The 67,263-nt window shown below is 52.5% G+C and overlaps 7 protein-coding genes and 1 long non-coding RNA gene across 8 annotated transcripts in view; 2 read left to right on the top strand and 6 right to left on the bottom strand.

Moving 5' to 3' along the window:
- The window catches only part of AP1S1 (adaptor related protein complex 1 subunit sigma 1), a 6,790-nt gene extending 2,597 nt beyond the window's left edge, over nt 1-4,193 (top strand). Inside the window, exons 3-5 of the mRNA XM_081133743.1 lie at nt 368-476; nt 1,105-1,242; nt 2,494-4,193. Of these exons, the coding sequence (XP_080989869.1) occupies nt 368-476; nt 1,105-1,242; nt 2,494-2,541 (295 nt within the window). The 3' untranslated portion in view covers nt 2,542-4,193. The remainder of the gene's footprint in view (nt 1-367; nt 477-1,104; nt 1,243-2,493) is intronic.
- Nucleotides 4,169-6,451, bottom strand: VGF (VGF nerve growth factor inducible; the record flags this gene model as incomplete). The annotated part of the gene is made up of 1 exon (XM_081133742.1): nt 4,169-6,451. One exon carries the CDS (start codon nt 6,449-6,451, stop codon nt 4,604-4,606), a length of 1,848 nt encoding a protein of 615 aa, XP_080989868.1. The 3' UTR covers nt 4,169-4,603.
- A 5,661-nt stretch (nt 6,452-12,112) lies between these two features.
- NAT16 (N-acetyltransferase 16 (putative)) lies at nt 12,113-16,130 on the bottom strand (the record flags this gene model as incomplete). The annotated part of the gene is given in 7 exon segments (XM_081131728.1): nt 12,113-13,802; nt 13,806-13,824; nt 13,826-14,102; nt 14,105-14,129; nt 14,751-14,975; nt 15,729-15,860; nt 15,864-16,130. Coding segments are annotated over 7 exon segments (1,188 nt in total). The 3' UTR covers nt 12,113-13,559.
- Nucleotides 16,131-17,314: 1,184 nt separating this feature from the next.
- On the bottom strand, nt 17,315-19,999 carry LOC308554771. The gene is made up of 3 exons (XR_013998441.1): nt 19,744-19,999; nt 18,919-18,957; nt 17,315-18,836 (listed from the first exon to the last, which is right to left on the bottom strand). It is a non-coding gene; the product is annotated as an uncharacterized lncRNA (long non-coding RNA).
- A 14,758-nt stretch (nt 20,000-34,757) lies between these two features.
- On the bottom strand, nt 34,758-40,284 carry MOGAT3 (monoacylglycerol O-acyltransferase 3; the record flags this gene model as incomplete). The annotated part of the gene is given in 13 exon segments (XM_081131727.1): nt 34,758-34,806; nt 34,808-34,907; nt 34,995-35,197; nt 35,784-35,958; nt 36,255-36,453; nt 36,730-36,800; nt 36,887-36,994; nt 38,328-38,402; nt 38,622-38,764; nt 38,887-39,064; nt 39,275-39,357; nt 39,534-39,601; nt 40,213-40,284. Coding segments are annotated over 13 exon segments (1,524 nt in total).
- A 1,421-nt stretch (nt 40,285-41,705) lies between these two features.
- PLOD3 (procollagen-lysine,2-oxoglutarate 5-dioxygenase 3) lies at nt 41,706-50,039 on the bottom strand. The gene is made up of 19 exons (XM_081131164.1): nt 49,217-50,039; nt 48,749-48,840; nt 48,467-48,603; nt 48,195-48,358; nt 47,939-48,051; nt 47,705-47,768; nt 47,143-47,240; nt 46,703-46,804; nt 46,428-46,553; nt 46,028-46,149; nt 45,633-45,737; nt 45,394-45,519; nt 44,964-45,105; nt 44,765-44,878; nt 44,512-44,580; nt 43,900-44,004; nt 43,235-43,381; nt 42,481-42,606; nt 41,706-42,148 (listed from the first exon to the last, which is right to left on the bottom strand). Exons 1-19 carry the CDS (start codon nt 49,329-49,331, stop codon nt 41,993-41,995), a joined length of 2,223 nt encoding a protein of 740 aa, XP_080987290.1. The 5' UTR covers nt 49,332-50,039; the 3' UTR covers nt 41,706-41,992.
- Nucleotides 50,040-50,508: 469 nt separating this feature from the next.
- Nucleotides 50,509-58,524, top strand: ZNHIT1 (zinc finger HIT-type containing 1). The gene is made up of 5 exons (XM_081133136.1): nt 50,509-50,606; nt 55,762-55,932; nt 56,381-56,460; nt 56,570-56,739; nt 56,834-58,524. The coding sequence occupies exons 1-5, from the start codon at nt 50,585-50,587 to the stop codon at nt 56,853-56,855; spliced, it is 465 nt and encodes a 154-aa protein (XP_080989262.1). The 5' UTR covers nt 50,509-50,584; the 3' UTR covers nt 56,856-58,524.
- Nucleotides 58,525-61,839: 3,315 nt separating this feature from the next.
- Nucleotides 61,840-67,042, bottom strand: CLDN15 (claudin 15). The gene is made up of 5 exons (XM_081133135.1): nt 66,523-67,042; nt 63,748-63,912; nt 62,642-62,723; nt 62,437-62,553; nt 61,840-62,356 (listed from the first exon to the last, which is right to left on the bottom strand). Exons 1-5 carry the CDS (start codon nt 66,737-66,739, stop codon nt 62,230-62,232), a joined length of 708 nt encoding a protein of 235 aa, XP_080989261.1. The 5' UTR covers nt 66,740-67,042; the 3' UTR covers nt 61,840-62,229.
- Nucleotides 67,043-67,263: the final 221 nt, after the last annotated feature.

Genomic DNA, 67,263 nt, shown 5'->3' with positions numbered 1-67,263 from the left:
TCCATTACACATATCCCTTGCTGTCTCATTCAACAGTCATGAATCCTGTGCCACTTTTCCCAATACACACACACACGCCATTTCCAGGTCCTTCTCTGCGGCGGGGAAATTGGCTCAGGTTTTTGCTGAGTCAAACTGAGCAGGTCAGAGAGCAGGAGGAAAGAGTTTGGTTTTTGCCCGTTTGTGAGAGGTACTAAGGCTGAGCAAGGTACTATTTTTATACCCTGGGGCCACCCCACTTTGTCCAGTAGCCACACAGACCTGGGCCTGGAAAGAAGAGAAATGAGAGGTTTGAGCCCAGACTGTCTGGGTACTGAAGCAGGTCCAATAGCCCTTTCAGCTATCTCTCATGTGCCCCTGTCCTCAGATATGCCAGCCTCTATTTCTGCTGCGCCATTGAGGGCCAAGACAATGAGCTCATCACACTGGAACTGATCCACAGATATGTGGAGCTTCTGGACAAATACTTTGGCAGTGTAAGTCTCCCCACCCTCCCCTGTTTCCATACTCAGCAATCCCCTCTTTCCTCCAAACTCTGGGGCCCTTCTACTCTCTGCCCTGGGATACTTGGGAGAGGTGAAGTTGGAGCACTGAGAACGGTAATTAATCTCCCTCTTTAACCCTTAAACACATTAGCCATGCCCCTTAATCAGTCTGGGGGAGTGGGGTGGAGACCAGAACCTTCCACTTAATCGGTCCATCTGGAGCTTAGCTCAGACTTATCATAAAAGGACAGAGGCGATATTCAGATTATATCAGTAGTTCCCAATCTTGACCCCCCCCTTCCCTGTCCCATAGGACCTAAGGAAGGTGGCAAGCCCAGCCGCTAGTGGGAACAGTGTTGCGGATCTGGGGGGAGGCAATAAGAGCCATAGTAAAGAGCAACTAATTTATGATCACAGAGAAAGAGGCAAGAGAAGGAGAGGGAAAACTTGAACCAAGTACTAAAGCCTAGGAGTTAGGAGGACATAAACCTGGGACAAGAACCCAAGGTGGGAGGAGTAGTCAAGAAGGAGACGGAGAGACATATTCAGAAAAGAGGTGGGGCATGTGGGGTGGGAATGGACTTCATTACTCAACTCTCCCTTTTCCCCCTCCTCTCAGGTATGCGAGCTGGACATCATCTTTAATTTTGAGAAGGCCTACTTCATCTTGGATGAGTTTTTGATGGGGGGTGATGTCCAGGACACCTCCAAGAAGAGTGTGCTAAAGGCTATTGAGCAGGCTGACCTGCTACAGGAGGTATGGGCCCGAGACAGTGAGGAGGAAGAAGAGTATCACTGTAGAGGGGCCCTCCCTCCCCCAGACACCCTGCCTGCCTGCCACAGCTGCCCCCTTTCCACTTCCTGCCGCCGCCAAGGGGCATCTCTATGCCCAGTTGGCCAAGTTGCCCTCAAGCCCTGGTTGCTTGGGGTGGGACGGGGTGGCAGACAGCCCACCTGTGCCAGGTCTTCTCTCCTTGAAAGACCCATGGTGTCTCACCTCAGCCGAATCTCCTTTGTCCCATGCTTCTCTTGGCATTTAAAGGTTACTCAGAGAATTGGAGACGGAGCACATGGTAGATAATTCTTTTCTTCCCTGGTGTCTCCCCCTCCCCACCTTTTTTTACACACACATGCTCAAAATGAACCTCTCTTTCTCAGAAGCAAAAGGCTGTAGGGATTTGGGGGTTGAAGTAGAGAGCACGTAGCTGTTGTTTCACCCTGCTATCTGGCGCCCCTGCCCTCACCCCATTACTGCTTGCCCCTTCTCTGCTGTGCCACTGCTGAGTCTTGGTGCAGGAAGATGAGTCACCAGAATCTGCAGTGACAAGCAAGCTGGCCTGAGCTGGCTCTGAGGAGGGGGTGAGATAGGGGGCTCATCTCTGCAATAGGAGAAAGAGCAGAACTGGGCTTGCTACCTCACTGGTACAGATTCTCTTACACACACACACACACACACACACACACCCTAGCACACACATGCCCTGGTACACACACACACCCTTGTTACTAGTGCTCTGTTCAGACCCTAATGACTCATCCCTCTGCAGTCTGGTTCACCTTACCTCAGAGCCCTAATGACAACTTCTCACTCTCCCCCACCCCTGAAAAAAGGACCCAACCATCTGCCACCACCCTCAGCCCTCAGAAAATGTTTCCCATCCCCCAGTCTCACCTTCACTCCCTTTCCCCTCAGATACTAAGGCCGGGCCCCCTGTTCACCAATATGGCTTTGGGTTCTCTGGGTAGTAGCTACTCAACCTAGACCCCCCCCCCTTACCACAGTTGGCTCTGGGAGGTGGTTCTAGGAGGCTGGGGAACTCCTCTGAAGGGTTCCAGCTGTTCTACCTTGAGCTCACATTGTCTTCTCTCTCCTCTCCCTATTTCTCTGTGTGCTTCCCCCACTCTGCCTCTGTCCTTGTGATGCTGTTGTCTTGCCCACCCACCTCCCTCGTTCCCTGTCTGCCTCTCCTGGTGTCTCTTTGTCACCCTCTGTTTGTCTCTGCCTTAGGAGGATGAGTCGCCGCGCAGTGTGTTGGAGGAGATGGGTCTGGCATAGCCCCCGCCCAGGCCGCATGGAGATGTGGGAAGCTGGTGGAGAGACAGGGCACAAGTTGCCCTTTTCTGGGTGGGACTCAGCTGTCCCTCCTCTTCTGTCTCACCTTTTGGAGTGAGCTGTAAGCTCAGGACCCTCAAACAGTCTCTCCCTGCACCCCCTACCTCCTGTTTCCCCTTTTCCTACTGAAGGTTTTTGGAGCTAGGAGGCAGGAAAATACCACCAAGACCCAAGATGGGTGCTATTTGGCTTTCATTTCCTGCCTTTGAAGAACTATTACTCCAAACTTCCTTCCCTCCCTTATAACTGTAAATATATAAATATGCCAGGTTAAAGGGAAAAGGTTTTCAGGGCTCTTCTCCCTGCCCCATAACCTACCTCTACCCCCCTAACCCCTACAGCCTACCAGGGCAGCTTCTCTGCCTGGGAAGGGGGCATCTGTGTAGTGACTGGGTCATCCTTTCCCTTCATCTGCACCCTCCCTTCTTGGCTGGAGTAGGGCCTCCGGCCAGTGCTGAGGGAGGAACAACAGTTAATTTTTTTCTAACCTTGCCACTTTGAGAGAGGGAGGGTTGGGGGAAGGGCAGACTTCATAGGAGACTGGGCCCTGACCTTCCTTCACTGCAGATTCTGGGTGAGGCAGGAGTTAAGGGGGTGGGGCAGGGAAGTGTCTGACTTTATTTCCTTTCCTCTGAAATAAAAGGAAAAGCATTTCTGGACTTTGCCTGCCTGAGGCTCTGCGAAAGAAAACTGGGCTGCTGGGATCAGTTGGGAGGTGAAGGGAATACTGCATTTGACTCTTCCCCAGAATTGGGGTTGCCAGATTAGGGTGAAAAAAATTAAAAAAAAAAGTTCAATTTGTATGGTAATGAATAATTTTTAAGGTTAAGTATCGTATGCAAATATATTCATTGTTTATCTCAAATGCAAATTTAACTGTCCTAGATTTTATCTGATGCCCCCTACCCAAAACAGATTTGCTAGCTCAATGCCCTGTCAGACCAGCTAGCTCCCTGAGCTGTCTTCAGCCAGGGAGGAGAAACTTCTGGGGACCTGGTTTCACTCCTCTGAGGTTTCTTTGTGGAAGATTTCATTTGCCTGGTTTAGTTTTATTTGGGAAGGAGACTCAGGAGTTCAAGGGTATATTCCACTCCCTATGCTTAGAAACGGGTTGAGAAATAGCTAAAACCAGAATTTTTTGTGGCTGCCAACGGTCCCCTCTCCCCATATTTCTTGTGAAGTATGTAAGGCCAGGAAATTTAGGGAGCAGTTAAGGGAAGTGCATCAATGAGGTGGAACAGGGGCTGTAGGGAGCCACCAGCACAGCCTATGTTGCCCCTCAGGGTCACCGAAATAAGAGCCTCCTAGGTAGCCCAGAGCTGTGACTCCTTATCTACTTTGCATCTCTGCCAGGCCCTGGGAACCCATGACTTTAAGCACCATTTAGGGTTTCCAAATGGACGTGAGCCTGTTTTACCCCAAATATGGTTTAAAGTGGTTGGCGCCACTCAACCCTCACTTTTGAGCAGGAGGAGATGGGTGCTGTGGCTGGCGTTTCCCTCACCGCCCCTTGGGAAGGACCGCACAGGGCCCAAGGGGACGGGTGAATAACCGAGAACAAAGTCCTAATAAAATAGTCACCTTTATTTCTTAGCAAAACTATTTCCTCCGTGAGGGTATTTACAAGAGAGAAGGGAAGGAAGGGGTAAATTCACAGCGATCTGGGGAGGCTTGTGGGAGGCCCAAAGGGCGGGAGACAAACACAAATGGAACTGGGAGACTAGGTGGGGACAGCGCCCTGCGAGGGGAGGGAACTCGCACAAACCACCCGCCCGCCTGGGCTGGCCCTGGGACACCCATGAGTGAGTTTGGGGAGTTCGGGCTTTGGACCTAAAAGAAGTCTGACAGGTCCCCCGCACAGCCCGGAGGTGGGGCAGCCCGCTGGCGGGGCGGGGCGGGGACCGAGGGCAGGGCCGGGACGCATGCAAATACTCAGAAGGGACTGGAGCGACACGGAGGGGGGGGTGACCGCGCTCGCTGAGGTGGCGCTCGGGGGCGGGGCCGGTCACGGGCGTCGGAGCAGCACGTGCTCGATGTAATTCTCCAGCTCCTCCTGCTCCTGCAGCCGGCGCTCCTCCGCCTCCGCCTCCTCTTGCGTGCGCCTGGCCTGGGCCTCCGCACCCGGGTAGTGGCGCGAAGGCGGCAGGGCGTGGTGGTAGTGGCGGCGGCGCGAAGCAGCGGGGAGCTGCAGCGTTCGCGGCCGGATGTAGTTGGGAAAAGGGTGGTAGGGCCCGGGGGGAAATACCTCGTCCTCCCGATCCCAGGGCGGGAGCACCTCGTTCCAATCCGAAAGCTCCTCTCGAGCTGGGGCGGGGGCGGGGGCGGGGGGCGGGGGCTGCGGGGAGCGGACGTGGGTGGGGGCTGGGGCAGCCCGTGGGGGAGGCACTGGCTCGGGAGGGGCGTTCTTCTTCCGCTTCCGCTTCTCCTCAACCTCCTCGATGATGCTGACCACGTCATCCGCAGGCAAGTGGAGTTTGGTGGACAGCTCAATGAGGCTATCTATCGTCTGTGGGTCCATCTCTTCGTCGTCGTCGTCCTCCTCCTCCCCGCCCTCTGCCCCCTCAGCGTCCTTCCGACGGTGGCCAGGAGTCTCCTCCTGGGAGCGCTTGTCCTCGGCTCCGGCTTCCCCGTCCTCCTCCTCAGCGAACAGTAACGCGTTCTGCCGCGCCCTCTCCGCCTCCTCCGCCTCCGCCTCCGCCTCCGCCGCCTCCTCGTCTTCCCCCACCCTCTCCTCACCGCCGCGTCTCTCCTGCTCTGCCTCCTCCTCCCTCTCGCTCTCTCGCTCCTTCTCTGGCAGCAGCCCCCGACCCCCCAGGCCGTGCAGCCGGGCCCCACCCTGCAGCAAATACTGGAGTAGCAGGTCCGAAGCAAGGTCCGCCAGCCGCTCTTCTTGTGCCGCGGCCTGCCGGGTGGCCTCCGCCTGTCGCCGTCCTGCCTCTACCTGAGCCAGCCCTTGCTGTAGAAGGCGCTCCCCCGCCTCGGAGCCGCTCAGGAGTGAGCTCTCCGGCCGGCGCGCCTTGGGAAAGGGGGCACCCAGGCCTTGGTACGCCTTGGACAGGGGTGCCAATGCCTCGCCTAGGTGTGTTTTGGGGGAGGGCACTTTTTCCCCGAACTGGTGGGCTTCGGGAAGGGGGCGGCTCTCGGGCATGTGAGCCTGGAATTGCTGGGGAGCCGGGAGTGGCAGGGGTGCGCGCTCCGGGACACGCGCCTGGAACTCTCCCCAGGAAGCGCGCCACACGCGCTCCGGCCCGGGGCTCTCCAGGTTGACTCGGGTCAGTGTGTGCGTGCGAGTTTCCGTCTCTGCTGCCGCGGTCTCCTGTTGGCGCTTGGCGCTGCTCGGACTGAAATCTCTCAGTTCCTGGAGCAGGGCAGCTAGCGCCTCAAGTTCCTCGGAGGGGTCGCCCGCCTCGGGACCATTCTCCTGAGTCTGAGGGCGAGATGGGGCCACGGGCGCTTGGGTGTCTGGCGCTGGGAGGCTGTGGGTCTGGCTTCGCACGGTCTCGGTTAATAGAGCTTCTGCTGCTTCTTCCGATGGCTCCCGTTGGGAGCCGCCTGGCGCCGGGGGAGAGGCCCGGCGGTCGAGTGCTTGTAGCAGCACCTCGGCCAGCGCCCGGGGATCCACACCCTGGAAAAGCTCTCCCTCGTCCTGCGGCTCTGAATTTCGAGCGGCTCGGACCTCTGGGGCGCGACCATCCTTCAGCCCTGGCACTGCGTCCCCAGCTACCGACTCTTTATGCTCAGAGCTGAGGGGAGGTGACTGCGCCTCTGGGCGCCCGGGGGGCGCTCCTCCCAGCCCCTTAATCAGCAGAAGGAAGCAGAAGAGGGCAGAAGCCGGCAACCTGAGCGATTTCATGACCAGGGGACTGTTGGAGACTGAAAAACAGAAGGGGGAAAAGAAAGAAAGGATTTCTGTAAGAATTTTTCCGCTGTTTCTATATTCCCTTCCCCCCATCTTTAATCAGGAAATCAGGGTTTCCCCAAACCTTACCCAGGAGAGGGACGTTTAGGTGCAAAGGAGGATGTTGTGTGAATCTTTGGAGTCGTATAAGTGAGAAAATGCCCGCAACCCTCACACCCACGGTGCCTCCTCGCCCCCGTCTCTGAGCCATCTCATTGCCAGCGCCCACGTACTAAGCAGCGAGGATAAGGGGAAAATCTCAGCTCCCTCCCCACAGGACAATCTGGATGGTGCGTGGGCGACTTCAGCAGCAAAAAAAAAAAAAAAAAGCGGCGACTCCCCCATTTACCAGGGACCCTTATGGGGGGGCTCCTCGATATGTTTTCAACACCCTCATCCGGAAAGAGAGAGAACCCTCCCTCACGCCCACCTCTGCCAGGGTTTGAGGGACGGACAGGAGTAATTACCAGCTGGTGTCACGACTCTGGAGGTGGAGAAGAGGGTCGAGGTGGGGACAGGCGAAGATCGAGACGCGTCCGCCTCGGTTCCAAGAGGTGGCTGGGATACGATCGACTGTCGAGGTCTGGCGTCCAGTGGGCTGGGCTCCGCTGGGTCCGCGCAGCTCTCGGCGGCTCGCTCGCTCCGGCTTCAGCACGCTGGACAGCGCCCGCCCGCTGCCGCCTTATAAGCGGGAGCGCGCGGTGTCACGTGGGATCGTCCCGCCCCATTGACGTCAATGTTCATTCATGGGGAAGCGGGCGGGCGCCTAGAGGCGGGAGGATGCCCAGCGATTGGAGGATGCGATGTTCTTCCGGCCTGCGCCTGCGCGTTGGGGCCCTCTGCTGGAGGGGCGTGCGCTAGTGGAGCACTGGAGAAATGAATGAATGAATGAGTGAATGAATGAAATACCGAGGCGGGCGGGGTTGGGGGCTATGAATGAATGAAGGAGGGATAAAAAGAAAAGAATGAATGAATCGATGGAAAGGTGGATGCAGAGGCACTGGAAGGCAGGAGGGTGGGTTTTACCCAACAATTTGCAACGGCGGGAGCCCGCGTCTCCAAACAGAATAGGATGGGGAAACTCCCAGGTCTGACTGGGCACCAGTAGGAAATCTGTACTGGGAGGGGGAGGATAAGGAATCCAAAGCCGGAGGTAGGAGCAAGCTCCCCATCCTCCGACATCACAGTCCATGGGGAACACACCCAAGGACGGCGTGAACCTGAGAAAGGAGGGACGGATCTGCGCGCCTGCTGGCGCTGTCCGTGGATCCGCCGTGCGGGGTGCCGGCCCTGGGCCAGGGCAGATGGGTGGGTTCTTGCGGTTTTGGTAATCCCACCGAAAAGGGTCCAAGTTGAAAGAAAGGGAAAAGATTGAGGAGGTGTATGCCCCTGTGTCGTGTCTGTACACGGTCCGTGCATGTCTGAAGAAAAAGGTGTGTCTGTTCTTCTGTCCAGCTGACTCAGTAATGTATGTTGGCGCCTCCGCTGTGCCCCTTTTCAGCCCACTACTCCCCATCCTCCTTCAGCTTCTTTTCCTCCTGCTGCCTCCCCCCCAGAGGACGTTTGGAGGGCAAGAGCAAACCAGGTGGGGAGGGGGTTGCGCAGGTGGGGGCGGGTGGCTCAACTCCAGCTCTCCATTGCTTAAAGGGAAGGTCTGAACGCGGTGCGGGAGGGGGTGGGGGTGGACATGCAACGTCAGAGATCGCCCCTTATGGCAACCATACCCCTCGACCGTATCTCCGGCCTGAGAGGTTGGGGCTGGGGGCTTGGACAGCTAGAGGTTCCGGGGAATGGGGGGCGATGACGCACAGATTGCGCAAAGAGAATCTATCAGGGAGCCGGGTCCAGTGAAGGGAGACCAGCCGTGGGCGGGGGCGGAGGGGGGACGGAAATGGGGAGGGGGCAGGGGAAAGGGGAGGGAGCCAAGGGGGGCAGGCACTGCAGGAATGAAGGGGAGGGAGGGGGGCTGCGGTGCAGGCACAGAGCTGTGCGGGGGCGTGGGCAGGGAAAGGGGGGAGTTACAATGACACACACCAGACACACAAGAACTGCGACCACAGGGGTGCCCATGGGCACACGCGGGGCTCAGAGCCAGTCCTCAACCCCCTCCTCATCTTTCCCCAGCACTGATCCTCATCTCTCTCTCTTCCTCTCTCCACCTCACACACATACAATCACTCACGTGTTTTCCCCCTATAGCCAACAGTGGCTTCTCGGTTCCATCAGTGGCTTGACTTTCCCAGAAGAAAGCCCATCAGCTCTGCGAGGAAAGAGGTGGGGAGGAGTAGAGAAGGAGGAAAGAGAGAACAGAAGGCAGCGGGAGAGGGAGGAAGGAGGGGTTCTGGAAAAGGTAGAAGGAACAGGCTAAAGGAGGAAAAAACTCCTGAAAGCCAAGGTGACTGCGGAGATGCCAAGGAAAGGAGGGAGAGGAGGGGCAGCAGACCCCACAGCAGTCCCTCCCCTCCACCCACATACCAATCTAGGACCTCCCACTGCCCCTATGGTCCCCACCCCCCTCATTCTTCCTCTCCTTCCCCATCTCCCCCTTTCTCCCCCAATGTGGTTACTGAGAGCCTGGGAATGAGGAAGGGTCATGTTACCTTCCTGAGGAGGAAGAATCAGAGAGAGACGGTTCAGACATCTGGAGAGGGGGAGGGGAAGCCACCCAAGAGCGAGGAAGCAGGGAGGGAGCGGGGGAGACTGAGAGGCTGATGGGCTTAGAGACTAAGTGTGGGGGGAGACAGGCACCTAGAGAAACTGCTACTGTGGACACGCACCTCTGTGTGCACGTACATGTGTGTGTATATGTGTACAGAGATTAGTGAGATATATGGGAGGAAAGGAAAAGAAAGGGAATTGGGACCAAAAGTAGATGGGTATGGTAGTGTTCCAGTTTAAATATGTAGTCTTTTCCAATTTGTGTGGCTGTGTTTTTGCCTCTTTCCAGGTGTCTGTGTGTAAGTGAGTGTGTGTGGGTTCTGATCCCTTCTGAGTGCCAGTATACCTACATAGTTAAGAGTCTTGAGTGCACCCAGTCTGGGCACCTGCTGGTGTCTGAAAAGTGTGCCTGGGTTGGTGCGTCAATACTGTGTATGTGTGTGTGTGTGTACATATATGCCTTTGTGCAGTTCTCTGAGTCCTTTCATGCCTGTTGGTATATGTGGATTTATATGTGACTTTGCTCTTTCCTGCCTCTTCCCCACATTCACCTTTTTCTCTAGATTTCTATGCCATAAAGCCTCAGTATCCAAGCCATTCATCTGCAGCCCTCAAGTTCGGGTCCTTGCCCCTTGTTTTCAGAGTGTCCCCACATTTCTCCATCCTACCCCAACTCCCCACTCCTTCCTTTCTCCACAGTAGCCCTGAAGCCCAGGGCAACGACTCAAAAATTAACATCCCTGAGAGTCTCACTCATCATGGGGTGAAGGAGGGGCAGCAAAGTGGAAACCCCAGGCACCAAAGGCAATAGGCTCAGTGATTCCACAGTCTGGATCTTGATCCCTCTTATCTTCATGGTCTCTGAATCTCTGGGTCTGTTTCTGCCTCTCTCCTTTCCAGTTCCCTACCTGGGTCAGTTTATTCATACACACTCTACCTCTTGAAGATGTACTGTGTTCTTCATACCCTGCTGACTCTAGGGGCTGCTGGGAGAGAAAAAAAAAAAAAAAGCTGGACTGGGGACAGGTTCCTGGGATCGGGGAGAGAGGAAGATGGCAGGGAAGAAAGAGAAATGAAGAGACAGAGCTGGAAAAGGCAAAGCTGAGATGGGGACCTGGAGAGGATGCCTGGTGTTTGCTCTGAATTGTTTGTATAAATCCATCTCTCTCTGTCTTTGTTTCTGAATCTCCCACTCTCCAGTAGGGTAGCAGGAGAAGGTGGGGTCCAGCAGAGTAGTGATCCAAACTAAAGATTTGGAAAACCAGGGGAGGGGGGAGAGCATTGGGTCTATTCCCTGAGAAAGTTTGGGAGAGAAAGAGAGCAGGGGCTTGTTCCCTCACCCCAAGCCCCTCCCCCTCACAGCTCACAGTCCACCCCCCCCTTCTCTTCTTTCTCCCCCAACCGGTGACTCACCTCTGCAGGCTTTCATTGCGTCAGCCATAGAGGGTGGGGGGACAGGCAGGGCAGGGGGGGAGCACTTTATTAGAGGGGCAGGGGTCTCCACTTTGAATGGAGAGAAGCTGCTGAGGCACCCCCCCCCCCCAAATGGCCCCATTAGAATGCATTATTGCCCTATCCTCTGCCACCCCAGTTCAGTAGGATGGGGAGTCCTGGGAAGGAGACTGGGAGAGGGCTGGGGGCCACTGACACATCTTGGAATTATAAGTGATAGGAAGGGGTTGCTCTCCCTAATTTTCAGTCCCCAAGTCCCATTGCCTCATATTCCCACCCACTCCTGAGTGGGGGAGGGGAGACCCAGGAAGCCCGGGGAGGGCAAAGCCGCAGAGATGAGTCACCAAGAAAGGGAGACAGAGAAAGAAACAGAGATGAGGAGAGACACAAAGAGAGACAACTACTGGAGAGACTGAGAAAGGAAAACATGCCATGAAGGTGATATCCACAAACTAACAGGAAAAAGGAAATTTTTTACTTCCATAATCCTGAAGCAGCCTCCTCCAACACCCACCTGTCACACACACACAATACACTGTCATTCAGAGTTACATTGATATTCTGAGACACACCCACTTACACAAACACAATGTTACACCTAGCCTAGCAGGGTCACGAAGACCCATGCTGAAGAGGTGACGGTAATGGAGATTCCCGTTGAGAGCCTTCATTCTTCTTACACAGGATGGTGGGAGTAAAAACCCTGAAGGTATGTGACTTCAAAAATCCAAGACTCAAATCAGGGACTCAGAGGCTACGCCTTGCGCACACGAGGACACACACACAGTTCCCTGCCTCCCCATCCACACGTACATAGCAACATATCAAGCATCGTCCTCACCAAAAAGACACTTGGAGTACCTGATTCTGGGGTACACCAGCCACGTTGTCCCGAACACATCTCACCCAGACACCCTCTTACGCACTCGTACACACATGTACAGAAACGCAGACACACAAAGACGCCCGTGGACACACTCATACGGACGGAAACCACCTTGCACTGCCTCGCCCTCGTCCGCGCACGTCCTGGCGCCCCCGCGTGTTACTTTTGGGGATCGCAGTCTTCGCTGCTCTCGAGCTCGGTTCCCAGGGGAAGAGCCTCCCAGGCTACCTCCACCTTCTGCGCGGTGCCCATCCAGGAATGGAGAAAGCCAGCGTGCTGGCCACGAGAGAGTCGAGAGCTGGGAGTTAGACGCCCGCACCGCAGGGCTGAGGGAGGCTGGTCGTGGATGCCAAGGGGAACTTGGCGGAAGAGCCCGTAGAATTTGGACGGCAGCTTCCCGCCGAGGTGGGCGGAGGGGGGAGGAGTGTCTAGTCAGGGCGCCGCGCTACTGCCTGGCTTTCAGCCTCTTGGCTGCCGTGGGGGGGGGGGGCCGAGGGCTAGTAGCTTTTCCCAGCTCCCCTCCAGGAAGTCGTTGGCCCCATTGCCATAGGGCTAAAAGATCCTAATACAGGCTACGGGGGAAGGGGAAGATAATGAAGTAAAACAAACAGAGTGGGCTAAGAATCTGTTTTATTTTAACAGAGACTTGGTTGAAGTGACAGGGAGGGTGGCAGCATGGCCAGGCACAGGAGGCAGAGGAGTACATCAGCAAAGCCAGAACTGAGACGGTGGTGAAGCAGTGGTGGTCCTCTTTGCCCACCTTCCACCTCCTGGCACCCTTGCCTGCCCACGTCTTGGACCCCATCCCAGTGAACCCTGTGCTCTCTGTTGATGTATCCTTAGCAGCTGTTCATTGTCCAACAAGAAGTTCAAGCTATCACCGTCCATGAGTGATGTTCTGAGGCACGCTTTGGGCTTGGGACACCTGGGTTCTAATCCCTGAGAGGCTTCCAGCTACTGCAAGTGACTGGGAAGTCACTTTGATCTTTCTGGGCCTCTATTTCCTCCCTCTGTGGTAGATGTGAGGATCCAGTTAGAAGATAGTGCCGCGCAAATACAACTGTTACTACTTGAATTTAAATAGAAGACTGTCAAAGTCCAAGAAAGCATAAAGGAACTAGAGAAAAAGAGGAGTGTCCAGAAATACCTGGAGGTGGGGGTTCCAGTCTCACCTGAAGGCAGCCTCATTAGTCAGGAGCGAGCCCCACACTGACTGAGGGACCTGCCCTCCACTACACCAAACTCTCCAGCCTGAACCCTCTGGTTCTACCACTGGTTGGGGACATTAGCAACATAGTGCAAAAATGGAGGGAACCTCAGTCAGCGGGTGCAAGGTCAGAAAGGTGCATCACCAGAGCATAAACAGGGGGCCAAAGCAGAGGGAACAGTATAAATCGATTTCACTTACAGGGTCTCTTTCCATATTGCACACAAGGTGGGTGATAAAGAGAGAATGGGGAAAGGGAACAAAGAGGCAAGGAGGAACTAAGTGTCTGAGAGGTCCAGGGAGGAGGAAGATGGGGGTACAGAGAGAAGGAGGGAAAAGACACTGATTTAGAGGGACAAGAGGCTAAGAGGGCAGTGAGGGGGGAATGGAGCAAGCTCAGAGGGCTTGAGTAAGAGCAGGAGGAAGAAAATATGCACGAGACAGCTGTGCTCCTGGAGAGGTGCTAGGCATTGCATGCGCTTCAGTCTACTTCCATCCAGCAGGAGGCACAAGGGAGAAGCAAGGGAGGACAGAGTTCACTCCCAGGCTAGGGCAATGGACAGGGAAGAGCTCTGAAGCCTGTGAAGGACACGGTTCTTTGCCGGGAAAGCAAAGGGTGGACAGTAGCAGGGAAAGGGGCTCCACCAAGCCAGGTGATTCTGATCTGGCTGTGGGCAACAGCGTTGGGGGGGTGGTTAGAGACAAGATGGCAGATAGAGATTAGGGGGGAAGGAAAGGGAAGGGGCTGCAGTGGGAGATAATAGGGCGCTGAGTAGGGTGGAGCTTGCAAATAAGGACAGGGCTTTCTGGGGACCTGGTGAAGGGGGGTCTAAAGTGCTTATTCTCAAGTAGTAGAAGCCTCAGATGTCAGCCTCCAGCAGGTACTGCTCAGTGTAACCCTTGACCAGCTTGAACCCCAAGCTGGCCTGGCAGAAATAAGCCAGCTGTGAACACAAGTGGGGCACCAGGAAGAGCTGACACATGACGTTGAGGCCGGCAAGGCGCCGAGCCTGGCACTGCAGGTGCCAGAGAAGCTGGCTCTGCACCTGGGAGCAGTCGCAGCCGAAGGCATCGATGTTGAGGCAGCACCATGTGCCGTCGCCTCAAGGCGGGATAGGAAAGGGGTGTGCCCGGTGTGATCACGCGCGGGCGCGGGCGGCTGTCCACGCACCACTCCAAGCCCTTGGCCGCCAACAGGTGCCAGTTGCTCCCGATCGGCTGGTAGGGCTGCGAGTCCTGGATGCTGGTTCCACCCGGGAGCACGTCGCGCTGCACGGAAATCGACAGCAGGAGGCCGGCCACGTCACCGCCTGCTTCTGCCGGGGCCTCAGTGGGCAGCGCTGAGTAAGTGCCGGAGGCCCGCAGCGCCGCCAGCCCGGCGTCCAGTCCTGCCAGCAGCGCGGCGCGCTGAGCCGGAACAAAAGGATGCCCTGTGGGGGGCACAAGTGAGCGCCCGAGGGCGGCGGGAGGGCTGGCGAGCCCGGCGCCACTGCCTCTCGGCGTTTCGCTCCCACATTCACGCCACGGGGTCCACTTGGGCCCTGCAGGGGCATAGATCGTGCTTTACAGGGTGAAGTGAACATGTGAAAGCCTGGGTCCCGGAGGATAGCATGGATGAACCAGGGGCAAAGCCTCGGAACAGGAGGCGTGGGGTCAGTGTGGAGTATCCAGGGGCCTGGGGATGTGGGCCGCCGAGTCTCCGAGGGAAGTGGAAGTGGGGAAGCAGATCAGTTGGCGGCATGAGGGAGGCGGAGGGAGGGTAAAGGCTCGGTGTTTGGGTTCCTGAAGGGAGACAGGACTGATGTAGGGGAGGGAGGCAGGGTCACGGAAGTCGACTCCTGGGCTCTTCAGTCTCCCCAAATAAGGACTGAGGGTTTGGCAGCTGGGAGTCAGGAGCTGTTTGACTTCCCCTTGGCAACAGGGCATGGGTAAGGACTGGGAATCCCAGGGCAGGGCTCGTGGGCGCTCTCACCCGGTAGAGCCGGCAGAGAAAGAAAGCCGGTGCCTGGCTGGGCCTGGGGTAGGACGCCGAGCCCCCTTGTCCTTCTCACCTGCTTGGTGATTAGGTGGTATTTCTTTAGCTCCTGGGGACCCAGCTGGCGGTCCCGGGTAAGCCGTGCCACCTTGACCCGCGGGTGCTGTCGCTTGACCAGCAGCGAGCAGAAGCGCTGCGGCAGCCTGGCCTCGCCCTCGCCGCCCTCCCGGAGCGCCACGCGCAGCGCCTCCGCCAGCGCGGTCTTCTCGGCATCGATCACGAGCACCGACTCCAGCGCGATCTGTGGACCCAGGTCATTAGGGGGCCCCTTCCCCGCCTCTGGCCCATTCGGCTGGTAGGGCTGGCTTCTTCGCACACGCTGAGCGCTCCTTCGTCATTACCCTGGGCGCCAGGCCAGACCTGGTGCCAGTCCTGGGAGGTCTCCTCAGCACTTGGGTCTCGGATTCCAGAGCTGGCAGTAACGGTCATTCGCCGGGGCAGCTTCCACCCCTTGAGATGCTTTAGCTCCCAGTGCAAACAGGTCCCTGACCACTCGCCACGCCCCCTTTCATTGGGCCCACCCCCAGGAGATGGCCACGTCCCAGCTACCTACCCCGCCCCCTTCTTCTAGGCTTCTCCCCGAGCCCATCTCTGAACTAGTCCTGCACACCCACCTCAACCAGGCCTTCTTTGTGTGATTGTGTGAAAGGTCAGTCTATTCAAGAGTCCTGGCCCCACTCTACCTCCACTCCACCTGCTCCCCTCTTTTTGTGCTCCTGTGCCCAGAAACTCCTCAAACAAATCCTGAAATACCGATGCTCTCACCAATCCCTCCAGTTCCTCCACTATTCTGAGTTCTACAGGTCCCCCACCCCACCCTCACTGGTTAGGCCCCTGGATCTGAACGTCCTACTCTTTGATTCCAAAGCCTACTCTATATCCTCAGCAACCTGACAAGGACTGAGGGAAAGGCTTGCTCTCTCTCCTTCTTAAGATCCAGGCACCCAAAGGTGGCTTCACCCTTTTTCACCTGGGTCCCAGCCCCGGTTCTCACCGCTCCTCTGTTGCGCTTGGCCAGCACCATAGTACAGTTGGGATCCCCGAGCCAGCTGTGGTAGCAGCTGGGAAGATAGCCAAGGTCACCATAGATGCCTCCTGAAATGGCCAGCACCTCCTTAAACTTCTGTTATGTGGCCACCACAAGGTCCAACTGCTCAACCTTGGTCTTAGGCCCAGATCTGGACCTGGGCTTGGCCCCCAAGAACTTGGCCTTGGCCTCAGGCCCTGACTGGGACCCCAGAGGCTCTTTCTCAGCCTCCATCCCTGATCCAGACTTGGGCTTAGCCCTGGCCTCCTGTGGCAGGATTTCTGAGAGTGGCTCCACATCTGGCTCTGCCTCTTTTTTGGGGTTAGGGACCTCTGAGGTGGCTATACCACAGCCAGCTTCCAGCTTCATTATACCCTGCAGAAAGAGAGAACCCAGCGTTGGGTCAGAGCCTCCTGTTTCCACATCTGGCCCCCTACACACAGTCCCCACAACCCCTTTCTACACAAACACTGCTTCTCTTCTACTCTCCACACAGATCCTCCTGGGAATAGAGGGCCTCTAGCTCCCCCCTCCCACCCGCTTCAAGAACTCCCAATCCTACTCTGCTCCACCCAACCAGGATGCTTCTTAACACTCACAAACTCAGGATCTCGTCAGCCCCCCAGAGACTAGCCCCTGACCCTCATCATCCCCAGTCAGCCCAAAGACTTAAAGGAAAGAAGGGGGTGTAAATAATGGAGGGACATCCCCTCAAGGGCCCTACCACCTCTCTGTAAGAACATGAGAAAGGAATTCCTATCATCAGCACTCCCCTTCCAGGAGGGTTTTCAGGAAAAGGGAAGGATTCAACTCCCACCACCTTTCCTGCCACTGTCACTTATCATCCCAGGGCAAAGGGAGGGAGATTTAGACCCCAGATCTTCTTCATATTGCTGCCCTAGTGCCCTCCACCTCCAACACACATATTCAAATACAAACCAAAGGAGTGGACAGATGGACAGCTCCATTAGAAAATGTCAAGCCGTTCCTTCCAGGCTCATCAAAACCGCCCTTTCCTTCATCCTTGAGTCTGTTCCCTCCTTAGCGAGACTTAGCTCCCCTCCAGTATGATCATTTTGAAAAGGGTTCTGTTGGGGCTCCAACAAACAAAATGTCCACCAAGATCACCCATGTGCTCTCCCCATTTTCCTCCCTTCCAAAGATGGAGTCCCTCCTCTCCTCTCTTCTCCCCCTTCCTCCTTTTAAAATTTGTTCCTGTAATCTTTGTCCCATCTCCCACACAGGACTTTCCCTGCCCTTCCCATTCCTCAAGGTCTCCTTTTTGGGTCAATTCCATGTAGATCTGGCACCTGTTTGGCCTCTGGTCTTTTCTCTTTTCCCTGCCAGAGACAGGGCCAAAAAGAAAGCCCCTTCCCCAAGTCCAGATGACTATTTCCCAGACCAAGCCATCAAATCCCCTTCCTCTCTCTTTTGGCCAGTTATAATTCCCCCTCACATAACCTGCATTAAACCTCATTAACAAACATCCCAAGGGACACACATACCAGGTACTTTGTGGAGGGTGAAATTGGCTTGGTCGGATTTTTTTTTTTAATATGTCTTTATTTATTTCACAGAGAGGAAGGGAGAGGGAGAGAGAGAGAAACATTAATGATGAGAGTCATTGATTGACTGCCTTCAGCACTCCCCCTACTCGGGATCGAGCCTGAAACCCAGGCATGTGCCCTGAGCAGGAATTAAGCCCTGATCTCCTAGATTACAGGTCATAGGTCGATGCTCAGCTGCTGAGCCACACCAGCCCCGAGGATTTTTTTTTTAACAAGAACTTGACCTAGGCTTGGGAGGGGCACCAAAAGGTGGGTTAGGGATGATTTTAGCTTCCATACCATAAACAGAGCTCATGTAAACACAGTGCTTACTATACAAACAAGCTTCAAAACATCAGCACCATCTTCCTCTTTTCAATCTGATGCTGATGCCTTAGGTTCTTCCAGGTAAGACAGTTCAGGCCAATATCATCCGAGGCACAGGCTCAGAGGATCTTAGAGCTAGGGTCACCAGAGACCACCAAGTTCAACCCATTTATTTCACAGTGAGGAAATCCATTCTCAAGATTGTAAGCTTTCCTGGCTCCCAGGCTAGTGGGGGGGCCAGGAAACTGTAAATTTTTAATATTTTTTTGTGTATCTAGATCTCCAAACCCAGTCTGAAAAGCAAAGATAGGAATTACTGGGTCCTTGGCAGGAATCAGAGGTCCCAAATGCTAAGGGCTGAGCTGACTCAGAATCAGAGATGGGATTGTGGGAGGAACCCCCACTGCCTTCCCCCCACTGTCAGCAATTTCTAGGCCAACAACAAGGTGAAGCATCAGACTCCTTGCGTCAGACTCTGGAGATGATGGGCCCTAGAGATGCCTCCCATCTGCATCTCCAGGCAACCTCACCAGCTGTTCATGCATCCCTGGAAAGTGAAAGCTGGTAGTTTAGGGGTAACTTCAGCAATTCCCCACTGCCCCCAAGGGGGGCAGAATGTGAGCAACTTGTAAACTGGAGCATATCCAACAAATCTAAGACATTAGGCTTTTCTTTCCCTCCCTTGCTTTCAAGATGAGACTATTTTCAATGGTGTCTACATGTCAGACTAGGTTGTTTGTAAAGGGGGGGGGAGGGGATTCCCAGGGTCACAGGGAAGAAGGAAAGGCTTGCCAGTTCATCACCCATCTTTTCTTCCAAGGCACTCCTCTCTACTCCTATTCCATTTTGGGGGGATACAAAGATTCCAAGGCCCTTAAACCCTGGAGGAGGTGGGTGCTGGGGAAAAAAATAAGGCCAGGGGTTCCACGCCAAGCCAAAGCTGCCGACTAGCTCCACAACCTTTGCTCCACACACTGATCACTTCCCACCCTCCAGTATGATACCCTCCAATTTGGCTCCTTGAACTATAACTCCCATAAAGTGTCTAGGCAGAGGCAGTCCTGTGCCTCCAGGGCACTGTGGGAAACGTAGTTCAGGCATCACGTGGACCAAGTTCCAGGAAGAGGGGCAGCATTTCCCTGCCATCCATATCCCCACATCCTTGTATCTGTTCTTTCAATCTCATAAACGTGAATGATCACTGTAGGGATAAGGGGAGGATTGAAGTCATCTCTGGGCATGCTGGGAGCCCCCCCTTCCCACCTCCACCGGACCCCACACACCTGCTATATTGATGCCCTTGAGGTCCCAGCTTTTGGGAGCTGGAAGAAGGAGGAGAGAGAGCAGAGAGGCTGAGACAAAGAGATGGCAGCTACACAAAGCGCCCAAGTACCGGACCAGAAAGGAGGAGAACATAGGCAGAGAGGAGACAAAGGGGGACAGGGAGGTGGGGTCAGAGAGGATAGGAGAGGGGAGGGCAGGAGGCACGGACACGGAACCACAGACGCGACACCTCGTGACTCAGGGCTCAGCTGATGCAAAAAAAGTTCTAGCACTGCACCCCCTCCCAGGGAGCCAGTAAAGAGAAAGCAGAGTGACACACCCCCTTCTCTCGGGCGTGTGGTGGGGGAAGGGGTCAAGGAAAGGAGGGAGCCGGAAAAGAGGCTGGAGGAGAGCGGAGACCTGGAGGAAAGAGGCCGGGGCGACAAGACGCAGTGGGGCAGAGGCGAGGGTGGAGGAAGGCGGACCAAGGAGTGGGGGGAGGGGTGCCTCAGAGGGGCTGCACTGGAGGGTCTTCCCCGGAGTGGGGGTGGGGAAAGCGGCCGGTAGGGAGATTACAAGGAAGCTCACTTGGCAGGGGATCCCCCAGGCAGCAGATCCTGGGGCGGGTGGAAGCGGAATGGCGACGGGGGGGAGGGATGGTGGAAGGGCGGCGCCCCGGAACACCTGAGGTGAGGTCTCCGTCTCAGTTTTCCAGGTCACGGACCTGGGAGGGGTTTGGTCCTGGGGGCGCAGCGGCTTTCTTCCCCCGGGGACGGTGGTCTCTGCTGTCCCTATCCCGCGGTGGAGGAGCACGCCAGCCCCCGGAGGTCCCACGGCCCCCCTACCTCGCCGGAGTCGGACCCCGGGCCGGGATGCTGAGAAGCGGAGCGGGGAGGCAGCTCACGGTGCCGAGATGGGGTCACTTCGCACCCCCGAGGGTCTAATTCGGGTGACGCACAGACTGTATCGGTCCAGACTCGGGAGTTCGAATGCGAAAGCGGGGTGCGCGCCGCAGCTCACTGCCGCGCGCGGGCTCCGGCACCCAACGGTTCGGGGCGCGGGCGGTGCGTGTGGCTCCCGCGGCGACACTCGGCTCGGCCCGGGCCGGCGACTCCGAGGGGCGGAGACCCCAGCGGCGAGGAGGAAACCCGGCGCGGATTCGGAGCGGACTCGGGGACTTGCGGGAGCGGGGCAGGGCGGGGCGGAGAGGACCCCTGGCGGGCGGTCCTGGGGGCAGGGGCGGCCGGGTGGCCTAGTCCCACGGACGAGACCCCGCCCCTCGCCCTGGCGGGGCGGTGGCCAGAGGACCGGGAGGCGACTCTGACTTAGTTATCGCCCCCTGCCCGCAACACCCAGTTTCGGGAGTCTCTGCTGCCCGCGAAACCCTTCCTCCAGGACCAACCCCCCGAGCGTGGTCCCCTTTCTCCGACCTCCAGACGACAGGTAACAGCCTCCGGAAAAGGACGCGGAGCTGGCGGCCCTGGGGACCGGGTCCGAGAAACTGATAGAGGAAACTGGAAACCCGTGAAGTTCGGGAAGGGAAGAAACACCACGAGGCTGAAGAAACATGGAGGCTGAAAAGGAGCAGAGCGAGGCCAAGACGGGTCGAACGGGTCCCCGTTCCCCCGGGCTCAGATCAGCCTTGTCCCCCAGGTGCACACGTTGGCTCAGCTCACACTCAGCCGCTCGCGTCCCAGGGGACATGAGGCAGCAAGGCTCCCGCGGGGCAGCGCGCAGAAGGGAAGCCTCTCGGGTGCATCCGTGTACGTGCACACACACCTCTGTGCACACACACCTCTGCGCACACGCGCGCGCGGGGATCTTAGCCCGCGGGGCTCGGCTCCCGGGGCCCACCCAGGTGGTGACAGGAAGGATGGGAGGGAAAGTGTGGACCTGGAATCCGAAAGGCAGCACTGCCCCTGACTCTAAGAAGCGGTCGCCCAGCCTCCTAACTTTTGAGCCCCCCCCCCCCATCAAGTTAGATAAATACGCCTGCAGTTGTACCCTGTAAAGAGCCAGGAAAGTGATGGATGTGAAAGCCCTTTAGTAACTGTAGAGCTCTGTAGGGGGTATTAAGGTCAGCTGAGGATGGGACCCCCTCCCGTGTCCTCCTTCTAGGGCCTGCCCAGCTCCCATGCTCCCCAGTTCCCACCAAAGTTGATCCCTCCCCTATCTCATTCCATTTTTATGCTTCCCAATGTGGTGACTCCGTGACCTGGTAAACTGATCCCATTGATTGCATGTGATAAGATGGTGGATCATGTTCCTTCACTCCCACCCACTGCCTGGTTAAAGGGATGAATCTCATCTCTTGAATTCTAGCCCCAGGTCAGCCAATAAAGTAATTGACAAATCACTCAACAGTTTTTTTAATTCTCACCCAAGGATATTTTTTCAATTTCCATCACAGAGAGTGGAAGGGAGAGAGAGAGAGATAGGAAGAGAGAAACATCAGTATGAGAGATACACATCCATCGGTTGTTGGGGATGGAGCCTGCAACTCTGCCCTTGCTCGGAATCGAATCCAAGACCCTTCAGTCCACCGACTGACGCTCTAACCACTGAGCCAAACCAGCTAGGGCTCAACTTTTTTTTTTTTTTAATAGAACACCGCCCTCCCACCCCCCATTTCTGATTCTTGAACCTGCTAACATGGTGCACATCTCACAAAGCATCTCAGTCAAGGTAGATATGCTCAATTGTGTGAAAGAACCTCAAAAAGTTAAAGGTATTGAAGGAAATAGTCACTAGTGACAGAACAGAGATGCAATAACATTCTAATCCCTCCCCTTTCACCAGAAGCTTCACCTTCTGCCATCAGAAACTCTTGGACTGGTCCAACATTCATGTACTTCCAGTTTCCTCAATCAGACTTGAAAGTTTCCCAAAGTCCCAATTCCCTCATATCCATTAGTCAAAGCAAGATGTCACTGCTCACTGGCCAGTCAAAAGCATCTGGTTCTAGTCTAGTCTCAGAGTGTTGGCCTGTGGACTAAAGGGTTTTGGGTTTGATTCCAGCCAAGGGCATGTACACAGTGGTTGCAGGCTCGATCCCGACCCTGGTAGGGGCTCATGCCAGAGGCAACCAATCGATATGTCTCTCTTTCCCTTCCACTCTCTCTGAAAAGCAATGGAAAAAATATCCTCAGGTGAGGATGGGAAAAAAAAAAAAAAAAAGCCATCTGGTTCTAAAACCACCATGCTCAGATTTCTCCATCTTGACTGTCCTGGAGATAGGGGGCAGTGGTGGTAAGAAGTTGAAAGATGACTGATTAATCTGGCTGCCTCCCCAGCAAGAGAGAACCAAAGGCATTCAGCATCCTTGTCAAAAATATATATATTTTATTGTTATTAATTTTAGAGAGAGAGGAAGAAAGAGGGAGAGAGAAACATTGGTGTGAGAGGGTAACATTGATTGATTGGCTGCCTCCTGTTGAAGATGGAACCCGCAACCCAGGCATGTGCCCTGACCAGGAATTGAACCAGAGACCTTTCAGTGCATAAGATGATGCTCAACCAACTGAGCCACACCTGCCATGGCAGCATTCAGCATCCTTAAATGCTCTGCAGATGCAGGGACGAGGGCCATCACCCTGTGCTACAAGTTTTGAAATCTGCCAAGGTCAAGGCCATTATGGAGTGGAAGAATGATCTGCTAGTTGAAAGGCATCTCAGGCCTGGGTTCCAGGGCCACCCTGTACTCACTACTGGTTTTAATATGTGTGAGCCACAGAACCACTTAGCATATTTGCAAAGCACTGTGGCTTAATCCTAACAACATTGTAGGATGGGTGGGATTGTTTTGTTTTTGTTTTTTTGTTTTTTTAATTTTTAAATATGTCTTTATTGAGTTCAGAGAGAGGAAAGGAGAGGGAGAGAGAGAGATAGAAATATCAATGATGAGAGAGTCATTGATGGGCTGCCTCCTGCACACCCCCGACTGGGAATCGAGCCCGCAACCCGGGCATGTGCCCTGACCGGGAATCAAACCTTGATCGCCTGGATCCTAGGTCGACACTCAACTGCTGAGCCACACCCAGCTGGGCCTGGTGGGATTGTTTACTCACTTTACAAATGAAGAAAGTGGGTCTTGAGAGGTTCCATGACTTGGGCTAGGTACCATAGCTAGCAAGGGACACTATCAGTTCCTCTGACTGTAAACTCACACCTTACTGACCACTCACCCCTCAGAAATCAAGTGTCCTTTGTAAAAGCATGAAATCACTTTGCAAACTATAAAGCACAAAACAAATGCCAGTACCATTAATGCTGGAGATTTCCATTAGTCACTCTGAATTTTGTAAACACCTTGGGCTCCTGCGTATTGGCTGTAACCCTCATGCTGGGCTTGTTTATTTGGGTCTTTTACTTGGAGAGCTTATTGTTTGTCTTCCCTCTGGGCCAGGTATGTCTTACTGTCAGTAGGGTGCTACCTTTGATCTGTGTCGTTTGAGTTGGGTCCATTTTCTACTGCAGGGCCCTCCCCATCCCCCCTTTACTCTCCCATCCTTTCCCCACAATAGATCACCTGGATCTTCTTCCCAGGTTTTCTGAGCATTGCTGCCTCTTGGTATTCTAGAGACTAGGACTTCTTCCTCCAGCTTTGTGAGTACTGACTGTTCTCTCTGACCCCTCTCCTCCCAAGACTCAGTCCCCTGCCCTCCCCCTGATACAGTGACCACAACTCCCTCTACATGGGCAATTCCCCATCCTTATTGATTGGGGAATTGTCTTAACTTTCCAGGGCTTCTGCAGCTGTCTGTGGAACCTCTGCACTTGGATGAGAACAGTGAAATAAAATACATAAAAGTGCTTTACAGGAACTGAGCTAGATACCTCATATACTTTATGTTGTACAACCTTCATGCAAAGCTCTTTTTTCTGATAGGAAGGAGACCAAAGATCAAAGGGTTAAGTAATTGGCCCACAGTCACAGAGCCAGTGAGTGCCTAAAAGCCTTGCTCAGAATTATAGCACTGAAGAATCATCCGGTATTACAGATGCCACGTACTCACTGGTGACTTGTGGTTTCCTCATCTTTAAAGAGGACATAGTAGCTAACTTCCAATAAGGATTGAATAAGATAATGTTTGTAAAATGTCTGGCATAGCATAGAAATTCAATTAATGGTAGGTATTATGATCTAGCCAACTGGAGAAGTAATTCTCAAATGGGGTGTATTACAGCTTGTACACTGGAATTCAGATATAACCAAAGACTCTTGTTTATTATTCTTACAGGACTGTCAAATGCTAGGAACTTCATGAATCAGGGAACAGAAAGATGGAAAACTATTGAGCGTGACTATAAATTCTTTTAGAACAAGATTGACATCACAGTTATCTTTATATTGAACTAAGTTATCTGGTACTTAGTTCAGGTCTTGGCACATAGTAGACAATAAGTATGTTACAAATGGATGAATGAATGATTTCAGTCTATTTCTGCAGTTGGGGAGAGTAAGACCAGACTGATTATTTATTAAAGGTCACTCAATTGGGGATAGCAGGGTTTTGGTCAAGATGACAATAAGACACTGTACTTACCTCCTCCTATGACCAAGTCAAAATTACAACTAAATTATAGAACAATCAACCTGGATAACCATCTGAAGATTAGCAGAACAGAAGTCCTATAACTAAGGCTATAAAGAAGAAGCCACATCAAGACTGGTAGAAAGGTCCAGCCGGCATGGCTGAGCGGATGAGCATAGACCTATGATCCAGGAGATAGAGGTTCAATTCCCGGTCAGGGCACATACTCAGTTTTGGACTCAATCTCCACCAGGGGGCATGCAGGAGGCAGCTGATCAATGACTCATCACTGATGTTTCTTTTTTTTTTTATATGTCTTTATTGATTTCAGAGAGAAGAAGGGAGAGGGAGAGGGAGAGATAGAAACATCAATGATGTCCCCTTAAAGAGTCTGCACACAAACTCATTTGCAGGCACTCACCCTGGGCTCCAGAGAAAGGACAGTACAAGGGGGGAGGGGGTGTGCCAGAGACCTACAAGGAAAAACTGAGTTTTGTGGCTTCAGGGGGAGGTCTGGAGGGATGGCCACCACTGTCCCTGTGTGAAGCCCTCCTCCAGAGTGGCTGACAGACGCCATCTTTCCTGTGTTGAGCCCTCCCCACTCCCACATGCCCAAATCTAAATCTGCATTAACCTAGAGATCTCCACTTCCTCCACTCTGATGACTCCCTGGGACTCAACCCCACCCCATCCAACTCATCCATAATCCAAGGCTTTTTCAGTGGCAGCAGGCTGGGCCTGTTGCAGTCTTTTGTTAAAAACAAACAAAACACACAACAAAACAAAAAACAACTCTCAAGGAATTCTGGTCAAGATTGTGGGGCAGGGATGGGGGCGGGCTGCCAGAGACATACAGGGAGAAACTAAATTGTGTGGTTTCAATGGGAGGGCTAGAGGGATGGCTACCATTGTACCTGTGCTGAACCTTCCTACTGCAAGGCCAAATCTGAATCTGCATTAGCCTGGTGTATTTCACAAGCTCCACCCTAAAGGTCTGCAGGCCCCAGGCAGGTGGGGGCTGGCCTCAGCGTACCATGAGACTTTTGCCAAGTGGTCTCAAGATTAGCACTGGCACCAAATCTGAATCTGCATTAACCTGGTGAATACCACTCGTCCTATCCTGGTGACTCCCTGGGACCCTGACTCACCAAACTCACATACTGAGGCTTTTTCAGTGCTAAGCCTTATAGGCAGCTGGCAGGTGGTGGCAGGTCTTGGGTGCCTTGTGTTTTTGCTAACCTGCCTTTGACCTGACCTGGGGTGGGTAAGAACATAAGTATCAATAATAAAATGCCAATGACTATGTACCATCAACAATCACTTTAAGTATAAATTAATTAAATGCTCAATTGAAAGATACAGAGTAGCTGAATGGATAAGAAAACAAGACTCATACAAATGCTATTCACAAGAGACCAACTTCAGATTGAACGACACACAGAATCTGAAAGCAAAGGGATGGAAAAGGGTATTTAATGCAGCTGTAAGCCAAGGATTAACGGCCAACTCCAGGAGCTAAAAGAAGAAAAGAACGATTTCTCCTACAGATTTCATGGAAAGCATGGCCCTGCCAACACCTTCATTTTGACCTCCAAAACTGTGAGACAATAAATTTTTGTTGTTTTAAGTCTCCAAGTGAGTGGTATTTTTTTTATGGCAGCCCTAGGAAACTAATTTAGCACCCTTTCTTCCCAAGATGGATGCAGCCCCACTTCTAGATCTGTGAAGGAAACCTCCATTCACTCCCACCCCCAGCTGGGTATCTGATACAGGGCACAACCTGCAAATTACATGGCTGATTCCCTCTACACTAGGTCTACTGGACTCATTTCATTTGTTCAGCACTCACCACACACCAGGCATCATGATCACCAAGGCATGGTCAAAACGCAAAAATGAACAAGACACACTTCCTGCCCTTAACACTGGCATTTAATAATATAAGATAGAAGATAACAAACAAGCCATATGTTGGTGTAGCAAAACAATGGTTTGCATAATGTGATAGTTCACACAATGCAATCACATAATGTAATTCTTGTGATGTGGTTGTGGTAAAAAAAAAAAAGTTTTTGTGGAAGAGCTGGGTGAGATAATATTGAAAGTAGCTAACATTTATTGAGCACCCTGCCAGGCACTGTGCTAAGTATTTAATTAAATTAATTTAATTAATTTTAAAAATGTATCTTTATTGTTGAAAGTACTACAGATATCACCCTTTTTTCCCCATTGATCCCCTCCACCCCGAATCTGCCCCCCCAGGACTTCATTATACTATTGTCTGTGTCCATGCGTTATGCATATATGCATATAAGGTCTTTGATTAATCTCTCCCCACCCACTCCCCCACTCCTGCCTTCCCACTGAGATTCATCAGTCTGGATCTATTTTGTTCCTCAGTCTATGTTGTTTATTAGATTCCATATATGAGTGAGATCATGTAAAACTGAATCAGGAAGAATCAGAAAACCTGAATAGGCTAATAACTGATGAAATCGAAGCAGCAATAAAAAAATCTCCCAGCAAACAAAAGCCCTGATCTAGAGAGCTTCACAGGGGAGCTTTCTAATTCTTTAAGATGTAAGGTTAGATAGTTTACTAAAAATTTTTCTTGCTTTTTGAGGTAGGCCTGTAGTGCTATGAACTTCCCTCTTAGGACTGCTTTCTCTGTGTCCATAGATTTGGGGTTGTTGTGTGGTCCTTTTCATTCCAGGAAGTTTTTGATTTCTTTCTTGATCTTATTGGTAACCCATTAATTGTTTAATAACATGCTATTTAGCCTCTATGTGTTTGAATTTTTTTGAGTGTTTTTACTGTAGTTGATTTCTAATTTCATGCAATTGTAATCTGAGATGCTTGATATGATTTCAATCTTCTTGAGCTTGTAGAGACTTGTTTTGTGCCCTAACATGTGGTCTCTCTTTGTGAATGACCCATGTGCACTTGAGAGGAATGTATATTCTGCAGATTTGGGGTGAAATGTTCTGTAAATACCAATTAAATCCATCTGATCTAGTGTGCCATTTAGAGTCACTGTTTCTGTGCTGACTTTTTGTCTGGAAGATCTATCCAGTAAAGTCAGTGGGGTGTTAAAGTTCACGACTATGACTTTATTGCTGTTGATCTCTCCCTTAAAGTCCTTAAGGTTATTATTGATAGGTCCTTACTTATTGCCTTTTTAATTCTTTATGCTTATGTTTCGCTCTCTATTTCTTCTTGTCCCTTTAACATTTCTTGCAATGCTGGTTTAGTGGTGATAAACAACTTTAGCCCCGTTTTTTTTGTTGTTGGTGGTTTTTTTTGGTCTGGGAAGCTCTTTATTTCACCATCTATTTTGAATGATAGCCTTGCTGGACAGAGTAGTCTTGGTTTCAGATCCTTGTTTTGCATTACCTTGAATACTTCATGCCATTCCCTTCTGGCCTGTAGAGTTTCTGATGAGAAGTCAGCTGACAACCTTATGGGAGCTCCTTTGTAGGTAACAGATTGCTTTTCTCTTGCTGCCTTTAAGATTCTTTCTTTGTCTTGAATTTTTGCCATTTTAATTATGATGTGTCTGGGCCTGGGCCTCTTTGGTTTTTTCTTACTTGGGACTCTCTGTGCCTCCTGAACTTGTGTAACTTTTTCTTTCACCAGGTTAGGGAAGTTTTCTGCCATTATTTCTTCAAACAGGTTCTCTGACCCTTGCTTACTTTCAACCTCTTCTGGCACTCCTATGATGTGAATATTGTTATGTTTCATATTGTCCCACAGCTCCCTTAGACTGTCCTGTTTTTTAATTGTTTTTTTCTTTTTGGATCTCTGATTGAGTGATTTTTTTTTTACCCTGTCTTCTAATTCGCTGATCTGATCCTCAGCTTCCTCTAATCTGCTGTTTATTCCTTCCAATGTATTCTTTATTTCTGCTGTGTCATTCTTCATTTCTGACTGGTCATTTTCCATAGTTTCCATATCTTTTTTCATGCTGTTGAGCATCCTTATAATCAGTATTCTGAGCTCTATATCTGATAGATTATCTCCATTTTATTTATCTTTTTTTCTGGAGACTTGTTCTTTCATTTGGGGCTTGTTTTTTGTCTCCCCATTTTGGCTGCCTATTTGGGTTTATTTCTATGTATTAGGTAGGGCTTCTAGGACTCTCAGTCTTTTTGGAAGGTTTCTGGTTCAGGCCAATGTCAGACAATATTTGTGACTGGCCCAGAGTACCCTGTTTGGAGCTATCAACAACCCACAGCTTGAGGTCTCCTCTGTTGGGGCTGGGTGCATTTGGACAGGACCAAGATGCACACCAAATCTGCTTTCCAAGGCCCAGGTTCAGAAGCAGATCAGGCAAAGACTCAAAGCACTCTAAGTTCTGCCTCTGCCTGCAGGCTGATTAATCTGATTCTCTTAATGGGCCTCAGGCTGTAGAAACTCCACAGGGTGAAGTGGCTGATTGTTATCAGTCTTTTAATGAGTCTCAGGGTGTAGGAGAAGAGGTTTTCCAGCAGGGTGGGTCAGTTGCTTCCCCCTCAGGCAAAAGCTGCTTGGAAGGTAAATGTCTACCTGTGAAAGATGTCCTCTGAAGTATGGGGGAATGATTCAGCACAGGAGTGTTGAATCTGTAGGGGTGCCCTCTGAGCTCTATCTCCAGAGCCCACAACTCTAGATTCTCCTCACACGGCTCCAGTCCACTTTGCCCTCCCTTTGCTGGAGCCCAAGGTGAGTGGCTGCACATGAAACTGTGCATTGGCCCTTTAAGAGGGTGCCTGCATTTCCAGCCATTTCTCCCTGGCAGACAGAAACCCAGCTGCTTTTCACAGCCAGATGTTATGTGGGCACCTTTCTCAGTCTGGTGCTCTGGGCTGGGAAGCCCAGGTTGGGGTTTAGGCCCCAGAGTCCTCATGGGAACCCCCCACAGCTGAGGTATCCCTCCAGACCTCCACCTGCTGCCTGCGGGAGCCCAGCTAGCCCTCTCCCACCTCTGCACTTCCTACCAGTCTCTATGTGGTCTCCACTTTTCCTCCTTGCTTATGAGGGTACTCTCCAGCTCATCTTTACTTGCAGTTGATTATTTAGGATGGTTTTTCTATGTTTTAGTTGTAATTCCAGTTTGGTCCTGGGAGAGTGTCACTGTAGCTTCCACTCAGTCTGCTGCCTGTGCTAAGTATTTTACATACACATCTCATATAAAGCTCATGATGTAGGTGAATAAGGCTTAGAGAAGTCAAGTAAGTCTAACAAGGTCTACACCTCTTAAGCGTTATATACTGGAGTCAAGCTGTGACTTGATGGTCGGAGTTCCAAGGATGGTAGGCAGAACTCCAGTTAGGAAGGAGAGTCAAGTTAAGGATGGATAGGAAACTGGGCTGGGCTCTGGTTGTGGGATACCTTAAATGCTGTGCTGAGGAGTTTACACCTTCTAATAATGAAGATCCAGTGACAGTGAGTAGGAAGAATGACATGATGAAAACTGTTTTAAGGAAGAGCACCTTGACAGCATGAAAAGGTGTTAGCTAGCAGATGAGAAGCAAGGTCTCTGATCTCTGAAGAGTGGTCCCAGAGGGAGTCCATGGGAGGACTGGGAGGGGAGAAGCTAAAAATAGAAGAAAAACAGAAGAGACCAGGAAGTCTGAGTGGGGTTCTGGAAGGTGAGGAGAGAGGAAGGAAACAAAGGTGATTCTAGCATCTCCAGTGTGTAACTAGGCAATAATAAACTCTGGTGGCAGAAGGCAGCTCAGGATATAGAGCTCATTGGACACACAGATGAGATAAGATGACCTTTCAGAGCCAGAGGGGTGAGCAGGTGGGGAGGACTCACAGGGGTGGAGATCAGGAGGAAGGACCAGCAGAAGGACTGGAGAGGAGCCCACCTCTGAGACGTTATGGCCAGAGTCCCAAAGCACATTAGGGTCTGCATAGGCGGCAGGTGAACAGAGATAGCACAGGGATAAATCTTCCAAAACAGTTGCAGTGAGGCCTAACCTACCCTAACTTCTTCCAGCCTGCTGGGTCGACTCCCCTACCAGTTCTGAGGGCTCCTCCCTACCCCAGCCCTCTGCAGTGCTGTACTTTCTCCTTTCTCCAGAAAGATCTCCAAATGTTTTCTCCCAACTGCATTTGGGTGACTGGGCACCCAGCAGAGAAATTCAGGGTAGAAAGTGGTGGGAAGCCAGTGGATGACAGTTTTCCTCAACCTTAACACAAAGACATTTGTGCAGTTGTCCCATGAGCTTTCATGCATCTTATTCACTTCCCAAAATAACCCTGTGTGTGTTCCGTTGGTGAAAATTGGAGCTGTGTCCTATGATTTGTGCACTTGTCTGTGTTGTATTTCAATAAAAAGTTTTTTAAAAAAAACAACCACCACAACTCTGAAGTAGGTAACCCCATGTTACTAGGGGGAATCTGAAACTTGAAAAGATTAAATGACTCGGCCAAGGTCAGGGTCAGTAGCTGAGATTCAAAGCCAGGTATGTGGGACTCAGAGATGGATGTTCTTCCCCTTGTAACCACTCATTGGACCCTTCTCACTGCTGCTCCTCTGAGGTGCTAAGATAGCCATTGTCAACTTTGAGTTTTCAAACCCCGGTTTTGTGTCAAGTCTCCCTGTGAAATGTGTGCCTTCCAACTCTGTCCTATTTCTGTTCCCAATAAATGGCCATTGTTACAGCACCAGGGCAGCCCTTTGGCACATTTCTCAGTCAGGACCTAGGATCTGGAGGAAGGAACTGAAAGGGACAGGCCCTCTGCTCTTAGGGCCTGGGCTTGAGCTCTTGAGACTTGATTCCTATTAGGAGCTCCAGTGTTGGTCAGGATCTAGGCCTGACCCCATCAGCCAAGCTCAGCCCAATGGCCAAGTTGACAGTTGAATTTTGGGGACTTAGTTCTAGTATGGGATTTATTTGGAACCCATATAACAGCAGCTGCTGGGAGATAGTTGATTGATGTGCAAAAGGTCCTTCCAAGTGTTTCACCTGGTATCTCAGTCTAGCAGGCCATACCCATTGTCTGGACATTGTGGTCTGGGGTCTGCACAGATTGGTGGCAGTTGTGTGACATGGACATGGCACCTGGACTCTGTTCTTCTCCGTATGAGGCTCCAGCCTCTTAGACCAAGACCTGCCCAAAACAAATGTTTGATGAGGGAAGGCTAGAAAGCCAGATGACAGGAGGAAAATGGGGACCAGAGGACCTTTGCCTCAGTGAGGCTAGGACCTGAGCATGACAGCAAAGGTCACCTGGGGAGGCCCAGTAAAGGGTGGGAGTCATGCAGGGACTTCTGAACCCTAGGATTTCCTCTCAGTCTGGGCTGGCTTCCTGGAGAGGACATCATACTCAGAAGATGGATGCTGGTGGAGGGAGCCTGCCTGTGGCCTGTCACAGTGGACAGGAAGATGCCAAGCTGGCATGATGAACAGGGAATGGCATCTCGCCTAATGGACTCTGGAAGGATATCAACGGAGGGGCACTCCTGTCATTGTCCAGGGGTATCATTTCTGTCTCCTGCCCTGCAAACCTTTCCACAACCCCGAGCAGTAACAACATATTCTACTTTCCTCATTTCACCCCCAACACTCCCATATGGATGCCAAGACTCTCCCAGAGACAGAAACCTGATCGTGATCTTCCTGTATATTTCTGGTTTGTGTTGTGGTCTTTCTCCCAATCCAGATGTTTCCACATGGAAGATAATGTCCCTTCCCAATTCTTCCTCTAATATCAGACCTGGCACCTTCCCTGAGAACCTTGCCTTACTTTCTTCACAGGTACAGAGAGCACTCTGTCTTTTTAATCATATCTCTGGCTCTTGGGCCAGCCCCATTTCTTAACTGGGCTTCTTGGCTATTCCTATTTCTCTCCAGCCTCAGGCCAATCTGCTTCCCTGACCATGAATTCATTGATCTTGGATTTCAGACAGAGGCCTTATGGAGAATTAAGTCTCCTTTTCCCTGCCCCCAAGTCCCACACAAAGGTCTCATTCCTCACCTACCACCCAGCCCAAGCCCACCACCTTAAAGAGAGGTACCCACTGCTCACAAGGAAGCAGAAGAGCAGGGGACTTCTTGGTGGAAGGCCCAGAGTGACCTAATCCCCACAGCCCCAGCTCTTGGTGGCCAGTTGGTGCTTTTGCTTCTCAAGGGAAGAACCCAGAGAAAAACACACATGATGCTAACACTGAAGTTTGGGCTGAGGTACAAAGATACAATAAATAGGTTCTCCATTCCAAAAGGGGCCAGACCAGACCACATGCCATTTTTTCAAGCAAATGGTTGAAAAGTGACTCTTGAGCCCCTCACCCACAGCAAGAATCTGTTTGGGGATGGAGAGGGGGGTTGGGGAGGACTTTTATTTATTTTTATCTTTATGGAATTTTTTTCTTTATTTTGATTGTTGATGCTATTACAGATGTTCCCATTTCCCCTCTTTTGTCCCTCTCCACCCACCACCCCCCCCCCCTTCCTTCTGGCCATCACCGCACTTTTGACTGTGTCTATGGGTTATGCATATATGTTCTTTATCTAACCCCTTCACCTACTTTCATCCATTCCCCACCTCCTCTCTGGGGCAGAACTTTTAGATTGCTGCAAGCCCTGCCCCTAGACAGGGAGGCTCACTTCAACAAGATCTGTGAAAAAAGCTTCAAGACACAAAGAGCTTGGTATGTCCCAGCTCTTGGGGGATGTGCCCACTGGAGAAATCTAGTGGCCAGATTGTGGCTGACTGGACATTCCATCCAGGATAGAAGGAAAACAAGTGGCTGCATTGAGGCTGGCCTGCACTCCAAGGGTATAGGGGCCAAGGGTGTTCAAGGCTGGAGCTGGTTTTCTCCATCTCTCTCTCCAGCCCCTCACTCCCCAAACTAGAAGAGTGAAGGAACTCCTACAGAGAAACCTATGTCGAGTGCATGGGCAGAAAAGTATGGACAGGTGATAAGGTAGGGAAAGTACAGAAGCTGCCAGAGGGGCCTTAAAGGGAAAACTCCGAAGAATCCATGAAAGTGCCACGGAGGGAGACTTTGAAGATCTGGAGGCCCAGAGAACACATTGTTACCTTATAGTGTAGTCAAGAACTTTTGGGCCCCCTTTCTCCTCTTCTGCCCACACTCAGTAACAGCAGCTAGCAAGGGAGGGGAAAGAAAGGTTAAACCCCATCCCTTTCTACTTCACCTTCCCCAACTGCCACTTCTGGGCAAGCAGGCAGCCCATTTGCAACCACCCCTTGCTGGAAGGGGACAATTCCTACCCCTAGATGAAGATCTAAGTGTTGATTATGAACTAAACATTTCTATGTACTAACTTAAAGTGAATAGAAATTAGCACCTGAGAACAACCCAGATAAGTCATGGGACTGCCCAGGTTTTCATCCGGAGACAAGAGAAAATTCTTCCACTGAATAAATTTAATAGGAAAGTGGGAAACAAATATAGTTGCATTCCAATTACATTCCAACAAGTTATTCTTATTTAAATCCTGGATACAGACACAAAGCCAGTCAACAAATAGGACTGACTAAAGACCACATAAGGACCCTTAGGCTGTTTAATCTGACCCTTTCATTTGACGGATGCCATGCCTATAATAAGACAATGATGATGATGATAGCAAACTCTCATTGGCTCATGTTTTGCCAATTTCTGTTCTAAGCCCCTAAATCTTAATTATTTAATCTTCACAATAGTCCTATGCTTATTAAGCAAATGAGTAAATGGTGACCTAACGCTGGGCTTTGCAGTAGGGCTTAATGATGGTAAGACAAATCCTTGCTTTCTCTGATCTCCCAGCCCCAAGGAAACAATCTATGTATTTAACTGTCTTTTCTAATACTGGGGATTATTCCACTCTCCATACTTGGTCAGGTACCCTTGACCAAGCTCAGTTTTTACTCAGAGTATTCCACTATCCACACTTTCTTCTCCACTCACCTAAATCCTGCTTACCCTTCAAAGTCTAACCCACTTGCAGCCACCTTCCCCAACTCAGTCTGAATGTCCTACAGCTCTTAGCTAAGCAGATGCCTTCATTTTCAGAGGGAGAAGGGGCCCAGAAAAGGGAAGAGACTTATGCAAGTTCATGCAGCAGAACTAATTCTTGCTGGAAGGAGAATTTAGGGTCCTGATACCTAGTCTAAGGCAGCAACTCTGTAGCACGTTAGGATGGGGGCTGACTATGCCTAGGCATGTAACTCCCAGAGCCAGAGCCTCAGCACTGCAGACATCTGATTCTACAAAGTAGTGGTTGGAGAGAACTAGCTTTTATTGGAGGACTAGACACGGCAGTGGGGGCCGGGGTCTCAGTGCACTGGGATTAGCAGCTTAGGAGGTGGGTGGCAGGGCAAGGCCAAGGCTATGTGATGATGAGGTGAGTAGAAGCAGGAACATCACAGCTTTCCTGTGCTCCTCAGTTGTTCCAGAGCCTTCATGTAGAGCGTGTGGTAGGGGTCAACTTCCTCGTTGGTAGGGTGGAGGCACTGGGGCACCAGGACAGGGTGGCCCACTGTAGGAAGAGGAAAGACAGGTGAGGAGAGGCCTCTGCTGCCCACACAGCTGATGGCAGCTTTCTTCCCTGGATGTGAAGACTCACCCACAGTGGTGATGGGCACAGGGAAGGGCAGCAGGACCCAGGAATTGGCCGAGAAGAGACTGCGGCCCCAGAAGATGCAAGGAGCAAAGTCCAGGAGTTTTTTGATGATGGTCTGCCACAGATACTGCCAGGAGTCTGTGGCAAAAACCTTATGTCTGTAGATATCATTCTCCCCACAGGAGTACACAGGCACCAGGGAGGCCGTGGGAAGGAGAAGCAAGAGAAGAGGGGTGGTCAGGCCAGCGGCTCTTGGAGTACCCCAAGATGGAAGCCCCAGAGAACAGCATCACTCTCCCCACACCACATAATTCCACTTCCCAAGGCTTTTAAAGCAAATGACAATGGCTACAAAGAAAAATCTGGAAGAAAGTTCTCATATTTCATGAGAAATGATTGTGTACTGAATCTTCAAGTATGCATTTCCTCATCTAGTCTTTACAACCAAGTCATTGCAAGGCAGGTATTAACCCTTTCACAGGTAAAGAAACATGCCTAGGTCTTGCTTTTGAAATAGTGTCAGAGAAGGGTTCGAACCCTGCTATTTGCACTATGACCCTGACTCTCTTGGAGTGAAAGGAAGCTTGGAAGGTGGACACAGTGCTTGGCACAGAGTAAACACTCAAGTACTGATGTGAGAGCCTTCCAGGTATAGGACCCAGTGTGGATTCTGGGCCCAGAACCACCTACAGGGATCCGGGTGTGTAGGGACGGAGAGTGTGCACCAGCAGGTGCACTGTGAAGTTCTGACCATTAAGAGCTGCCTCTGACTGGGCACTAGCACCCACTCACCCATGCCTCAACACCAGGCGTGTAAAGCCTTTGTGATTCTTGAGAATGAGGTGATGCTCCCCTGGGAGTGCATACAAGGATTCTTGGGCACCCCCAACCACGATGACAATGGCCTTCCCAAGCTGGGGCTGCGACAGAATAAAGTCCAGGCTCTGGTGCCTCACAGAACACAGCCCTACAGGCATGAGGAAGTGAGGAGCAGTCACCACCCCCTCCTTGGCTCCCAGCCCCTCATCCTACCCTTTAGTATCTAAAGGGTAAGCCCCATATCTCATTCCTTCCAACCCTCCCCCGCCCATGCCCATGTCTCTGTGCCCTATAGTGTCTGTTCCAGCAAGGACACCATAGGACACTTGCTCCAAAGCTCTTCACTGATGCCGAGCCTGGCCAGTTTTTAGGCCAGGTCCCTGAGCTAGGTGAGTGGAGGTCACCTGGCCAGAGAGCACCTTTCCCACTCAGCTGGAGGCTCACCTGTGGACATGAAGTAGTCTCGATAGACTGGGAGGTGGAAGAGTCCATCCAGTGTGATTACTGAGGGCCCAGGGAACTGCTGGGAGAAGCCGGTGCTCTTGGTGGAGAAATTACAGAAGGTTCCAATGCCCATGATCCCATGTGGGTGAGAACCGAACACATAGTTCCGGTCAGGGGGCAGCTCTGCTGTTTTCACCAGCTTTGGGGTGTTGAGCAAGATGAGGAAAAAAAGGCATATAAGTCAGGACATCGGCTGAAATGTTGCCCCCACCCTAACAGACTTCAGAGTTTAAGGTCCTAGGATGAGGTCAAGGGCACAGGGGGCCCACTCTTGAACACCACTCCACCCCCTGCCCCATCGCCTTAGCTTAGGCAGCTGGGGCTCAGGCTCCAGCACAGGGAGAGGTAAATGGGGGGGGGGGGGGAGATGGGGAAGAGAAAGGAGGCAGAGTCTCTCTGGAGGGTAAACAGTCACCTTGATAGGATAAAAATCCCTTAGGTGTTTCCAAATGGCCCAGTCCCTCACCCACTCAGACCCCTTTCCACCTTAGGGTAGAGAGACAAGGGTGGAAAAGGCCTTGGAGGCACCCAGCTGCCATGGCTCACTACATGGGCCCCTTTCCAACACCCACCTTGTCTGGGTTTGTCCCAATCTGGGAAGAGCCATGCCAAGCAGAGAACAGAGAATGACCAGAGGGGTGTGGAGAGAAGGGAGAGGTCAAGAAGGAATGAGAAAAGGCCTATGTGAAAGGTGAGAAAGAAAAACAAACTCAGTCATTTCACACGGGGGCTCCTCTGGGCCCTCACAGATCCTATTCTCCAGCCACCTCCCAGCCCCAGTCAGCCCTCTCTCCCTCTGCCCTTGGGCATCCAGGTAAGTGGTGCTCCGGCCTTTCTCCCCCCAGTCCTTTCTCCCCCTGCTGACCCCAGGCACCCATGCGTCTCCTACTTCTCTCACCCACGAAAAGGAAAATGAACCCCTGTACGTGGGCACACACTGCTTCCAGCCACTGCTTCTGCAGGGTCTCCATGGTGCAGGGCGGGCGGCAGGAGGGTGGAGACCCCTATCCCAGTGGCTGCTCTCTGCCAGCAGGGCTCCAGGACCCCGAGAAGCGATGAAAGTTTCCTCAGGTGCCCGGGAAGGCTTTCTGGCCCGAGGGGCCGAGCCTTTGCTACCCCCGGGATTGCGTGTGGGGCGGGTGGGGCGGGACGGGGGACTGAGGACCCCGACATCCTAGGACTCGGACGTCTCCGGGCTGTTCTCAGGCTGATCTTTGAGTTTCCTGAGTCAGTCGGTCCGGGCCGGCTGCAGGGCGGCTCCGCGAGGAGCGAGGGTCTGCGAGAGGGAGGTGAGGCCCCTACTGTGCGAAGAGACAGAGAAGACGCTGGGGAGCCCGCGGACTGGGCCCCACGAGCTGGCGGAGCCCAGAAGCCCAACTGAGGCCGCCTGAACTCGAGGGCGCCGTTGCAGGCCGCTGACGCGTGCCCGGGATCTGTTTGTAGGTCTCGGGGAGTGTCAAGGCCACCGGGAGCCCCAGCCAGGCCGGGAGGGAGGGGTTAGGGGGTGGAGCTGAGCTGAGTCCGGGGCGCAGACCTCCCCTCTGGGCACAAACACACACGCACCCAAACACCGCAGCCCCCCACCCACAGCCACCGAGGGGGCGGGGAGCACGGGGAGGCGGTGGCGCGCCTAGGTGAGCACGAGGTGCGGGTCTGCAGGGACCGCGTAGCGCCCCCGTGCTCTGGGAACAGCTGTAGAGCGCGTGCCGCGGGGCCACCTGCGTCCGGCTGGGCCTTGGGCTCCGCGGCACCGCGACTGGGGCCCCTACTGTGCGCGGAGTGGGAAGCGCGGGAGCGGTCGCTGGGACTCCCCGTCTCCTTCCCTCCCCGCGCTGCGAGCGTCCGGAACAGAGGTCACAGCCCGGGTTGTCAAAGGCCAGTTTTGGGGGGTGAGGCCGGCGTGTCCCACACGTGGCCGGCAGTTAGGATTTCAGGCCCCAACCGGCGACCTTCACCGCGGGGCGGGAAGCAGGCGCGGGACTGAGCCCCGAGGAGTGGGCGGCCCGGGCTCACCGGCGGCGCAGACAGGCCGCGGAGGGGCGGCGGCCGCCGCAGCGCTTCCTGAGCCCTGCGCAGAGGACACCAAACCTGGAGGGGGAGGCAAAGGCTGGGGGGGGGGGGCTGGCGCCCGGGTCTTCAGGAGGAGAAGGGAGGGAGGAGGGCACCGGGAAGGTGGAGCTGGGTCCCCAGAGGGGAGGAAGGCAGGTAAGAGGTGATAGCAGGACGGGGCTCCTGAGGCCGGGCTCCCCACACACACCTCCCCGCTCCACACGAGGCAGTCCCTGAAGAGAGGAAGGTGAAACCAACAGGGCAGCAGGAGCAGGCAGGGGCAGAGGCCAGGGAAGATGCGGGGCAGCCTGTGGCCTCTGCAAAAGTTGCTGAAGGCCCCGATGACCCGGACGCCATGAGGATGGAAGCCGAAGAGATAGTTGTGGGAGGGATCCAACCAGCTGAGGGGCAGAGGGTGCGCACCCCACGCTGGCGGTGAGATTGGACTTTTGGGGGAGATTATCTGAAGCGGCTATTCTGTATTACTGTCCCCAACGCAGCAGGCTGTTCCTGGGGCCCTCACCGAGATGGGGAAGTAGTCCCAGAAATGTCTTTAGGTGGCACAGTTTCTGACCCAGGCAAATTGGCGACTCCTGTCCGTGGGGTGTCCCTGTCTCCATAGAGCCAGAGCAGGTAGAGGACAGCTAGTATCCAGGCTCGGCCTAGGAGTGCAAGGATCACCACAGCCAGGCACACCTGGGCTGGAGAATGGGGGAGGGGGGTCTCAGGACCCAGGCGTTTAAGTTCCAGGTCTCCCCTTTGCCCCCACCCCCTTCCCTGTCCCACCTAATTCCTTCTCACTCCTTCAAGGACCAGGGAGGTCTCTTCTCCACCCCCCTCCCTTGTGGTAATGGGGGAGCAGAGCCACAGGTGTGTGTGAGGAGGTTAGGTCCAGGGCTTCAGGGACTCACCCAGCCCCAAGAAGGAGAAGACGCATTGCAGGACAACAAACACTTGGAGACACCTGTGGAAGCGGCTGGAAGAGGCCGGCATTCTGTAGAGGGGAGTTAGGGGAGTCGTACAGGGGTCACCCTGGCTCTTAAACACACACCCTTTTGGCCCAACCCATTGGCCCTGACCCCTGGCCCTGGTTCCAACCCATTTTTGGTTCTTTTGCTGACTTGCACACTAGGCTCTGCTGAGCCTAGGCAAGGAAGGGTTAATCAGTACCTGAGCTCCTGGGTGTTGGGGTGGTGAGGAAGGTGTTTGGACTTTGTGTTTGTCTGGATCTCCCACCTCTGTGAAGACCGGGGTAGCAGAGGTCTGGGAAAGTGGGGATTTTGCCAGAGTGGTGTGCCCCAGGAGTGGCAGGGCTCTCAACATGAGTAAGAACAGCTTGAAAAAGCCTTAGTCAGCCTAGGACTCTGTGGAGCTGCTCCAGAATGAAGGGCTTTGTGGGAAATGCTAAGGATTGGGGAGCTCCTCAAGAGAGGGCCCGCTATGCAGTGGGCACACCCTCCAAGTGGGCTGGGGCCAGTCCTCACTGTCACCATGGCCCTACCCAACAGTGACCAGAGAGGCCTGTGGGACCTGGCACCTTCTCTAGGTCAGGGAATGTCACTTGTTTTATTTTTTTATTCCAGGTGTGCTAATGCCCACATCACTACTATATCTGAATCTGGTTATGGTGCTTGCTGTGTCTTTTCAAACTGTGCTTTTTGCCTTTTAATATGCCTTGCAAATTTTTGTTGAAGGCCAAGCATGATGTACTGGGTAAAAGGAACTATATAGTAAATAGGCCTTTAGTGATTTGGTGGCAAGATGCGGGGAAGGGGAAGCACTCTATAGTCCCGTGACTAAGGTCTCAGTCTTTTAGTGAGCCTGTATCCCTGGACTGTGAACTCCACACATGCTTCTCAGTCTCCTCCAGGTGGAACAGGATGGCCAGAGGGGGCCGAGTTGTACATTTCCCTTTCTCCATGTTTGTCAAGCTCTGATAAAACTCCAATATGTTAGACTCTGGTAAAATAGCTTCTTTTGAGGTCAGGCCTTGTTAAGGACAAAATGCGCTGGCATAGGGGGTGTCACTTCTTTAGGAAAGTCTGACACATATCCCATCAAGTGCCTCTGTCACATGCTCTCTTCCATTATGGTAATTTTCTGATTAAGGTCTCCCCTAAACTGTAAGCAACAGAGGCAGGTAATGTACTCATCACTGCAGCCCTTTTGGTAGGTGGCTGCCAGATGGGAGATGCTTTGTAAATGAATGGACCCACTGTAGGAGACAGCTTCCAATGCCCAGGACCCGAGGACTGATGGCTCAGGCTGGCACACCCTTTCTGTCCCATTCTTGTGCAGGTTTCCTCATCCAGGGACCTTACCAGGAGGTATTTTCTTCTGTCCCTGCTCAGCCCACTTCCATCCACGGAGCATGTGATGAAGGTGGTGGGGACCAGGATGAGATGACCTTAAAAGTCTGGCTAGAGAAATGCTCAGTCCACATGATAAAATGACCTATCCACTCAGGTAACCTGTCCCACCCCCTAAGAAGGAAGGCTTCATAGGGAATTTTTCCTGGGAGTCTGGACAGGAGGCAGGAATAAAGTGTGGATGGCAAGTGAGGTATAGGAGGCAGGAAATTTCCTGGGACAGGTGAACAGGCCTGTTTGGTTTTTAAAAGGCTCCTTCTGCAAGGGAACAGTAGGGAGATAAATTCAGAAGGTAGGCTGTTGCAAGGCTGGGAAAGACCAAGCTGAAGGGACATGGCTGGCTGTCCTCAGGGTTCCTGTGTAAAGGGGTCTTGGCAAGGGCTTAATGGTCCCCTAGAGGCTGGAAGCAAGACCTGCTCACAGGAGGTCTCTTCCAAGGCTGCTTCATATTCCTCTTCCAGGAAGCTTTCCTTGAAATGACCCACCAGGGCTTTCCCTTTCCTCAACTCCCCCTCCCACACACACACACTCACTATAAGCTTAGGTCCCAGCAGCGACAGTAAAGCCCCTGCCTGCCCTCCCTCATAGGACACGTGCCTCCAGGGAGCCTTCTTTCTCTGAGCACTGTCCCTGAAGCCCAGCTCAGAAATATGCCACCCCACCCTTCACATAAAGGAGAAGATGCCATCAAGTGATGAAGGATGCCATCAGGGAGAAGAGTGTGGGGCTGGCTTTCAACTTTACAGTGAAGTCCTTTTGGTTTGGCCCTTCTAAAGCACTCCTCCAGCTCAGGCAATAAAGGGCAGTGAGAAATGGGATCCAGTGAAGCAACTAGGTTCCCACACATTCTACTTCTGCCTTTTCCTCTTCTCTGTTCTTTTTCTTTGGAGGAACTCCAGTCTCTCTCTACTCTGGGTGGCAGGAGGGGTACAAGGTCAATAAGTAGATGAAAGACAATAAATGGACTCGAGAATTAAAAATCCTCCTTTATTGGGAATGAGGCTAAGAAACAATAAGTTATCACATGGGGAACCCCCAGAAGATCTCTCCCCATGAAACTTTAGGGGCTAAGGAGAGGGACAAGGGGGCTCTAGGAGCTTCTTGAAAGGGCTCTGTGTGTTAGGGGTGGTGGTGAGGTGAGACATCCAGTCCCAGACACACCAAACACACTCAGTAGGTGAGGAGCCAGACAGACCCCCTCCAAGGAGTAGGGCACAAGAAGGCACAATGGCAGAAGAGGTTTGGTAGAGTGGTTGAGTGTCAGGGGTCGACAAAGGACACCATGATGTAGCGCGTGCCCCTCGTGGTAGGCAGCCCCTCATGGTAGTGAGTTAGACGGCCAGGGTGCAGGAGCCCCCAGCCCTTCCGCGGAGCTGAGATCACACAGTCATAGCGCAGGAAGCGGCAGCCACCTCCCTGGGAAGGGGACAGAGGGAACAGTGAGCAGACACTGGGTTGGGGGCAGACCAAAGGGATAAAGGAGGGGAAATGAAGGGGGTTGGGGTGTTAGCAGATGGGGAAACACAGGAAGAAGGGGGAGGTAGCCAGCCTGGAAGTGATCCAGGAGAGGACACCAGCAAAGTAACCGGGAAATGTGCAGAGGGCAGGCTGTAGGCAGGAAGGGCGACTGAGGGCTGTGTGCAAGGGTTGTAAGGGGGTGGACACAGGGTTCCAGTGGAAGAGTGTGTGTGTGTGTGTGTGTAGGGGTCCTGGTGGTGCCCTGAAGTAGGAAGATGCTAGGGACTCACCTCATAATCTAGGCCCTTGTGGTTGAGAGCAACATTGAGAGTAAAGGTGGATGAATCGTGATGTGGCCGCAGAGAGGGCTGTTCATCTGGCCGATAGCGGACCACAAAGTTCATCACTGCCCGGGTCTGTGGAAACAAGAGAAAAGAGGCTGAAGGTGCCTGGCCAGGGTGGCTCAGTGGTTGAGAGTCAACCCATGAACCAGGAGATCACTGGTTCAATTCCCAGTCAGGACACATGCCCCAGTTGTGGGCTCAATCCCCAGTAGGGGATGTGTAGGAGGCAGCCGAAGTTTGTATTTCTCTAACCCTCTCCCTTCTCCTCTCTCTAAAATCAATAAAAACATATTTAAAAAGGAAGGAAGGAAGGAAGGGAGGAAGGGAGGGGAGGGAGGGGAGGGAGGGAGGGAGGGAGGGAGGGAGGGAGGGAGGGAGGGAGGGAGGGAGGAAGGAAGGAAGGAAGGAAGGAAGGAAGGAAGGAAGGAAGGAAGGAAGGAAGGAAGGAAGGAAGGAAGAAAAGTGGCTGGAGGGATGACCCTTAGGTCCTGGGGCTCTTCCAAGGAAGTGACAGCTCCTGTCTAGGGAGTGGGAGTGACCACAAGGGTCAAGCAGGCTCCCCCCAGGGCTGCACTCCTGTATCTCTTTCCATGGGGCCCCAAATGCTACAGGGGCTAAAAAGGTGCTGTGTCGAAACTTCCAGTTGGTACTGGGGTGTGGGAAGGTCAAGGGAGCAGGGGTGGAAGGAGCAGTGGCCCACCTTGGTGTGATAGCCTGGGAACAGGTTCTCGGTCATGGGCCCCACATACGTCCTCAGCAGCTGCAGCCACTGGTCCTCATAGCCCACCTGCTTCATGTGGATGTCCACAGTGGGCACGTTCTCGTAGCCTCCAGCCAGTCTTGAGTCCTGTGGACAGTGGGCACTGAGCCCCTGACAGAACAGTGCCAGCCTCCCCTCTCCTCTTGCTGCCAGGCCTTAAAGCCTGTGTTCCCTTATCTGGAACAGCCTCAACCAATTCTTAGCTTGACTAACTCTTATTGTCCCTTTAAGTCTCAGCTAAGATGGCACCTCCTCTGTGAGGTCCCTTGGTCCCCCCAAGTCTGGGCCAAGGGGCCCTCCTGTGGCTTCCATAGCACCTGGACTGCTGCTGCTACTGACAGCGCAGGTGAGAGGGCAGAGTTTGGCCTGCATAGCTCATCAGTGCACCTGCACCACCTAGGTCAGTGCCTGGCATTGAGGACCTGCCCAGCAAGGATTTCTTGAATGAATAAATGAATAAGTAAATGCAGTTGTGACCCTGCCAGCCCCATCTCCTTGGGGACCCCTCTCTGTTCCCACTCTCCTGATACTATTTTCCCTCCAGACCCAGCACCTCCCTCTTCGTGGAAGGGGTCCTCCCTCCTCCCCTGCCCTAGCCCCCTCACCTCATGTCGGCCTCCTGACCACTGACCATAGTGCTCCATTTCCTCCACCAGCTCATCACACATTTGGTCTGACAGCAGAGGGAACCAGTATACATCTGGGCATGGCTGAGGACAGGGCAGGGGAAGAACAACAGGGCTGGGTGACACCCGGCAGGGAGGACAGGCAGCCAATGAAGGAGAGAAAAAGCAGGGAGAAGAAAGGGAAGCCAGGAAAAGAGGGAAGCTAGGAGAATGGGGATCTGAGCGAGGGGATGGGCCACAGCAAGGGCTCGGCCAGGAGAGGCTGGGCCAGAGGCAATGGGAGCAGCACTGAGAACACAACACAAATGGCAGGAGTCCTGGAGCCCCAGATTCTGAGACAGTGCTTTTCAAACTTCTCTACAAAAATGTCATTTTGCCTATAACACTAATATACCCAAAGACAAGAGAGGCTCACTGACTAATGCTGGGGTAGGACGCTGAAAGCCTGTCTGATCAGCCTTTGCCTTCATCTTGCCCAAGCAGAAAACCCTAAGGCACCTGGGGGAAGTCAGTTTGAAAACCACTAATCCAGATGGTGGACCCCAGGGGTGACGGCCATCAGAGCAGTCAGGGATCCTGAGTGGGGCTCACCTGTTCCACGAATCCCTCCCCTTCAAGGGCCCGGCTGTAGTTCTCATGAATATACTGCTCCTTCCAGTCCTGGGGAGGAAGCAGGAGAGCCCACCGTGATGTGTGTCCACTTCATCTGGTCCCACCCATAAGCCCCAGCACTTGGATGGCCCTCCCTGGGCAGCAGCAGGTCCTGCAAGGGTGTGCATCCCCCTGTGCGTCCTTCTATAGTGAAAGGCATTCACACTCTTTGAGCGAGGGGCCCCCTACTCACCAGGGGATTGTCAAAGATCTGCCAGAGGTCGGGATGCAGGTGGTCTGTGTCATACCGGGAAGTGGCCAGGAGGCGGCCAAATTCATGTTGATTGCTGAGATGGAGGAAGATGCCCTGGAGTGGGGAAGAGTGTGTGAGAAGGAGACACAAGGTGGCTGCCTCCCAGCACCCCAGCATTGGGTCCTACTGCCCTGCTCACCTTCTCCCTCAGGCTCTTACAGAAGGCCATGTCTGGGTCAGTGTCGCTGCTGGAGAATACTTCCCTCTGGGGCAGCTCTGTCCTTAGGGTCTCCCCCCGGATCACATACGCCTGGGAAATGTAGGGCACATTCCACACGCCCCTGGAGGTACCCACACTTGGGTCAGCTAGGTGGGTGGCCCCCCAAATTCTGCTCAGTTCAGCCTGAGAGCCCCTTCCCTCAGAGCACCCCATTTTCTGAGCTGGGAGGCCTCACTTCCTCTGTCAAGCACTGCTGGTCACAACCCACTAAGTATCCTGCTCCACAGTCAGTTTCTACCCCACAACTGTGCCAGAAGATCTCTGAGACTGAGGCTTTGGGAGAGGATGTGGGCATTCGTTCAGGCCCAGGTGGGAGGAGGAGAGGGGCTGCAGCCCTGGGAGGACTCACACTCGCTTCCGCTGCACCAACTCCACGTAGTCCTCGGAGCGTGCGTAGTACTCGTCAGGGCTCAGGGCTCCCCAGAAGTTGGACCACAGCTTCCCATGGCGGGACAGCATGGGTGCTATGACCTTCCTATAAATAGGTGGATGTGAGAACTGGGCAGAGGCAAGCCCTGTGCCCAGGGAAGGAGCTGTGGGTCCCCAGGAGACTACTTGGAGGCCCTCTGGGTGAGCCAGGCAAGCAACCTGTTCTCTTCAATGAGGATGCGCAGGGCCTGCGGGTTGGTGATGACGGCATCAGCATCCAGACTGAAGTAGAATTCACACTTGGGGTCCTGCCGACACTTGTCCCTGGAGATGACAGACCAACAGACAGAGGAGCTGAAACTAAAGCAGGTAGGAGGAGAAGGGTACTGCAGAGTGGGTGAAACTCCCCCTCACTCTGGGACCCCCAGGTTGTCCAGTGTGTGAGAGAGGGGCAAGGGAGGGACAGCACATATGGTGGCTGGAAAGTCAGCACTGTGGAGGCCATGGAGTAGCTGAATGGTGGATGGAGAGGGAAGGGTGGTGTAGTGGGTGGCATCCTCACCACCTCCCACCCCTTTACTTCCACCAGTCCTCCCTGCTCAGGTCTCACTCACATGGCCATGTCCCTGGCCTCGCCTGGGGTCAGGGCCTCCTCTGGCCCCACCAGCTTCACAGCTGAGAAGTGATCCTGGAGCTGGGGCCAGGAGTCTGCAATGTGGGGCTCATGGTAGACCTCCTGGAGATGGGAGGAAATGGGGGAGGGTGCTGAGAGTGCAGAAAAGATGGCACCTGAGAGGTGGGATGGAAGGGGTCAATGGGAGAAAAAAGGGAACATCTGTAATACTTTCAACAATAAAGATAAATTAAAAAAAATAAAAGATGGCACCTGAGGGATGGGATGGGAAAGGTAGTAAGGGAACAGGGTGTAGGAAGCAGTCTAGGGGTGGGGCGGAGTTCTGATCAGGGCAGATCACTTGGAAGGGCCCACACAGAGAGGCTGCCAGGGTGTCTCACGTTGTTATGCAAGAAGAGGGTGATCCTGTCGGGGGGATAGTCCAGGAGCATCAGCCGTTGCAGGAAGCGGGGTAGGAACGGGGTAGGTTGTTCCACAAACACAGCCAGAAGCACCCGGGGGGGAGGCTGGAAATACATGACAGGGCTCAGAGGAAAGCCTGTCCTCTACAACCCAGCCAGGTTTGGGAGTTCCCAGGAGCTCTGCCCCCTACTACTGCCCAGCATGCTCTCCCTGTACCCCGTTTAGTGTGCTCTCCTGCCCTTCCCCGCCTCACCTGCCCCCCCGGGAGTGTCCTCCGGTCCTGGTCACAGAACCCACAGCCTCCCTCAGGAGTCCAGCCATTGGGGACATAGTTTCCCAGGTAATTCAGCTGGAGCTGTTGGGAGAGACAGGGAGAGAGGCTGAGGCAGAGGAGCCCAGGACCAGAGATGAGGGAGGTCAGGCAGACAAACAGGAACAAGGAAGGGAGCAGTGGACACTTAGAACCTCTCCTAGTACTTCTGCTACTGGGGCTGGGAAGGACCAACTGCTCAGAAGGGCTGGGGGTACCCAGAGGCTGGGACTAGGTCTGGGGCAGGGACAGAGGTTGTGGGGCCAAGCCTGGGACAGGGGTAAGGGGCTAGGGCTGGGGCTGGGGCCAGGTATGGGGCAGGAGCTGGCGCCAGGCCTGAGGCCAGGCCTGACTGGGGCTGAGGGTATGAGCCTTTGGGGTACCTTAGTGGGTCCATTCCCATGCACCACAACAGGAAGTGTGTCATAGGCCACGTTCCGTATACGCACATGATTCCGATCAAATTTTAAAACCACCTCATCTGGGGAAGAAAGACCAGAATTTAGACTTGCTTTCTCTTGAAGCTGCCAAGCAACAGGTGTTTCTAAATATGAGGGAATCTAGCTACTCTGATGCCACCCTGGGGATCTCCTCCAGTGTGACCTGGGCAAGTCACTAGCCCCTCAGAGGCAGTTTCCTCATGTGTAACACGTAGGTAACCACAGATCCCAGTCCTCCTATGTAGGATTATTGTGTTAATGAAATTACAGAAGTAAAGCCCCTGGCCAAAGGCCTTGGCACATAATATATTCCACAGATGTTAGGTATGACAGCCACTACTTTTACTACTGTTAGCACCATGCAACTTTATCAGCCATTCAGACATTTGATGAAGTTAACATGAAGGTGAGTTGAAGACAACTCCAGTTCCCCCAGAAGCCCCTCTCTAATTCAGGACCTCCAGCAGCCTCTCTCATCTCCCCTTCTGATTGCCTTTCTCCTCACCTAAAGCCCCGTTGAGGTTCTGAAAGATCCGGGACTTATGATCCAGATTAAGGCTGAGTTTCTCCTGGATGGGATAAGATGGAGCAGTTAATTCAAGAAGGGGTGGGACATCATTTTTCACTCTTTTCTCTTTACATCTTCCCCAAAGCCTCTTTATCCCTTTTCTCCCATTCAGCTAAGGCCTGCCATCCCCACAGAGTTGCGGGCGCTCACCCCTCCTCTTCCCCTCCCTACCCTCAGTCCTGGGTCCAGGTAGAGTCGAGTGTAGAAGAGCTGATCATCATCATCATCCTTGTACTTCCACTGGCGGACAATTTGGTGGATGGTGGGGGCAAATCCAATGAATCCTGTGCGGGGAGGGGAGGAGCTGACTCCAAGACTCCCTGGATCCCACGAGCCTGTCTCCACTCCCTCTCTGGCCCCCAGGCACCTGGAACACTCCGTACCCCACCACTCTTGGCCCCTCTGCCTCAGGCACTCTGCCACTCACCACCAGAGTTGAGGAAGCGCTTCCCCGTGCCCACCTCAGGGTACTGCTCTGCCAGCCCCCACTCAGGCCAGCAGAAGCTCTCTGCAGAGAACAGCAGGCGGCTGCCACTCTGGACGAACTTCTTCAGCAGTTCTGAGGGGCTGCCAGCCAAAATCACATCATAGCTGGCAAGGAAGGGGAAAAGAAACAGGACAGCGGCTAGGAACCTTAGTATCCTCACCCTCTTCCTCTTGTTTGCCCCAGCCCTCTCTCCCCGCCCCCAGCCTCTTTACCTGTCCACAAACATGACGACCATATCCTCTCGGTCTGCATATTTCTCCATTTCCTTCTTTAGCCACCTGACCTTCTGTCCTCCACCAACTGTTCTGGCCACATCACCCCCTCGCCACTCCTCTCTCAGACCCAGGGTCTGTGGGGGAGATCATCCACGCCAGGGAGGGATTCAGCTGGCCAGGCTCACCGTGGGGCCCCAGGCATCCAGTCCTCAGCCCACCCCTCCGGCTGGAAAGCCCACCACCTCCTCCTAGCGGCCAGGAGGGCATTCCTCTCCTCACCCGCACTGTGTAGTTGAAGAACTCCGCCGATCTCAGGAAACGCCGGTATCCCTCCGTCTCGGCCGTGGCCACGGTGATCACCAGCAACTTCTCTGTTACCAGTCGGGAATTAGCACTCCGGACCCACTCATCCAGCTCACTGCCCCACGTGCTCCACTCACCTCGGGCCCCCTTCCCCTCCTTCAAACTCTGCTAACGTCCCTTACTTTTTGTTTCCCCATTCCCTCTTAAAATCTTCCCCCAAAGAAACTTCGACCCCAGTGAGAGCGGTATGGGAGTGACACCCAGGAATTCGGGGTCAGCTAGCATGGGGAAGCTGGAAACCTTAGTTCAGGGTGGAGAGTGAGCGGTACCGTCCCAAGAAGCACGCTGGTGCGAGGGAGAGACCCCCACCCCCACCCCTCCCCCTTGGCCCCTGCGGGCAGACACGCCAGCCCGGAGCTCACTCGGCTCTCCCTGGGGTTTCACCTGGGTTGACCGGGTTACCGACGAGGGGACGGTCGGAAGCCGAGGCTACAGGAGGCGGCAGGAGCAGCAGCAGTCGTAGCAGCAGGAGCCGGAGTCCCGCGCCCCCGGAGGCCATCGCCCGGAGCTGGAACTCGGGCCCGCACCGGGCTCCGGCTGCGCACCCGGATCTCAACTACCGAGCGGGGGGCTCTAGGAAGGCGACCGGGGCTGCCGTGCGGCCAACCGCGAGTAGGAGCAGGGCTGGGGGCTCCGCCCTGGAAAAAAGGCGTATCCGGAGGTTACAGAAAACTCTAGACGCCGGCGCTCCAGACAAGGCGAGGATTGTCCCTGGGCGCGGGCGCGCGGGCGCGCGGGCTGCGCGGAGCGAGCAGAGGGGCTGCTGGGCCGCGGGGCGAAAGAGGGGTGGGGGCTCGGGCTGGCGATCCTGGGCCGAGGACTTCAGTCGAGACAGCCCAGTCCAGTGCTCGCCAGACATGTGAGAAAACTGAAACCCGGAGAGAGGAAGTGACCCCTTGCGAGTCCGACGAGACGCGGAGGCGGGCCTGCCACAGCCGTGCCCCAGCGGCGGGGCGGAAGACTGGAGAGCGAGGCTGTGAGGCCCGCAGAGCTGGGACGAGCGGAGGAAGAGGGGAAGGGAGGGAGGAGACGGGGAAGTCTGAAGCCCGGGAGGAGCTAGGGGTTGAAGTGTCTGCGGAGGGTCCTCAGGGGCTTCTCGGGTTGCCCACTCAAGCCTGCTCACAGCATTTGGAGCCCCTTCTGTCTTCTCTACTTCCCCGGGTAAAGCTCTACGGGCTGCCTTTGGGACAACGGCATCTAAAGAAGGACCGAAGGAGCCCGGCCGGGCGTGGCTTCTCGGTTGAGCATTGACCTAGGATCCAGGCGATCGGGGTTCGATTCCCGGTCAGGGCGCATGCCCGGGTTGCGGGCTGGATCCCCAGTCGGGGGCGTGCAGGAGGCAGCCCATCAATGACCCTCTCATCATTGATGTTTCTATCTGTCTCTCTCCCTCTCCCTTCCTCACTCTCTGAAATAAATAAAGATATATTTGAAAGAAAGAAAGAAAGAAAGAAAGAAAGAAAGAACCGAAGGAAAATAACGTTTCTCGAAAAGACACTGGCACCACATCTTTAAAACGACCCATTTCAGGGTTCCCACAAAATACAAAACTACACTGAGGCCGGAAGTACTTTTGCCCCCATGAAATATGTCAGAAAGCTTGCTCGTCTCCAAGGGAACATTACGTAATTAGGCAAAGCGTAGTATTGCGCACGCGCAGAAGCAAACACCGCCGGAAGTGACGGTGCCCTTACCAAAGCGGATGGTTAGCACGCGTGCGCAATAGGCTCTTCAGTCCGCGGTGTTGTGGAAATGGTGGAGAAGAAAACTTCGGGTATGTGAGCCCCCGGGGGTTAGCTCCCTTCCTCCTCTCAGATCCGAACCTGGCCTAAGATTTTCTCACCCAGTTATTAGTCTCAAGTCCCTTCCCCTGCCCTTGGGTCCTGGCGTGGGGCAGCTCCCAAACCATCCATTCACGTTTTATTGATGCCTGCTCCAAGCCGGGCGCAGGGGATGGAGAAGGGAAAAAAGGTTTTTATCTTCTTAGAACTGGCCTTTTGGGAAGGGGGCACACTTGCATACGTGCTATGGCAGAGGGATGCACAGCTTCTGGAAAGGAGGGGGCCCTGAAGGGTTGGCGGGGAAGAACGCCTCAAAGTCGAGTTAGGTTTCGCGCGGTGCAGATGCGCTGGGGCTCATTCCCCGCAGCGGGAACCGCACTTGCCAAGGCAAGAAAGCAAGAAAAAGCAAGCCGCTTAGGAAGCCAAGTTCACAGTTCGGGGTTTGCGGAGGAATAGTAAAAGAGGGCCAGGGAAAGGAACAGTTGAAAGGCATTATATACCCTGCCTAAGAATTTTAACTTAGGGCAGTGGCGAGCCGTCAGGGGCCTTTAAGCCAGGGAAGTGACCCAAGCAAACTTATCTTTTGGGAAGCGCAGTTCTGGCTTCAGTGCAGAGCATGGGTTGGAGGGACTAGAGCAGCTCTGTCCGGTAGAATTTTCTGGGATGATGGGAATGTTCTTAATCAGCACTGTACGTCGTGGCAGCCATTAGCTACTTGTGGCTGTTGAGCCCTTGAAATGTGGCTAGTGCAATCAAGGAACCGAATTTAAAATTTTATCTTAATCCACATCTAACTTTAACCACATGTGACTAGTGGCTACTTTACTGTATTGCACAGGGAGAGAGGTTGGAAGGCCAGTTAGGAAGTTACTAAATAGTCCAAGTAAAAAGAGATGAGGGTCAGAACACCTCCAGATTGACTTGTAATAAATCCAGTTATGTCACTCCTTTCTTAAAGCCCCTCACTGGGTTTCTATCACCCTCATCATAAAATCCCCAAATCTAAATTCCTATAGGTACCTGACTTCATATCCCCCCCCCCACACACACACACACTTTATACACCAGCCATAGATAACTTTTAATTTATTGAAGGCACCACAGTCTCCCACCCAGGTCTTCTCTCATGCTGGTACCAAGACCTGAGACGCCCTCCCCTCTTCCCCAACCAAATTAACTTCTATTCATCTGTCAGGCCTCAACCTGGACTCACTTTCCTCCCAAAAATCTTCCTAACTACTCCAGGCCAGGCTAGGTGTTTCTGTCGTGTGCTCTGTAGCACTTTGTACTTCCTTATACTAACATATACTATGCTTTACCATTTTTGTTTTATCATTTATTTTCCCCACTAGAATGTAGGCCCTGGTTGTATTCCAAGAGCCTAGGGCACAACCTGGCACTTGGAAGGGAGGCAGTATGCGCAGTGATCAAGAGCATGTTTTTTGATGCTGGGCAGTTGGGGGTTTGAATTCTGACCTAGCCACTTACCAGCTATGCAAACTTCAGTAAGCTGGGGATGATAATGATACCTGTCCCATAGGGTTGTTGTAAAGGTTAAAGGATTTCTTAATTAATTAATTAATTAATTAATTATATTTAATTAAATTTATTGGGGTGACAATGGTTAATATGAACATATAGGTTTCAGGTGTGGATTTCTATGCTACAAGATCTGTATATTGCTCTGTGTGCCCACCACCCAAAGTCTTCTCTTGTCACCATATATTAAGACTCCCTTCACCCCCACTCCTTTCCCTCTGGCAACCACCACACTGCTGTTTGTGTCCCTGAGTTTCAGTTTTATATCCCACATATGAGTGAAATCATATGGTTCTTGGCTTTTTGTGGCTGACTTATTTCACTTAGCATAATGTTCTCAAGGCCTACCCATGTTGTTGTGAATGGCAGTGTTTCATCCTTTCTTATGGCTGAGTAGTGTTCCATTGTGTACATGTACTACATCTTTTTCGTCCAGTCCTCTATCACAGGACACTTTGGTTGTTTCCATGTCTTGGCCACCATGAATAATGCTGCAGTGAACATAGGGGCGCACATATCTCTGTGAATACATGTTTTCGAGTTTTTCAGGTTTATACCCAGGAGAGGGATTGCTGGGTTGTATGGTAGCTCTATTTTTAATTTTTTGAGGTATTGCCAGACTGCTTTCCATAGTGGTTGTACCAGTCTACATTCCCTCCAGCAATGAATGAGGGTTCCCTTTTCTCCACAACCTCTCCAACACTTGTTATTATTTGTCTTGTTGATAGTAGCCACTCTAACAGGTGTGAGGTGGTATCTCATTGTAGTTTTGATTTGCATTTCCCTAACTGCTAGTGAGGGTGAACATCTTTTCATATATCTATTGACTGTTCATGTGTCTTCTTGGGAGAGGAGGCTGTTCAGGTCCTCTGCCCACTTTTGGATTGGGTTGTTTGTTTGGTGTTGAGTTTTATGAGTTCTTTATATATTTTGGATATTAAACCTTTGTCAGAGCTACTGTTTACAAATATCATCTCCCATCTGGTTGGCTGCCCCTTTATTTTGTTGTCAGTTTCTTTTGCTGTGCAGAAGCTTTTTAGTTTAATATAGTCTCATTCACTTATTTTTCCCTTTACTTCCCTTGCCTTTGGGGTCAAGTTCATAAAATGCTCTCTATGACTAAGGTCCATAAGTTTGGCACTTATGTTTTCTTCTATGTAACTTATTGTTTTGGGTCTCACATTTAGGTCTTTGATCCATTTTGAGTTAATTTTTGTACATGGGGACAAACTGTAATTCAGCTTCATTCTTTTGTATGTGGTTTTCCAGTTTTCCTAGCACCATTTATTGAAGAGACTACCTTTACTTCACTGTGTGTTTCTGGCTCCTTTGTTGAAAATTATTTGCCCATATACATTTGGTTTTATATCTGGGCTCTCTATTCTGTTCCATTGATCTTTGTGTCTGTTTCTGTGCCAATAGCATGCTGTTTTGATTATCGTAGCTCTGTAGTATAATTGGAAGTCTTTTCAACATAATTTGGGGTCTTATGTGGTTTCATACAAATCTGATGATTTCTTATTCTATTTCTTTAAAAAGTGACATTGATATTTTGACAGGGATTGCATTAAATCTGTATATTGCTTTGGGTAATATGGCCATTTAAACTATGTTGATTCTTTAAAGGATTCCATTTATGCAGAGCTTAGTGTACTGCCTGACTCTTAGTACATAAGTGCTAGCCACCGGCACTGATGCTATTATTATGGTTACAGGCACTCAATCAATATTTGTTTAATGAATAAAGAAGCATTTTGTGTAGAATTATCAGAACCTGGTGAACAGCTGATATAGTAATGAAGAGAGAGGTTTAAAATAACTGCTAGATTTCTGGTTTGGATGTCTATGTAGATGGTTCCATTCAGTTAAAGAAAGTCTACAGGAGGAGAAGCAGTCTTAGGTGGGAAGATTTTTTATTTTGAGTTACAGCGTCAATGGGGTCAGCAGGTAATTTCCTGCAGCCAGTTGAGTAGTCAGTTTTGGAGCTCAAGAGAAGGCTCTGGATTGAGAGAATCACTTTTGGAGTCATTTGCTAGTGGGTGAGAAAGCTCTGTGTTTGGATTAGAAATCTCAGGAAGAGTTTATAGACTGAGAAAGAGAACAGGGACAGCCATCTCCTTAGAGGAAGAGAGAGAAAGCAAGGTTGGAAATGGAAGCATAGCCAGAGATGGGGAAGGAAAACCTGGAATCATGCCAAAAAGGCCAATGAAGGGACTCTTTCAACCTGAGGAAGATGGTCAACACAGTCTCAGAGTGTAGAGACCTCAAGTAAAATGCACCCTGGACTTGGCCCAAGGAGGTTACCAGTGTCCTGAGTGAGTGGTTCCCATAAAAAACCAGCCTGTTCCTGGGGGTCGAAGGGTGGATGGGGGATGAAGAAATGAAACATCACGTGGACCACTCTGTCAAAGAAGAGTAGCTGTGAAGTTGGGTAGACATGAGAGAGTTTAGTAGGTTTTTCCATTGAAAGGAGAGTACCAGCTGAGGAGGAGAAATTGAATTTGCAAGAGGGAGGGGAGGACTCCGCTGAAGGTGAAGGACTAGTTTAACAGTGAGCCGTGGTGATGGGGGTGGGGTTGGGTACCCAAGCAATTATGATTGAAAGTAGGCTAAAAGATGAGTGTCTCTATGTGTCAGTGGCCCATTTTCTTTAAGGTAGGAAATAAAATTGCTGAGCATGAAGGCCAAGTGCATTAAGGTCCTAGTGGAGCCTGGAAGCCCTGAGTTTATAGTGGTCTTGTCAGCATAGTTGTGTGATTTCTGCCAGCATTTCATTGGTTGAATTGTCTGGGATTGGGAGGAAAGGCTGTGGCCAAAGGGATAGAAAACAGGCCTGAGTGACTGAAATGGCAGTCTTAGTTAGCTGGGAAGAAAGCAAACCAGAGGGGCTGATATACAGTGCCCCCATTATCCCATTAAGGGGGAGTAGTTCCAAGACCTCCAATGGAGCCTGAAACTGAGGATAGTACTGAACGGTGTTTTTCCCTATATGTACATATGTTTTACGACTTCTCTTTGGCATATCTTTGGCATCACTACTCTTGTGGCTTGGGGCCATAATTAAGTAAAATAAGGGTTACTTGAACTCAAGCACTTCAGTACCATGACAGTTGATAAGATAACTGAGATGGCTCCTTAGTGGTTAACGGGCAGGTAGTGTATACAGCCTGGATACTTGGACAAAGGGATGATTCATATCCCAGGTAGGACAGAGTGGGTTGACATGAGATTTCATCACAGGCTCTTGTTCTTGCTGGCCCTGGATGCTGTAACTCTTGGGTGTTACTAGAGCTTCTTACACCCACACCTACTCAGAACAGTATGCAATTTAAAACTTATGAATTGTTTATTTCAATTTTTATTTAATATTTTCAGATCACAGTTGACCGAAGGTAACTGAAACTGCAGAAAGCAAAATCTCAGATAAGGGGAGACTACTGTATTGGTAGAAGGTATAGGGCTGAGGGCTCAGTGACTAGATCAGAGAACTTTGGCTCCACACCCCATGGACATTATCCACACACTGCCCAGAGCCAGGGTCACCCCAGCTTCTCTCTTCTCTGCCCCTCTTCCCATCCTCCCCAACTCTTCTGGCTCTGCCCCATCTAGTTCGCTCCCAGGACCCTGGACAGCGGCGGGTACTGGACAGGGCTGCCCGGCAACGTCGCATCAACAGGCAGCTTGAGGCCTTGGAGAATGACAACTTCCAGGATGACCCCCACGCAGGACTCCCCCAGCTTGGCAAGAGACTACCTCAGTTTGACGATGATGCAGACACCGGTGAGGCGGGTGGGGCTGGAGAGACAAGCTGAAGGAAGGAGAAAGAGTCTGACCAGATTAGGGTTGTGGAAGGACATTGGGCTGGGGGCGGATGACCCAGGAGCTCCTCTGGCTCTGCCAGGGACTGGCTTTGGTGACTTTGAGCCAGTTGCTCTCCCCATTCTGTGCCTTAGTTTCCTCTTATGTATGTAAAGAAGATGGAGTAGGTGAGCTCTGAACTCCCTTCCAGTTCCAATATAAAGTCTTAGATTTAGGGAGTGTAGAAATGAAGGAAGGCTGGGATTGGAGAAATTGGGGCAAGGGAAAAGGATGGTAGACGGAGGCCTTCTTAGAGCCCAGGTGAGCATGTGGGCAGGGAAAGGGTATGAGGGCACTGGGAATGATGGGGCAGAGAAAGATGGTGTCTTTCTTGGAACTTGGCAAGTAACTCATTGCTCTTGACCTCTAGGAAAGAAAAAGAAGAAAACTCGAGGTGATCATTTTAAACTTCGCTTCCGAAAGAACTTTCAGGCCTTGCTGGAGGAGCAGGTGAGAGAGGAGCTTGTGGGGAGGAACCCACAGAGACACTTGTCCCTGGCAGGTGTTTGCTATGTGGGTGGGCTGAGGAGTTGTGGAGCCTTCCCCCTTGTATCTGCAGAACCTGAGTGTGGCCGAGGGCCCCAACTACCTGACAGCTTGTGCGGGACCCCCATCCCGGCCCCAGCGCCCCTTCTGTGCTGTATGTGGCTTCCCCTCCCCATACACCTGCATCAGCTGTGGCGCCCGGTACTGCACTGTGCGCTGTCTGGGCACCCACCAGGAGACCAGGTTAGCTTGGAATATGCCCCAGGTCCACACCCTTTTCCTCATATACTCCCAGCCTCCCAGACCCTCTCCTCATCCTGTGTTTCTCTGCTTATAGGTGCCTGAAGTGGACTGTGTGAGCCTGGGTATTCCTGGAGAGGAAGGACCTCCATGCATCACCCTGGCCTTGGAAAGGACATCAACCAAAAGGAAAGGTGCTCCCTTGGACCAAGAGAGGAACCGTTCACTCACCCAAAAAACCTCCTCCAGGGAAGACCAGTCTTACTCCCAGGGATGTGGCAGAGAAGTGGGCCAGCCCCCAGAGTACTGTCGTAATAAAAGGTCTCATGTGAGGAAGCACCTGCCTTTTGGTCACATGGTGTTTTGGGGGTGAGGGTGACGGGTCATCTGTTTCACCTACTTACTACTCTGTCTTTTTCTCCTACCTGTCAATCACCGCTCCCACTCTGCCCCTCTAGGCCCCTGACTATGAAAGATTTTGTCTCATTCTCCTACCACTCCCATGTCTCTCATTTCTTGGCTGCTTCTTTATGTCACTTTTTTGGTTATTGATTTAGTACATTTGTTTTTACTTTTTGTTTCTCTAGTTTCTCTGAGTTTCTTTTGAATACAGCAAGGCCCCAGGAATGGCCAGTCTGAGGAAACAGTTGTTCTGAGGAAGCTCTTCTTATCAAGGGCTGTGGTATGTAAAGTTATTAGCAAAGAAAACTGAGAAGTTTCTGGGTGGCATGGAGGAATTCATGGTATAGAGGCTCCTGTTCTTGGTGGCCCTGGATGCTGTAACTCTTGTGTGGTACTAGAGCCTCTTACACCCACACCTCTTCTAAGCAGGTTGTGATTTATAGGCACCTAAGCTCCTTGGAGTTGCTGTCCTAGTTGCCCAGGACCCTGTTGGAACATAGCCAAGCAGGGGCTTAGGAAGTGTTTGTTGAACATATGACCTCAATAAGATACTAATGGTAGCCAGCAAAGTCAGTGTTAGGTACCTTGTTAGGCTTGTCTTCCCCAGTTCAGGGACTTTCTTGGGGCTGGCCCAAATGTTCCTGTGTCCTCCTTGGGAACTGCTTGCCCTTTCTCTGGAGACTTGCAGTTGGGCAAGTGGTGTTGGTGACAGCTTTGTGTTGAATGGTGGTGAGAACAGGGTTACAGACAGTCCTAAGTGTGTGGTTTGAAAAGATGGCTGTAAATGTTTTGTCTGTTCTTCCACTGAAGGCGGGTCCTTATCCCTTCCTCCGATATCTGGGTCAGCTTCAGCCTGCTTCAGCCAAGAAGAGTGGCGGAAGGGAAACCATGTGACATTCAAGGCTAGGTGGTAAAAGGCGGTGCAGCTTCTGTCTTGTCCCTAGGACACTTGTGATTTTTTTAAAAAACATTTTGGAGTTTTTTTGTATTAAGTTTATTGGAGTGCCATTGGTTAATAGGATCATATAGGTTTAGGAGCCTTCATTCGCTTTTGGAGCCTTCAGCCACCATGTAAGAAATCCAACTGTCTTGAAGTTGCCATGCTCTGAGGAAGCCCAGGCTACATGGAGAGGCCACGTGCCGGTGTTGCCAGTGACAGGTCCAGTTAACCAAGCCTTTAAGCCAGCCCAGCCCAGGCTTCCATCATAGGAGTGAAGATGCTTCCTCATGATTTCAGCCCCAAGGCACCAAGTCACCTTCAGCCATTTGAGTCATCCTAGCTGTCTCCTCAACATCATGGAGCAGACACAAGCCATCTCTGCTGTGTCCTATCTAAATTCCTGATCTACAGAATTTGCGTGTATAATAAAAGGTTTATGCCATTGAGTCCCAAGTCTTGGGATGGTTCATTATGCAATAGTAACCAGGACATCAGGAATCCAACTTGCTGGCTGCTAACTCCTGCCCTAGGTTTATTGTCTCTCTCAGGAGGGGAAACTTTCCTGGGTTCTAACCTTTTTTCCTCTCCAAGAAGTACACTCAAGAAAGAAACTAGAAGAAAGGATGATTTCCTTGCAGAGAAACACCACCCGTGCTTCACCGTGATCAACCTGCATTGGAATTCCTATCAGATTTCCACTGAATCAGCACAATCTCTTTGGTTTATTTTCTAGGTTCACTAACTTTATTTCATATGTTGTTGTTATAAAAAGAATCAGACGGACAGGTTCTGCTTGGTGTAAGATTTGTCTACTCAGTGACACACTCAGCCTTCCCCAGCTGATCTTAATAGGACAGAGCCTTCCCTTCCTCTGATGCTGATTGTCTCTACAACTTATCCACTGACATTCTCTAGGAAAGGTCTCCACACTCCCATTTAAAACCATAGCTCCTCAAGAAAAGCCTTGAACAATTTTTGCCAGCTTCCTGTATACTAGTGGAGAGTTGGTCCCCAGCTTGGGAGACACCCAGGCCTTTGGGAAATCTACACTATACCAAAAGCTTCTAGAGGCTAGAGCCAGGGTTTTGTGATGGGGGCACCACAGCCCCTTCCTGGGCACACAGGAATAGAAGAGGGTCAATGCTAGTGTCTGGAAGGCTAGAGGCTTGGGGGGCTCACAGCTAAAGACCTCAGTGAGCACTGACTTTAACTGATGTGAATTAGTTTGGAGAGCCAGGAATTCTGGGAAGCAGGCCAGTTGTGTCTTCAGTCTTGGACAAATCTTGGTACTACTACTTACTAATTGTGTAGCTTGGATAGGTCACTTTACCTCTCTGACTCTGCATAGCCACTTCCCAGGTATTGTGAGGCATAAGTGAGGCAATGCACCTAGCCCAGTGTCTGACATCTGGAAAGTACTCAGTAAATGATAGCTGTTGACCTCATTGCTCAAGACCTAAAGCAGTTTGTTGTGAAGCTTTTTCACAGCCAGTTCCCTCAAAAACTAGAGGATTCTTTGGAGTAGCCCTAACATCTTGCCCATTATATGGTAACTAGCTGTTTATATTTCTCTTTGCTCCTATCTTGTGAGTTTTTTTAGGGCAGGGGTCATGTCTTAATGCTCTAACTTCTAGAAAAGAACATGTTAAAAGGGTGTGTTGACTCTGACCAATGTGGCTTAGTGGTTGAGCTTAGACCTACCAGCCAGGAGGTCACGGTTTGATTCCCAGTCAGGGCACATGCCTGGGTTGCAGGCTCGATCCCCCATGGGGGGCATGCAGGAGGCAGCTGATCAATGACTCTCTCATCATTGATGTTTCTATCTCTCTCCCCCTCTGAAATCAATAAAAACATCTTTTTTTTTTTTTTTTTTTTTTTTAAGATAGCCCTTTAGAGCCACGTGACCATTACTGATGGGTAAAGAAAACCTGGTGATCATATTAAGGCACTTATTTAAATACTCAAATGTGAGACCTGGCTAAGGCTAGTTTTCCTGAAAGGGGGAGGAGATGAGAAGAGGCAGGATGGAGTGTGGGAAAGGAGGTAGAAGCTGTGGAGTTGGGTAGAGGGGAATTTGGGTTGGAGGTGCCTGGGTGGCAGCATCAGGAGTTGTGGTTGGCTTCTGTCCTTCACTATGGGCTAAGCAGGCATCCCTGTGGCATTTTCATGGCCTTTCAGAATTGTAAGGCCCTTTTAAAGATTTGTGTCTTATCCAGAGAAACTACAATTGGTTTGCTAACAAAGCAAGTCAGATGGCCCGGTACTTGCTATGGTAGATTGTTACACTAAGGGCCCCTGCAAAACATACTTCCCACTGTCTGCACTCTGTGCAGTCCCTTCCATATGGGCTTTGGTTTTAGCCCGGGGACTGGCATGGCCATGGGACACCCACAAATTGTCCAAAAGAAGAGTATGAAGGGGGTAGGATATACAGATTTTTGTGGGCTCAAAAAGCACCAGCGTTTCTGGGGGGAGCCCAGTGGGAAGCCTTGATGCAAATGTGTGTCCGAGGCCAGTGCAGCAGTCCAGCTTGCTGGGAGAGCATGGTTGTACAGAGGAATAGTAAGAAGTGGGGCTAGGAAGATAGGCTAGGGCGAGGCAGTGTGCCAAGGTCTTAAGTGTCTTTTATGATTTTTCTGAGGCACCAGTGAGCTTCCAGGGCAGGACAATAAATGATGCTCCAGTAGAGGGATATGGACAAGAAGCTCAACTGAGGAAATTCTGTGACTAGTCTGGGCATTGGAGGATGAGGGCCTGACCCAGGACCAGGCAGTGAAGGGAGAGGAGTAGGTGGATGTGAAACACTGGAGGGAGAACCGATAGGATTTGGCAGCTGAGGAGAGGGGAAGTGAAGGGAGAAGCCAGAGAAGACTGAGGCTGTAAATTTGTGTGACTAAGAGGATGGCGATGGTGGTAATAGGAATGACAGGAACTGTGGCTTTGGGGAGAATTAATGAATTTGCCCAGCTTGTGAAACATAGGGGGTGCATATACTTCTGAAGCTCCAGAGAGAGGGCCCGGTTAGAATGCAGATGTGAGTGTCTCTGCATCCCAGGGGAGAGTACAGGTGAGCAGATGGGATGAAAGGGGAAAGGGCTGAGGTCAGAACCCAGGCCACCCCTGGTCACCGTAGTCAGTGCTACAGGGGAAGGTACCAGGATAAGGATCTATCACCTCCTTCCACTAGAAGCCAGGCTTCTTTCTCATGGTCTCATTTCCAAGTCTTAAGTGGGTGCCAAGCCTTTCCATGACCCAGTGCTGTCTGAGCTAGACACCATGGAGTCACACATTTCACTGATACTCAAGCCTCTGTGAACAGACTTCCAGAGCTGTTTCTTGAAGTTATTGAACCTTCCCCAGAAAAATGTACTGTTACCAAACCCTTGATCTGACACAGTTTCAGAAGGCTGGCCAGTTTCTGGTACCCACTCTCAGGCCCAGGTAAAGAAACTGCTCTAGTCCACCTGTATCCTTGTACAGCTGTGAAGAAAGGTTGAGAGTATGAGTGACTCGTTATCTCAGGCTGGCAGTTTCCTTGATCTGGGTCTTCCTGATCTGTTCCTTGATGACTCTTATCAGTAATTATAAGAGTGCCACACTCTTGAAATAACTTGCACCTGCCTGTTTTGCTGGATAAGATAGTCCAAAGGTCATGGAGATGGGGAAAGGTGACAGTCTGGTGTCCGAGAACTGAGATGACTCTGGGTGCTGCCCCAGCCAACTCTTGCTTGGCCAGTTGCTTCATGACACCCTCAGCCCCTCAGTTTACAATACAAATTTATTTATGCATGTATTTATATAGAATGCAAGCACTCGGGGACGCCCCCACCCGCCTAACCGCTCAGTCCCCAGACTCAGAGGATAAAGAGAGGTCGGGTCCAGTCTCAGGAGTCTGAAGTGAGTCCTCAGGAGGCGGGTTCTTGGCCAGAGGGAAGCACGGCCGGGGCGGAGCTCCGGCTGAAGAGGCGGGGCCTGAGCTGGGTGTGGCTTCCAGGCCCAAGGTGGAGCCCGGGGCGTGGCTTGACCCTGGGGCGTGGCTTGCTCCTGAGGTGGGAGCACCAAGCAGCGGCCTGCGCCTGCTGCCCGGGGTTCGAGGGACCCCTTTCCGCTGGGGGCAGTGGGAAGGGAATAGGATCCACAGGCCAGGCCTTCTACACGTAAGCGTTTTTCCCGTATTTGCCGAAGCTGATGTCGCCTTCTTCATCCGAGGCTGCGGGGCGCAGGTGGGCAGCGAGGCTAGTGGACCGCGCTGCCGAGGCCTTGTAAGGGAGCCGGGTGCTGGCGAGGGAGGGGCAAGGGTCAGGAGGAGGCGCAGCCCTCGCCGCCCTCCCAGCCCCCTGCCGCTCACCCTCCTTTACCTGGTGGCGCGGTCCTCCTCAGGAGGACAGCAGCAGTTGGAGCAGAGGCAGACGCCGCCCAGGATGGTCAGCAGGGAGGCGCTCCAGCCCAGGTAGAGCGCAGGGCCCAGCTCATACCTGGGGACAAAAACAAGGCGGGACGGGGCGGTGCTAGCTCGGGGACATGGCCGAGTTCCACCCCCGAGGATGGGGCTCCCACACTCACTTGGTTCCAGAATACGTGGGGTCGAAGAAGTTCCGGGTGATGTTGGAGGCGTACCAGGTGATGGCCACCATCCCGCAGCAACCTGGGGCAGGGAGAGAACGGCACTGGAGCCCTAGGCACCTAAGGACTAGGGGGAGGGCCAGGCAGGAGTAGCCCAGAGAGTAGAAGGTGGGGCAGCAAGTCCAAGAGCAAATTTCATTCCCTCCGTTTCTTCCCCCACCCCAGCTCACGACCCTTCTGTTTCCTGGGGTCAACTGTAAACTTCTCCATCTAGCCCGAAACCATACTCTGCTCCTCAGCCAGCCCTTGCCCCCTCTTTACCCCTGAACTGCCTTGTTCATCCCTGCCCTCTAGCACCTTGATCCCTTAGTTTCTTTACTTGGACTGTGCCCCATCCATCCTAGAAAGCCCAGCTGCTCTAAGCAGTCTTCTGTCCTGACACTTGTGTCCCTTGGCCTCCCAAAGCCCTCAGAGCCTGTGATATGACTTTGCCACTCTGAAGTGAAAGCCTGAAGCCAGTGAGATCTCTAGACTAGAGGATCAGCCTTGTCACTCGCTGGGGGCTTGTCCTCCAGTAAGTTGCCTGACCTTAGAGTCTATTTCTACATCTGGAGAACAGGAAAAGACCCTCCCTACCTCACAGGCTTATGAGGTAATGTGTGTAGATATGTTTTACAAACTGAAAAGGGATGGCCAGTCATATATTGTTTCTGTGTGCAATGTGCATGTGTGTGTGTGCACGTGTGTGTACACACGTGTGTGTGTGTATACCCTGACTCTGATCTTCCCAGCCAGGCTGTAAGCTCAGGAGGACAGACCCTCACTCTCACCTTTGGAATCTGTCCCACACCTCACTTATGCCTGGCTCCAGTGGGAGGTTCAAGAAACATTGCTAATGGACTGATTTGTAGCCAAGGGATTTGGTGAGTATAGGTGAAGCTGAGGTGAGCTGGAAGCGAAGGAACAGCTTAGCCTGGGAGGGCAGGTGTCAATGCAAAGGGGAAAGAGTGGGAGCTGAAGACAGAGACCCCCGGCATCTGTTGTAAAGGGCCACCCCCAACCCCCCACTGTAGCGCAGGGCCCACCCATCACCTTCCCTCAATTACCAGCCAGTATGTATAGGGCCCCCGCAGTGGCCGCCAGCTTGGCTTTCCTGGAGAGCACCACGCCCCCAATGTTTGTGCAGCGCAGTCCCATCATGCCCAAGAAGAGGCCCAGGAAGCCCAGGAGGATGGCAGTGATCATGAGTGCCCGGCAGGCCTGGATGTACCCTGGGGAGGTGGGTTGCAGCCATGGGTCCCTGAGCCAGTGCCTTACCCCTCCATCTCCTCTCCCCTCAAAGACAGACAGTCCCTTACAGCCTCAGTCCCTATAAGTCCTCAAATCCTCTTCTTTCACCTTTGGATCCATCCAGCCTACAGGCTGAGGGGTCTCACACCCCTCCTTCCCAAGAGTTCACCTCAATCCCAAGGAGTCTCAGCCCCTCCTGCCCTGCCACCTGCACCGGTACATTTTGCCCATACCTCCTTCATAGAGCTTCTGCTCAGCACTACTGACACTTTGGCTCAATAATGTTTTGTTCTGGGAGCCATCCCCTGTGCATTGTAGGATGTTTAGCAACATCCTTGGCTTCCACCACTAGATGTCAGTAGTCTCCCCAAGGCTGGGGCAATTAAAATGTGTAGATTATCAAATGACCCTTGTGGGGGCAAAATCGCCTAGTTGAGAACCACTGCTCTGTTAGATCACCACCAGTCTCAGCTGTGCATTGCAGAAACCACACCTGGGCACCCCAGCCCCTTCCCCACACCTGCTTCTCTCCAGGTCCCACCTAGTGCATAGCATTGCACCTGGCATCCTGACCTGATCTTCCTGGAGTGACCAGTAGGGAGCAGCAGTGGCCCATGGGGTCACTGGGTCCAAGGCAGTTTCTAATCTGGGAGGTGGGATACCTGGGCCCAGGACCAATCCAAGTCAGTTTAGCGCATGTGCTTTCAGTACCTCAGTTTCCCCTTTCTCAAAGCTGAAGGAAATGGCTGGCTTCCTTCCTGGCTCCCCTTCCCCCTTCTCTGACTTTGATAGTTGCCAAGCACCCAAGGACCTTGCACTCCTTTCCCAGGTGGGGCAGTGCCAGCAAGGCTGAAGGGGAAAGGCTGGGTCCCTGCCAAGAGGATGTTTAGTGGCTTGGAGCTGGGGGTAGGGAGGAGGGACAAAGTTCTCTGGGAGCACTTTCTCGCTCTCAGCCATTCCCTCTGGAGTTCCCACCCTCTTCTCCTACCCCATATCCTATCCCCACCCATCCACTTACCCATCTCCACCTGGGGCAGACAAGCTCTGATAGACAAAGATTACTGAAGAGCCTGTGAAAGCATGGACCAAATGGCTGGAGGCTAGGGGTGCACAGCTGGAAGGTGACTAAATAACACTCAGGACCCCTCTCAGGACCAGAACTGGCCTTGGAAGTCAGCCAGCTCCGGACTCAGAAACAAGTCAGGATTCTAACCCCTCTACCACCTGTGTGACTTGGGGCAGGTTAATACTCATCCCTGCAGTTTTCCAGGTTCTGTAAAATGAGCTTACTAACATCCCCAACAGCTGAACTATCGCAAACAGCCCTAAAATGGTGTATGTGAAGTATCCAGCACCACACCCGGAACCAAGATGCCCTTAACACTGCGCAGCTGCACTCTGCCGTTCCCTCCAAGCCCCTTCTTGTCCCTTCATTTTTCATGCACACTCATGGTCTCTCATGGAGGGGAGGGGAATTGCCTTGTTAAGTCCTAGAGAGAGGGATGAAAACATGAAGCCTCTGCAGCTGCCTTGGGAGATTCTGGGAATAGTGGGAACACAAGAGACCCGCCTGGATCCCCTAACTGCTCAGAGCATCTTTGACATTGCTGGGGGACCTCATGTAGCTCTGCTCTAAACCCAGTGTTGGCCTCTGTTCCTTCACCCTTCCTCTGGCAACTGCAGAAGGGGACCTAGAAGAGCCAGAGGGCTCCGGGAGAACCCAGTGAGGCTGCGGGAGTGGCACGGCAGAGGGTTCCTGGTCATCCCCTCTTGATCTTTGGCATGGGGCCGACTGAAGGGAGACTCCCCTAGGGAATAATGGGGGGGGGGTTACTCACAGGGTGAGCAGGAAGCAGGAAGATGCTACGGCCACCAGGGAGAATCTTCCTGGGCCAAAAGAGCTGTAGGCTCTAGCTCGCAAAGAACCGAAAAAATACACTCCCCCCAGAACCCCAAACACACATGCACACTCCCTCACCTGCTTACATTAGACACCCAGAATCTTTAATAAAAACAGCCCTTTAGTATTCACCACAGCATTGGTGTCCCAGTAGAAGCCTGGTGAGGCTACTGAGATTGTCTCAACTCCCAAGAATCCAAGATGGGGCCTCCTCTTCGCCCCACAAACTCCAGCACTCTCAACCCAACACTAAAATGCTAAAATTGTTTGAGTGCACATAGATGCTAACATCATGTTAACATTTTGAACCTTTTATTTCATAAAGTCCCCACGACTACCCTATGAATGGGTGCTATTATGATCCTAATTTTACAGATGGGTCAAATAAAGCTCATTTTACCATCTGCCCAAGGCTCAGAGCTAGGACACTGCAGGCACTGGCCTGGCAGTCTAACCCTGGTGCCTGCACTTGTAACCACTGAGACAGAGTGGCCCATTAGGGCAGGGGGCCACGTGTGACCAGGTCACCACTGCAGCTCCAGACAGGGGGCTACCCCTAGCACTCCCTGCTGCAGGAGCTGATCTCTGAGCTTAATGGCGCCCAAGGTCAGAACACAGGCAGCACCTTAACTCCCCGGAGCTCTCTCCAACCTCCCACCTCCCTCTGCTCCCTTCACCCTCCACCCTGTACCGGAGAGGGCCAGCATGGACGGGAACTCCCAGCAGTTGTGGACTCCCAGGGAGTCGGTTGCGCAGCTGTACCAGAGGTTCTCGAAGATGGTGTTGGTGGTGATGACATTCCCGTGCACAGTAGACACTCGCCAGTAGCTGTGTGGCAGGGTCACACCCAGCATCAGCAGCCCCACGGCTGCCATGAAGAAGCCAAAGGTCTCCACAGCCACTGACATGGTGGTATGCAGGCCCTGAGGGGCACCTGGGGCCCCAGAGGGAGAAGGGCTGAGCCCCAGGGGACCTTGAGGGGCTTTGGCTAGGGAGAGGTGTTAAGGCAGGGTGGGAAGAGTGGGGAAGGGCGGAAGACCAGCTGCAGCCTCGGCCTCTTCCTCGGCCTCAGGTCTGTCTCCAAGTTTTTGCCTTCCTTCCCTCTTTCTGGGTTTCTGCTTCCCTGCAGGTCAGCAGTCAGAGGAATGAGCCAAGAGCCTGCGGCAGATGTTGATGAGATGTAGGGAATAAACGAAACCGGCCAAAAGTCCACTGCCTCCAGGCTGCCCTGGGCTCCCCGCCCCACAGGGTGTGGGGGGGGGACTTACCGGGGAGTGACTAACGGATGCAGCCAAGGAGGGGCCCCCATGGGAGGTATTGGGAGCCAAGGGGAAGCGTGTCTCTGACTCAGCTTTCATTAGGGGCCAGAGAATGGAATAAGAGGGACAAGAAGAGACAGAATGAGCACCGACAGGCCACTGCAGCCTTCACT

Source organism: Miniopterus schreibersii, assembly GCF_964146895.1.
Source record: "Miniopterus schreibersii genome assembly, chromosome: 3".
Taxonomy (NCBI): domain Eukaryota; kingdom Metazoa; phylum Chordata; class Mammalia; order Chiroptera; family Miniopteridae; genus Miniopterus; species Miniopterus schreibersii.
The sequence above is the reverse complement of the archived record's forward strand: the minus strand, read 5'-3'. Positions and strand labels throughout refer to the sequence as shown.

What these genes read in the sequence shown, in the direction of transcription:
- PLOD3 (XM_081131164.1), bottom strand. Translation starts at nt 49,331, where the DNA reads ATGGCCTCCGGGGGCGCGGGACTCCGGCTCCTGCTGCTACGACTGCTG. An exon ending in CGGTAACCCGGTCAACCCAG is followed by an intron (nt 48,841 to 49,216) that starts GTGAAACCCCAG and finishes GACTGGTAACAG; the next exon opens with AGAAGTTGCTGGTGATCACC. An exon ending in TTGGTGCAGCGGAAGCGAGT is followed by an intron (nt 45,106 to 45,393) that starts GTGAGTCCTCCC and finishes GGGTACCTCCAG; the next exon opens with GGGCGTGTGGAATGTGCCCT.
- ZNHIT1 (XM_081133136.1), top strand. Translation starts at nt 50,585, where the DNA reads ATGGTGGAGAAGAAAACTTCGG. An exon ending in GGTGGAGAAGAAAACTTCGG is followed by an intron (nt 50,607 to 55,761) that starts GTATGTGAGCCC and finishes TGCCCCATCTAG; the next exon opens with TTCGCTCCCAGGACCCTGGA. An exon ending in TGACGATGATGCAGACACCG is followed by an intron (nt 55,933 to 56,380) that starts GTGAGGCGGGTG and finishes CTTGACCTCTAG; the next exon opens with GAAAGAAAAAGAAGAAAACT.
- CLDN15 (XM_081133135.1), bottom strand. Translation starts at nt 66,739, where the DNA reads ATGTCAGTGGCTGTGGAGACCTTTGGCTTCTTCATGGCAGCCGTGGGG. An exon ending in GGCCCTATACATACTGGCTG is followed by an intron (nt 62,724 to 63,747) that starts GTAATTGAGGGA and finishes TCCCTGCCCCAG; the next exon opens with GTTGCTGCGGGATGGTGGCC. An exon ending in CCCACGTATTCTGGAACCAA is followed by an intron (nt 62,554 to 62,641) that starts GTGAGTGTGGGA and finishes TTTTGTCCCCAG; the next exon opens with GTATGAGCTGGGCCCTGCGC.